General features: G+C 36.4%; 5 protein-coding genes and 3 pseudogenes across 9 annotated transcripts; 3 read left to right on the top strand and 5 right to left on the bottom strand.

Annotated features, from left to right (window-relative positions):
• Positions 1 to 2659: 2659 nt before the first annotated feature.
• Positions 2660 to 5465, top strand: LOC103326023 (basic leucine zipper 34-like). Of its 2 annotated transcripts, none has more exons than XM_008228226.3 (4): positions 2660 to 3604; positions 3823 to 3916; positions 4025 to 4151; positions 4746 to 5465. In XM_008228226.3, the coding sequence occupies exons 1-4, from the start codon at positions 3009 to 3011 to the stop codon at positions 4916 to 4918; spliced, it is 990 nt and encodes a 329-aa protein (XP_008226448.2). In that variant the 5' UTR covers positions 2660 to 3008; the 3' UTR covers positions 4919 to 5465. The 2 variants fall into 2 exon arrangements, with proteins under 2 accessions (XP_008226448.2, XP_008226449.2); XM_008228227.3 differs by having other exon boundaries at positions 2670 to 3604; positions 3826 to 3916.
• Positions 5466 to 5625: 160 nt separating this feature from the next.
• LOC103326024 (glutamate receptor 2.8-like) lies at positions 5626 to 9612 on the bottom strand. The gene is made up of 5 exons (XM_008228228.2): positions 9314 to 9612; positions 7242 to 8491; positions 6838 to 7150; positions 6330 to 6727; positions 5626 to 6213 (listed from the first exon to the last, which is right to left on the bottom strand). The coding sequence occupies exons 1-5, from the start codon at positions 9597 to 9599 to the stop codon at positions 5821 to 5823; spliced, it is 2640 nt and encodes an 879-aa protein (XP_008226450.2). The 5' UTR covers positions 9600 to 9612; the 3' UTR covers positions 5626 to 5820.
• Positions 9613 to 14603: 4991 nt separating this feature from the next.
• Positions 14604 to 19305, bottom strand: LOC103326044 (glutamate receptor 2.1-like; annotated as a pseudogene). Its single transcript, XR_016124972.1, has 5 exons — positions 19014 to 19305; positions 16212 to 17463; positions 15811 to 16123; positions 15305 to 15702; positions 14604 to 15188 (listed from the first exon to the last, which is right to left on the bottom strand). The product of XR_016124972.1 is annotated as a glutamate receptor 2.1-like (transcript).
• A 6357-nt stretch (positions 19306 to 25662) lies between these two features.
• LOC103326045 (glutamate receptor 2.8-like) lies at positions 25663 to 30828 on the bottom strand (annotated as a pseudogene). The gene is made up of 5 exons (XR_016124965.1): positions 30540 to 30828; positions 27268 to 28518; positions 26864 to 27176; positions 26357 to 26753; positions 25663 to 26240 (listed from the first exon to the last, which is right to left on the bottom strand). The product of XR_016124965.1 is annotated as a glutamate receptor 2.8-like (transcript).
• A 1492-nt stretch (positions 30829 to 32320) lies between these two features.
• On the bottom strand, positions 32321 to 35241 carry LOC148918783 (glutamate receptor 2.7-like; annotated as a pseudogene).
• Positions 35242 to 38032: 2791 nt separating this feature from the next.
• LOC103326047 (glutamate receptor 2.8-like) lies at positions 38033 to 41567 on the bottom strand. Its single transcript, XM_089048862.1, has 5 exons — positions 41259 to 41567; positions 39729 to 40969; positions 39295 to 39607; positions 38804 to 39195; positions 38033 to 38711 (listed from the first exon to the last, which is right to left on the bottom strand). Exons 1-5 carry the CDS (start codon positions 41524 to 41526, stop codon positions 38313 to 38315), a joined length of 2613 nt encoding a protein of 870 aa, XP_088904988.1. The 5' UTR covers positions 41527 to 41567; the 3' UTR covers positions 38033 to 38312.
• An 11802-nt stretch (positions 41568 to 53369) lies between these two features.
• LOC103326025 (sodium/calcium exchanger NCL1) lies at positions 53370 to 58803 on the top strand. 2 transcript variants are annotated; one of them, XM_089047761.1, is made up of 10 exons: positions 53736 to 53872; positions 54722 to 54802; positions 55415 to 55639; positions 55860 to 56041; positions 56136 to 56281; positions 56490 to 56748; positions 56841 to 56986; positions 57340 to 57601; positions 57856 to 58161; positions 58369 to 58803. In XM_089047761.1, the coding sequence occupies exons 2-10, from the start codon at positions 54745 to 54747 to the stop codon at positions 58615 to 58617; spliced, it is 1833 nt and encodes a 610-aa protein (XP_088903887.1). In that variant the 5' UTR covers positions 53736 to 53872; positions 54722 to 54744; the 3' UTR covers positions 58618 to 58803. The 2 variants fall into 2 exon arrangements, with proteins under 2 accessions (XP_008226451.2, XP_088903887.1); XM_008228229.2 differs by lacking the exon at positions 54722 to 54802 and having other exon boundaries at positions 53370 to 53872.
• A 381-nt stretch (positions 58804 to 59184) lies between these two features.
• On the top strand, positions 59185 to 61186 carry LOC103326026 (uncharacterized protein At5g64816). Its single transcript, XM_008228230.3, has 2 exons — positions 59185 to 59335; positions 60672 to 61186. Exon 2 carries the CDS (start codon positions 60706 to 60708, stop codon positions 61081 to 61083), a length of 378 nt encoding a protein of 125 aa, XP_008226452.1. The 5' UTR covers positions 59185 to 59335; positions 60672 to 60705; the 3' UTR covers positions 61084 to 61186.
• Positions 61187 to 66319: the final 5133 nt, after the last annotated feature.

The following is a 66319-nucleotide window of genomic DNA, read 5'->3' as shown; positions in this document are numbered from 1 at the left end:
CTAGTTCAATTAGTGGTTTCATGTTCGAATCTCATAGCGCCATGGTAGTGTTTGTGTGAGAAACCCTATTTTCCTGCAATTTAGACAATCATTTGTACTAAAAATAACACTTGATCAAGTGCTTAATTAGCCTCTTGATGATAAAGGACCTAAATTGATTGGCCCTTCCCTTCTATCTCATTTGGGTCGAAAGGTGGTGGTGGAAGATCCATAATTTTTTTTTTTCTCCAATGGAAAAAGACCCAAATGTTTGGTATGGGGCCTTCTCTCTGTTCCGTCTGGAGCTCACCATTTGGGTTATGAGTGAAACCCAAATCCACATTTGGATTGGGTCTGGGTTTGAGAAAAAAAGCTATTTACTTCCGGTCAATTTTAGAGTTAAAAAGACCTTTTTTCTTCTGAGAAAGGTTGAAAAGACCTACTTTTAAAGTGAATCTAAATAATCCATAAATGAAAATAAGTGAATCTAAATATAAATATTTGGAAAACAAACTCTAAATATAAATAAATTACTGAGAAAGTAAAATAAAATAAAATACTTAATCTTATGAACCGCCTAAAACTCCAATGACAATAGTGGTCATTGACCATGCAAGAAGGACTTGTATGTTACGCTAGCACTGTTTTGCTATTCTTATTCAATCACGCTCTGTCACGTTGAATTCTTATTATGCACGATAAAACATAATTAGTTAGAAATAACAAAACAGTGTTATTCCCATAATATACAAGTTATTCTCGTGGGATAAGCTCGCCTTTCTATCTTTATTTCTTTATCAATTATGTGTTCTTTTGGACATCTCTGTTGATGTGCTTACGCGTTCTGTTTTTTGGGGTCAATCATTAAAGAAAATAAAGAAAATAAAATAAAATAAAATAAAGGAAGACAGGCAGGGACCTCTTTGCTCCTCCCACGTGCAATAATGCCTTTGTATTCATATTTTGCAGTCCTTCCCCTCTTCCCTTTCCTGTACGGTACTTCAACATTTTTGGGATCACAAAACTAAAAAATAATAATAATAAAAAATAAAATAAAAATAGACAGCGAGAGAGTTTTTATTTAGGAAATTATATTATTTTAGTTGTGTGAATATAGTAAGAGCAATGCACATGCAAACCACTAATCAACATTTATTCGTTGGATATAATAATTATACGTTAAATCATGGAATAAGCATCCTTTCTGTATGCGATGGGTGGATGTAATGTAAACCCTACAAGCCATTGATACAGTTGACTTTTTATAGATTGACCAATAGAGGAACAAATTAGGATTTTGTGTTTAATTTAATATGTAGATTAACATTATCAAGTGGTTGATTCTTAATGCATGTATGTAGTGTAGATGGGGTCCACATTAGTGTGACAAACTTTTGGATCAAGGTCTTATACTTAACATGCGTTCTAACTTTTCCCCTAATCATTATTAGTGTCTCCTAAGTACTTTGATTAAAAAACAACACAAATCTGCCAACATTAGATAATGGAAGATACTAGGAAACCCTGTCTCTCAGAGAGAGAGAGAGAGAGAGAGAGAGAGAGAGGCAAAAAGGAACTCTCAAACCTTCCCATGTGAGGTTGATTTGGGGACAAAGCAAGCATTGGTGGGCTCTTACTAGCAATTCACATGGGGGGAGGAGGACATGATTCTTACAAGCTCTCTCCCTTTCCTTTCACAGCTCATCCTCTCTAAATTCCCACATCCTCCCACTATACACCACTATCCAATATATTTTTATATACATACCCAAGTAGGGGACTTTCTCCTATGTGAGTCTACCACACCGAGAAATACTTGTATATACATGATATATAAATAATTTACCAATTGAAAGTAGAGATGAGCAAGCCAACATATATGGCCCTTTGATCATTATTGAGCATGTTCCATTCTTTTCATTAAACCAACAAGACTGGGAAACTTTTGTCACTAATTCACGTGTTGTAAGTTTTAACATTCGTGAAAAATGAGTTTATATATATTTCAAGGTACACTATTAATAAATGTTACATATGTTATAACATTAATGAATTGACTGGTCACGTGTCTAGCAGAATTACAATTATATCACATGATGGTGTTACGATCTCAACAAGAAGGCGAAATATAGTAAATATCAAGATCTCGATCAATCAATGCTATGAGATAAGTAACAAATATGGGCCATAGATTTTCGCATCATTATTGTATCCAAGGATCAAAACCTCAATAATGTGACACAAGAAACTTGTACATATGTGTTAGCAAGGGAAGTGATGTATATCCTATTTATGAGTCCTTAAATTAGGATATATGTTGTAATAATATTATAATGAGGTTGAGGTAAGGGAAGGCAGGAAGAGGGGTCACATCGGCACGTGGAGGGCTGATTCCCCGAGTTAATAAACTAAGCAGAATGCTAGAGGTGATGACTTTCCAGTGAAACCCAAGTTGTAGACCCGCCTCAATGCTCCTTCAACCCCTTCCTTACCCCCACCAGCTGTTGCTAGCTGTCCCTAATCCCCACCCACATGTGACCAACCCCCCCTCTCTCCAAAACCTCTGGGCCTTAAAAAAATGTCCCAAAAATCCACAGACACACAAACACAGAGAGAGAGAGAGAGAGAGAGAGAGAGAGTGAAATAACATAAGTTTAAGAGAGAGAATTGCCAGTCATTATGATGATTATTGTGCATGTTGCTCCTGCTCCATCTGCCTCTAATTTTGCTTCTGCTGCTGCCCATGTACTCTTGTTCAGATCCCTTCAACATCTCTCTCTCTCTCTCATTAGTGTTTTAGTGTGTGTGTGTTTTTTAGGAGCCCAAGATTTGCCCAAAGGATCAATTTTGCAGTTGTAAGTTGTTTGTTGGGTTGGTTGGTGTTGCCCTTTTTTATTTAATCTCTCTCTCTCTCTCTCTCTCTCTCTCTCTCTCTCTCTCTCATAAGTTAACACAAACACACACATTACCACATAAAACACATTTTGGGGGGTGCCCTATATTTGGGAGGGGGGGTACACTTTGAGAAAATGGCTCAATTACCACCTAAAATACCAAGCATGGCACAAAATTGGGCATCCTTCCCTCACCAAAGGCTACCCACCACGGCCAATTTCATCCCCACCACCACTACTTCTGCTGCGGTCCAGCCACCGTCGCAACCGCAATGTAACTGGATCGACGAGTTCCTCGATTTCTCCTCCGCCAGGCGTGGGGTCCACCGGAGGTCCGCGAGCGATTCCATAGCCTTCATGGAGTCCCCGTTGACATTGGAGGAAGAATGCAGGAACCCGAGCACTGCCATGATGCATCATGGATCCACCAACAACCTCGGCTTCGACAGGCTTGACGACGAGCAGCTCATGTCCATGTTCTCCGACGACATGTCCGTCACCGTCCCGCCTACCGTGTCGTCTTCGAACCCGTCCACGCCGTCCGACCAGAACAGCAATAACGACGAGAATAATAACAACAACAGCAACAAGCCATTGATGGCTCATCAGGAGCAGCAGCAGCAGCACCCGAAAAGCGAGCCGGGAGAGGACGAAAGCTCGTGCGAGGCAGACCCTCATGCTCAATCTCATCCGCCACCAACCTCCCCAGCTGATCCCAAGAGGGTCAAAAGGTAATTTCACAACAATATAAAGTATATATATAGCATTTCAATGAGTTTTCTGCACACGGTTTTGCATGCATGAATTGGACAATAACCCATTTTCACAATGACTTCAAATTTGGCAATTAAAAACCAGATCTGTTACGTGAAATGAGATTGGAAATTCGGGTTGTTGTCAAAAATTCCATTAACTTATAACCATAGCTATGCTATATATATATGTATAGCAGAATTTTGGCGAACCGGCAATCGGCTCAACGGTCCAGGGTCAGAAAGTTGCAATACATTTCAGAGCTTGAACGCAGCGTTACGACATTACAGGTACGTGCAAGATCAATTTGCTTTGCTTTTATTTTTATTTTTAATAATTCGTTAATTTGGCGTATAATTTCATTGATAAATTGCGTTTTAATGAATGCAAAATTGCAGTCGGAGGTATCAGCACTGTCGCCAAGGGTTGCATTTCTAGACCACCAGAGGTTGATTCTGAATGTGGATAACAGTGCTTTGAAGCAAAGGATTGCTGCTTTGGCTCAAGATAAGCTTTTCAAAGACGGTAAGTAAGAGAGAGAGAGAGAGAGAGATAATTAACTTTAATAAACCATGTGTTTATGTAATTTAATTGCATATAGAAACCATGATTAGGTTAATCAGTTTCATCCAGACCCTTGATCTTCATCTTGCGGTGTAGCTTTTTCCCACTCGAGAACATATTCAAGAATTCATTGGACTTTTGGGAAAGTGCTTTCTTCCCTGTCACTGTCTACCTTCAGCAATTGGAAAAGCATTGATTTAGACCTTTTAATCCCGCAGACAAATTCAAACAAAAAGTGGCATATTTGTGTTTTCTACAGTATTATTCAGTCCTTTATTATTTATTTATTTATTTATTTATTTGGCTAGGTAATCTTATGCTCTCATGCTTATCATTTGGATGTGGATAAATTTAAGAATATGCAAATGCCAAGATTTATTTTTATAGGAACAGAACTGAAGTTACAACATGATTTCTTCTCAAATCCTAAGATTTTAATTTTTTTTGTTGAATAAGCGATAGTTTTTATTGATAAGTAAGACAGAAGTACAATGCAACTATGTGCCGAAGCAGCAACATGATTTGTTTGTTTGTTTGTTTGTTGTTTTTTTTCAGCTCATCAAGAGGCACTAAAGAAGGAAATAGAGAGGTTAATGCAGGTTTATCACCACCAGAGCCTAAAGAAGATGGGAAACCAAAACGCACAGCAGCAACAGCAGCAGCAGCAGCAACCAAACCCAGATATCATGTTGTGTACGGATCACAATGAGCAGCAAATTCTGAATTGAGATGAGATTATATATATAAAAAAATGCATAGTGGCATATAATGCTAACTTTGGCCTTACATTCACGTGATGTGTTTCCACTTGGTATGCCTTGTGTGGGACCCCTGACAAGGTTGTGTGAGATTAGAGGCTTTAACATGGACACGTGGACTACTTGGATAGGGTGCTGAAAACATTTTTTATTTCATTTTCAGTAATCAATTCTTTTGGTTAGGAGGTTGGCCACTTGGCTTGGTTTTCTACTTTTATTTTTTTTCTTAATTTTCAGATTATTGTTTTTCAGATTTCTTTGTTTTTTTTTCAAATTTTTGGTGGGGATTTTTTTTTTCCTTGGTGGGGAGGGAGGGATCAAATACATTGGAGAAGAATTTGTCTGGGGCAGGAGTGGCCATGTGTGAGTCTGTTTGATGTATCTTTTTTCTGTGCTTTTTCTTTCCCCTCTGGACTAATAATGCGATATGCCATTTGTTTTATGTTATTTGATTCTTTTGGAAGGAAATGTAAAAATTTATTTAACATTCAAAATGTATCTTGAATTGTTCATCAAATCTGCCAGCATACACCTACTCTTTCGGTATATTTGTATTGTTCCGAGTAACATTATTTTAAGTTAGGGTCGTAAGACTAGATTGTAATTCGATTTGTTTTATTAATCTTATAAAATGATTCGACACTAATCAACCTTCTGTTATGTCTTAAATTTGGATGAAGAAGTTCATGTCTTACTTACATTATTGTATAACTTGTATTTAGCTGAACAAGGAAATTCAAAATGAAGTAAGTCCAACGGATAATTAACGCGTATCAAATTACTAATCGATCAGCGCGTAACTCCTGCGGTGCTTAATTAATTTCATGGCAATGGCCTCTATGTACAATGACTACATTTGACCAGATTGAAGATCAGTACTCAGTTGCATTTGGAGAATTCGTAGGAGTAGTTAGAGCAATGTCACTCACTTTTCCTGAGAACCGCCCCCTTTGATTCCCCCTGTGTTTCATTACAGCCATCATCAACTTCCAGATAACATTGTGTTCAGACATGGACATGGAATTATAAGCACGAAAGATGTAGATGGCAAGAGCCATGGAGGATGTGCCTCCCGTGAAAAGGAACAACACCCAGAAGTAACTGGGGCTGAGACTAAGATTAAGACGGTCATCTTCTAGGTCCACGTCCATGCACTTCTGAGAAGCAAGCATGTTTTGTTCTAGATCTCTAAACGTTCCGTTTTCGGAGACCTTCAGCATTGCTTGAGTTACACTAGGAAGCAACTGAGATCCCCTTGGAAATGCCTGCAGAACAAGCAAGAAACTTGATTAAATGATTAAATCCCACCATGCATTTTGTTGCAGAAATGTGTAGTTGTTCAAATGAGAAAAGCTTCTTTAGAATTAGATAGAACATTTACAAATCCAAATCCCCCAATTTTGTATGTAGGTCCAGTCATGATGAAGCTTTTGCAGTTTTCTGCAAGGAACACTTTGGCCAAAGGAAGGTCAAGAAAGAGGGCTGCAACTTCTCTTCTTCTGAGGGCTGGAGCGTACTCATCACCCCTGGAGAAGTTCTTGATGTTGTTGGGGCGGAAGTGCAAAACTTCCTTCAGATATTTCGAAATATATGATGCTTCGGCACAACCAACCATTGCATTGCTGTTTTGCAATGCAAAAATATCAACCACATTCGGTTCAAGCTGCGGCAGAGTCAGCAAGCTGGAGAGCTTAGCGGTGTAAGTCTGCGTGATAACTAGAGCCATGAACAGCCACACGACCATTGTGATCCGTGACAGATTGCTATTTAACTTGTTCGCTTTGTTCAATCAGTGAAAGATAGATAATTAGTTGATGTTTTGAGATGAGTTTCAAAGTTAAAGCTTGTGGAGGAATTGTATGAATGAAGGAAATGAGTTTTGTTCTTACCATTCAAGGAGAAAAGAGTGCTGAAGGCTAACCAAATCAAGGTTCCTACTTGATTTGAGATGGAGCCTTTGAGTTCAGGGCAGTGGTTTCTCTCTATCAACCATATAACAAAGCCATTGTAGATACTTGTGGCTCCTATTAAAACCCACATGGCGTTTGTGAAAGGCTTTATGAATAACCATGCTTTCTCTCGTGTTCTTGAACGAACGGGTACTATCATTACCAGTCCGGATTCAGTGTAAGGCGCTGTGAATTCTGCATGCTGATATCGGTTGGCTAGTATCGATATACTACCAACTGCGGCGTCAAAGTTCTGCATCAATCCATTGAAAATTGGAAAAAACAAGTTGTGATTAGTACCCAGTTGTTGGACAATGTATATAATCCTGCAATCAACCTCTTACCTTTAAATGAATTTGCTCCACTAAAGCATCAAATGTGCCATCGAAGGGAAGAAATTTGTATGGCAAATGAAATGGCAATTCTTGTAGAGTGGCTTTAAAGACATCAATTGCAAGTCCTCTATAAGAATAAGAGATGTTATTTCCCAAGTGAACTTGTTCCACTTCCACATATTGTTTGAATGTTGCTCTGGTTGGAACACCAATTTTCAGTGGATTGGCACTTGTTGGTGGACTCCATCCTTTCGGCGTACCCCGAATCCCCCCAGGCCAAAAAACTTGCCCCAAAGCGTTCATGGAATATTTAAATGTATCACTTTCACCAATTGTCTCTGAGAAACCTCGTCCATCTGACCAGAAACCAAGTTCTTTGTAGCTCTCTCCATTCACATTGATGATCTGATATGTATGTGCTGGAGCTATTGTTTGACCAGTAAAATTAATCTTCCCGCTTAAGCCATCAAAATCACTTTGCAAAATGTTTGATTTAATTTGCTGCCTTCCCTGCTTCTTCTTGCTCATTGCAAGGGCCGCTGTCCATGCTACATCATAAGCCTCTGCTGCAAAAATGCTTGGTTCATGGTTGACCACTTCAGGATGCTCGGAGCTAAACCGCTGGCGAAATTTATGACGAAAATCCTGAAAACGGGACTCATTTTCAGGGATGTAGCTCTTTACTCCAACAATTCCTTGCATTGAGGAGATGGTAGAGGCATTGAAGGAATGGACAAGGCTTGCAAAAGGATCCATAATGATCCATACGTAATCCTTTTCCATCATGTTCAATATTTTTGCCTTCTCAAATAGCTCAACTGCAACCGGCAATGACAAGTGGACCACAAACACTCTAAATTGGCTGCTCTTAAGCCTCTGAAGTTCCTCTGACAATGATGGAGAAGCAAAAGGCTGGATGGCTAAATAATGGCTAATTTCTGCACCTACTTCTTGGAGAGCATCAGATAGATGGCTTAGCACTGCTGGAGCTGAAAAGTCTTTGTCTTCATAGATTATGGTGACTTGATGCCACTCCCACCTTTGAACCATAGCTGCTATTGCTTCCATTTGCTTTAACTTGTTTGGTGAAGCTTGAACTAGAAAGGTGCACAGTTCTGTTGCCCACACTGGAGTTGCATCAGCTAAAGACATAATAGGAATGTGACTCTTACTTCCTATCTCAGCGACTAACGACACCTCTTCCCATGTTTGTGGACCGAGAATTGCTTGCACTTTATCCGTATTGATAAGACTTCTGGCTGCAATTTGATCAATGTAATGGCATTTAAATTTTATATTTCTTGCTTTTGCACACAAACTTCCAGGAATTAGTAAAAGCAATAGTACTCTGGGGAGTATCAGTATTTCTTGCTACTTGGTAAAGATTTTTAGCAGCAGAATGGTTAAACTAAGAAGATACCATTAAGTTCCAACTATGTCATACAAAAATGTGTCAAAATTGAATTTATCTGTTTTTGTTGTACGGGATATCCTGAGTCCGAAATCAATAGCAGTGCATCAGAAGACTTGTTGTGTCACAGAAGCAGTGCAATGGCATTTGGATTGTGGGGAATTTGAAAACCAAGAAACAATAAGCTCTCTTAGATAAATTAGATGGATTAGCAGCTTCACCTGTCAAAGCTCTGGCTAATGCAGCAGCAGGGAGAGTTGCACTGGTCCTCCCGGCCAGCGCAAGAAGTGGTGAAACTGAATTAGGATGCAATACCATTTACCAACCATAATATTTTATTTAAAATTGTAATTTTTTAAATTTATAAACTGATCAAAAGAATTTGATGATTGTCAACTTTGGCTTGCCCCAAGACTTGTCTTTGTCATAGAACAATACAGTGTGTAAAAAAATCTATGTTTTGTGATCCTCTTCAGTTTTATATTTTCAACCAAGAAAAATGGATGTCCTTAAATGATCTTGTTATTTAAGTTATGGTTCTAATTGTATGCTTTTGTTTCATAAAGACACATGAAGGTTTCATCATTGAAACATGTTTTGTGAGACAGTAGTCATATACAAATTTCTGCCTAAAACACAGCTTAACAGGGAGGAGAAAAAAATAAGGTACCTGCAAGAGCTGCCTGCAGGGGGTCCCCTTGAGAGTTTCTGATCTTCAAATCCAAACGCTGATTGTTTTTGTTAAAGAAATCCTCCACCGCAATCTGCATCGCAACGCTCTCTTCTTTGCCAATTCGAGAACTGTTATCCACAATGGCACCTAGTATACCCATGAAACCATCATCCTTTGTTGTGTCACTAATTCCATCAACTATCAAAATTTGTTTAAGTAGTAAAACGAAGGCCATGAAGGACAGAAGAGCTGAAAACTTGTCCATTCTGTGCAAATATGGCATTGGCAATCAATGGCTGTGTTTGTTTTCTGTTTATAAGAAATAGAATTGGTCTCATATTCTTAAAACCAGTATTCAAATGACTCCCTTCGTTTTCTTGGGTCCTAGTCAATGCAAGGAATTGTATTTCCTGTCTTTTGTTGGGTCCTAGTCTTTGCGTAGTATAGTGTTCAGCAATTATGGTTCAATTTCCTGGTCATGTATGAACAAGACGACGAAAAAGAAAAGTAACTCAAATGTTGCTTCAATTTGTACACGAGTTGTATTTTGTCCCTTAACTAAATTATTTATTCAAATGATCCCTCCACTCTTTATTATTCAGTGAACTGGTCCTACCCTACCGTCTAGTTTTATGTCAAAATTTAATAATGTGAGCAACACATACTATATTTTTGGGATTAAATAGGACTTTTGACAGCTAAAGAAAATGAAAAAATAGGGTGAAAAAAAATAAATACAAAATTTCTTTATTTTTTAAATTAATTAAAAACTATATTTTGAAATGGAGTTTTGGGGAGGAAGAAGGGAATAGAGGGGGTGGCGGCCGGGGTTGGGTGGGGATGTTAGCAAGGGGAGATGGGGATGGTGCAGGGGGTTGGCTGGGTTCCCTTTTTTTTTTTCCTTTCTATTTTCTAAATATTTTAGTTTTTAATAATAATGCAAAAAAAATCAAATAGTAAGTCACGTGACTTTTTGGACAGAAAAATGGATGAAATTCAAAAAATTTAACAGTAGAGGGTAAACTGCCTATTTTAATAAATTCAAGTATTAAATTGGCTGACTTTTTAGTTTCGGGGGATAAGTTCGATTAGGGTCATAGTTCGAGGGGTAAAACGGTTTGAAATTCTTTATTTAATTGGATGGTTTTACCCTTAAATTTGATGTCAACATTGGTAGAATGTAACGGTGAGACAAATTTGCCGAATAATAAAAAGTAAACGGACCATTTGAACGAATAATTTAGTTAATGGACCAAAATACAATTCGTGTACAAGTTATAGGACCATTTGAATTGAAAACCCGAAAAGTAAATAAAACAAAAAAAGTATCTTTCAAGTGGTGGTTATCCAATATTCATATTTTGAGTAACACCGTGAATTATCATTTTGTTTAATCAACAAAAAGAGGTGATTCGAACTTGGGTCATGTTTTAAGTTATAGTTATTGTGAATTAACAGTAAATCGGTTGCTTAAATTCCAAGCAAGTAAACATCAATTATACATAGTAGGGTGGAACCTAGAATGACCACTTGATCAATTTCCTAGTAAGATCTATACATATTTAAGCAGTCAAGTAGATAAAATATAATTCCTACTTAGACATGTTGATTTTGGAAATATATTTTTCACGTTTGAACAAGTAGCGTTGCCTTGGCATTCAAGTTCGTGTTATTTGGATTGAAACTTTATGAAGAAGAAAAGATTATGAGTGGTGATTTCTCCACTCCTATTTATCTTATTTTATCCACTTACACTCCTTTTTTATAACTAAAAAAGGAGTGTAAGTGGATAAAATAGGAGTGGGGAAATCATTACCCAAGATTATTACATTACAAAATAATGGTCTAAAGTGAAAGTTTAGAAAAGAGGGGTCTATACGTACGTGTTGGTCTTTGAATTGTTCCAAGTCATCAGTTCTTGCAAGTAGAGAAATCTTGACATTATGCTTTGAAGAAATGTTTTGCCATATTCCTAATTTCTTAATGTATTTTCTTAAATATGAATAAATAGAAGTTGATATGAGTTAAGAGTTTTTTTTTTTTTTTTTTTGGGTACTAGGACTAATCTCATGCCTTTGACTTGTCAGGCCACCATCAAATGCACCAAGAGTCTTTGGAGAAGATTTTGTCCGGTATAGGTGTGGTCATGTCTGAGTCTGATTATTGTATCCTTTTCTGCGCCTTTTTTTCCCTTGTGTCTAATAATTTGATCGAAAATTCTGCGGTGCATCGGCTGTACCGGTACAGCCAATCATCTAAGGGTTCATATTTCATTTTAAAAATAACATATAAATGCATCTTGAATTGTTTTAGCTGAATCTTCTGACATGTGTCTGAAAATATCTATAGGATAGCTTAAAACACTAAAAGAGTAAAGTCAGCGTTTTGAGTAGTCAAGAGTAATATAGTAATAAAAAAACACATCAAAGGGATTGATACGATATCAATCCTCTACAATGCAGAACGTAAAAATAAAAAGTACACAGAAAGTATTTTACGTGGTAAAATACCACCTATGGGGAAAATCCACGGGACCTGATAGTCTAAGGCAAATCCACTATAGAACGATGATTACAAAAAGAATACAAACTTGTCTTAGACACTCTAGACAACGTACGAACTTCTTCGTAACTCAACTTCTCACGGGATCTCTCATTCTCTCCTTATGTTGAATCAGATTCTTGACGATATTTGTGCAAATAATATCGCTGGAGAATATTCGCTTTGTGATTTTTCAACCTTTGATCTTACTTCTCTCTCTTCCTCGATTCCTGTAAAAAAACCATAGTAAATAAACTACACACGGGAGGTGTTGGCCAAAGACTCTCGGATGCCTAAGTTAGTTCGATTGAATCTAGGTGAAACAATAGCTAAAAAAGGGTACGGAGCTTTCTCTAGGGTGAGAACCGGGTGGCCAGAGCCGTATATGTAATATATGGAGAGAGGAGAGATGTGTGGCCGGCGGTGGTGATGGCATCGCTGGTCGCTAGGGTTTTCTCGGGTTTTCCAAGTAGGTTTAGATGTACTTTGAATGATGAATGAAGCCATCTATTTATAAAACTCTTATTATGAAGGAGTTTACTCTTTCTCCAAATTGTAGAGATTGAGTCCATTATGGATTTGATTGGGATCCAAATCTCCTAATTTGATGATGATTATATCTCCTTATTAGGATAATATCTAAATTAATGATATTATCTTATTAAATAAAGATAATATCATATAATTAAGATATTATCCCTATTAATTAATTGACCAAATAAATTGGTTCAATTAATTCTTAAGGGATATTTTTCTTTTCCATGTGGTGTGCTATAATTGGAGACGAAAATATTTGCTCTTACAGACGCGATCGATCCAAGCTCACCGAAGGTATGAGAACCTTGTAACTTACGCAAATGAATGCAAAGACAAATCACTAAGATAATCTTACTCTTGATGATTTATCCTTATGAAAAACAAAGCACAACAACTTTCTTTTGTTTATATGAAAACTCAGGAAAACTCTAGTAGTCAAAAGTTGTACTGAAGAATGAAACCAAGCTTCCTTTTATAATGGTGTTCAAAACTGGAAACAAGATCAATTAGCTCCTAATAAAAAAGATTAATTTCAAAATCAGACTAATTGATTTCCAATCAAAGAAGACTTTTAATATTCAAAACTAGAAAGCAGATTATAAGTTAAATCAATCCTTCTTTAAATAAAAAGTCTTCTTAATAATAATGTTAATCAGATTGTGAGTTTGAAATAATTCTTGAAATATCATAATTAGGATACATGGTTGAATGAAGAATTTACCTCGGAGATCATTGGTTGGCATATGTGCCTTCAAATCATATCTTGGAATTTAGACAACCACCATTGCTCTTCTGTCACAACTAATTTACCATCTATACTAGTCTATTTGGAATCTAAGGAATGTCAATCACAAAATCAATACTAACAGTGTGTATATATACTATGTTGTACAGACATGGACACAGGGACATGGAAAAGCAATATGACAACATGGAAACTCTAAAAAATTAGGACACAACAATTAAAATAATAATAAATTCGAATATACTTACAAGTTATATATATTTTAAAAAAATAATTCCCCCATTACTCAATACTTTAATGTCATAATCCCACATGTTTCATGTTCATAGCATCAAATCCATCCCCACAAACATAAAACTAGAATTTATTAATACAGACTTTCAAAAGGGAGACTTTTTCTCTTCATCTCAAATCCTTATCTGTTTCTTCTTGATACACGAGTTTGTAAGACCTTCACCAGTTTAGCATAGTCTCGATTTTTCTTTTCTAGTGCTTCTATATGTCGATTCGATTGCTCGAGTTGCCTATGCAATTTAGCAACTTCAGCCTTCAAGGTTGCGACTAGAGCAGTCAATAAGGCACACTTTTTGTTCCTCGCTAACAAACGCAATCCTACATTTGCTATCGAAGCAGCACAGTAAGCACTGAAAAAATTGGTTACGTCCACTGCAGTCTTGTCAAACCTCCTTGCCATTACCAAATTCCCATATAGTGTAAGCATGTTCATAGTTGCTGGGATTTCATTGTGTATTTTTGCAGCTTGCATAGAGGTAGAATTGGTGTGAAAATTGGAGTGTGGAAACACAACATTTTCACATGTTGTTTCTTGGTTTGAAGGAGAAGCAAGAGATAAATTCAAATATGTGGAGGCTTCAAGAATTGTAGGGAACTCCATATTTGATTGACTTTTGCTTATGTTTTCTCTCTAGTTTGCTTCTGTTTTTTCAGATTGAAAAACTTCCTGGTTTAAATGGCAAGGAAAATATCAAATAGCGTCCTTGAATAACGAAAGCATGTTGGGAAAATTTTCCGCAAAATCTATTTGAAATCTCTTCGCTTACCTAGCTATCTTGTCTCATTCAATATAAGATATGACATAAACTTTAAGGTACGAAGTCGTTTTGATTTTGGGCAATCCCACTCTTTTTAGGGCATTTGTGTCATTTTGATTATGACCTTAGATAGGTTTAGCCCACTTTTTCAATTTACATCTTTAGCTCATTTAAAAATTATATTTCAAATATGTCCACAAATGTTTCAATAATTACGTTTTGACCCCAGTTTTTATTTTAAATTTTCAAATGGGTCCCTGCCGTGTCTTGACTTCCATTGACCCATGTCCAAAAGTGTCTTGACCGTTGACCCGTGTCCAATCCCGTGTCCGAGGCATGTCCACCTGTCTGACAGTTCCTACAATTCGGCTTGATGGAGTGTTTTCGTGCTATGTATGTACACACATTATAATTTGGTAATAAAAGAAACCCTGTGTTAAGATTAGGACTTCAAAAATGAACTGTTCCAATCATGAAATTACACTGCGCAGTAAGTCCAACTGATAATTAAGGTGTATTAAATTGCTAACCAATTAGCGCCTAACTGCCGCTGTGCTTAATTTATTGGCAATGGCCCCTATGTACAATGACTAGACTAAACCGGATTCAAGGCCAGTTGCATTGGGAGAATTTGTAGGAGTAGTTTCATCAATATCGCTCACTTTTCTTGAGAACCGCCTCCTTTGATTCCCCCAGTGTTTCACTACAGGCCATCATCACTTGTGTTCAGGCATTGACAAGGTCACTTGGAATTATAAGCACGAAAGATGTAGATGGCAAGAGCCATGGAGGATGTGCCTCCCGTGAAAAGGAACAACACCCAGAAATAACTGGGGCTGACACTAAGACTAAGACATTCATCCTCCTCCGGATCCATGTCCATGCACTCCTGAGATGCAAGCATTTTTTGTTCTAAGTCTTGTAGCGTTCCTTTTTCGGACACCTTCAGCATTGCTTGAGTTACACTGGGAAGCAACTGAGATCCCCTTGGAAATGCCTGCAGAAAAAGCAAGAAAATTTTGATTAAATGATTAAATCCCACCATGCATATTGTTGCAGCAATGTAGTTGCCCAAATGAGAAAAGCTTCTTTAGAATAAGGTAGAAAATTTACAAATCCAAATCCCCCAACATTGTATGTAGGTCCAGTCATGGTGAAGCTTTTGCAGTTTTCTGCAAGGAACACTTTGGCCAAAGGAAGGTTAAGAAAAAGGGCCGCAACTTCTTGGCTTCTGAGGGCTGGAGCGTATTCATCAGCCCCGGAGAAGTTCTTGATGTTGTTGTGGTGGAAGTGCAAAACTTCCTCCAGATATTTCGAAATATATGATGCTCCGGCACAACCAACCATTGCATTGCTGTTTTGCAATGCAAAAACATCAACCACAGTCGGTTCAAGCTGTGGCAGAGTCAGCAAGCTAGTGAGCTTAGCGGTGTAAGTTTGCGTGATAACTAGCGACATGAACAGCCACACGACCATTGTGATCCGCGACAGATTGCTTTTCAACTTGTTCCCTTTGTTCAATCATTGAAAGGTAGATGATTATTTGATTTTTGAAGATGAGTTTTAAAGTTAAAGCTTGTGAAGGAATTCTATGAAAGAACTATGAGTTTTATTCTTACTATTCAAGGAGAAAAGAGTGCTGAAGGCTAACCAAATCAAGGTTCCTACTTGATTTGAGATGGAGCCTTTGAGTTCAGGGCAGTGGTTTCTCTCTATCAACCATATAACAAAGCCATTGTAGATACTTGTGGCTCCTATTAAAACCCACAGGGCATTTGTGAAAGGCTTTATGATTAACCATGCTTTCTCTTGTGTTCTTGAACGAACGGGTACTATCATTACCAGTCCGGATTCAGTGTAAGGCGGTGTGAATTCTGCATGCTGATATCGGTTGGCTCGTATCGCTATAGAACCAATGGCTGCATCAAACTTCTGCTTCAATCCATTCAAAATTGAAAAAAGCAATTGTGATTAGCATCAGTTGTTGGACAATAAATATAGTCAGCAATCAACCTCTTACCTTTAAATGAATTTGCTCAACTAAAGCATCAATTGTGCCATCGAAGGGAAAAAAGTTGTATGGCAAATCAAATGGCAATTCGTCTAGAGTGGCTTTAAATACATCAATGGCAAGTCCTTTATAAGAGAAAGAGAAGTTATTTCCCAAGTGATCTTTTTCCATTTCCACTTCTACATATTGTTTGAATGATGCTCTGGTTGGAACACCAATTTTCAGTGGGTTGGCACTTGTTGGTGGACTCCATCCTTTCGGCGTACCTCGAGTTCCCCCCGGCCAAGAAACTTGCCCCATGACATTCATGGAAGAGCTAAAGTTAGCACTTTCACCAATAGTCTGCGAGAAACCTAGTCCATCTGACCAGAAACCAAGTTCTATGTAGCTCTCTCCCATCACATTCATGATCTGAAATGTATGTGCTGGAGATATCTTTGGTTGGTAAACTGAACCTTCCCGCTTAAGCCATGAAAATCACTTTGCAAAATGTTTGATAAAATTTGCGGCCTTCCCTGCTTCTTCTCCCTCATTGCAAGAGCCACAGTCCATGCTGCATCATAAGCCTGCGCTGCAAAAATGCTTGGTTCATGGTTTTCCTCTTCAGGATACTCTAAACTAAACCGCTGAAAAAATTTATCATGAAAATCCCGAAAATGGGGTTCATTTTTGGGGATGTAGCTCTTTACTCCAACAATTCCTTGCATTGAGGAGATGGTAGAGGCATTCAAGGAAAGGACAAGGCTTGCAAAGGGATCGGTAATGATCCATACACAATCCTTTTCCATCATTTTCATTCTTTTTGCCTTCTCAAATAGCTCAATTGCCAATGGCAAGGACAAGTGGACCACAAACATTCTATTTTGGCTGATCTTAAGTCCCTCGAGATGCTCTGACCATGATGAAGCTAAAGATGGGAGAGCTACATAATGGCTAATTTCTGCGCCTACTTCTTTAAGAGCATTAGAGAGATGGCTTAAAACTGCTGTAGCTGAAAAGTCTTTTTCTTCGTAGATTATGGTGACTTGATGCCACTCCCACATTTGAACCATAGCTGTTATTGCTTCCATTTGCTTTAACTTGTTTGGTGAAGCTTGAACTAGAAAGGTGCACAATTCTGTTGCCCACTCTGGAGTTGCATCAGCTAAAGACATAATAGGAATGTGTCTCTTACTTCCAATCTCAGCGACTAATGACACCTCTTCCCATGTTTGTGGACCGAGAATTGCTTGCACTTGATCCGTATTGATAAGACTTCTGGCTGCAATTTGATCAATGTAATGGCATTTAAACATTATATTTCTTGCTTTTGCATACACAACTTCCTGGAATTAGTAATAGCAATACTACTATGGTGAGTATTCGTATTTCTTGCTACATGGTAAAGATTAGCAGCGGAATGGTTCAACTAAGAAATTACCATTAAGTTCCAAGTATGTCATACAAAAATGTGTCAAAATTGAATTTATAAGTTTTTTGTCGTACTAGATATCCTGAGCTTGAAATCAATAGTGCTTCAGTAGACTTGTGTCACAAAAGTAGGGAGAGTTGCACTAGACCTTCCTGCTGTTAAATTTCAGAGAGACGGGTAAACGGCTCACTACTATCAATACCGATGTATTCTTCAACTTAACCACCTACAAAGCCCAGTAGGTGGGAGATTTTATCACAAAAGGCCTCGGTGATATTAGTAGTGGAACCATTTATTATATGTTATATTTTATGAATGCTGCTAAACGAACCCTAAAATTAACGGAGTACACCCTATGACCAAACTATTTATTGAATTACTAATTTACCCTAATATACCAAAATGACTAACTTGCTGGGATATAACAGCCTGTTGTATATAGGGTCTCGGTTTTGCATTAAAGATGTTAAAGTCTGATTCTTTTGGATGATGTAGAGAGGGACTCAGTTAATTTTAGGGTTCGTTTAGCAGCACTCTATTTTATTTAGTCAAGTTTCTGATGTACGCCCCTCACGTGGGACCATCACATAGTGGGCCACTGGTGGAGCCAAGTCCACATTGGAGTCAAACATTCAAGTCTAACACGTAAGCACCATGTATTGGGTAAAGGTAAACATTTAAGCCCAACATGTGAACACCACATGTTGGGTAAAGAGTAGGAGTAAATTCCCAATAATTTAGGCCCAGTCAATCAACCTGCTTGATACCATGTTAAATTTTAGAAAGACGGTCACGCCCACTATTAGAACACTGATATTGTCCCAACATAACCACCTATAAAACTCAGTAGGTGTGGAGTTTTATCACAAAAGGCCACAGTGATATTAGTAGTGGAACCATTCATTATATCTTATATTTTATTTAGTCAAGTTTTCGAGGTGGGACTTATATTTTTCAACACCGGCGAACACAAGAAGTGGTGAAACGGTTTGGCTCCCTTTTGGGCCTTTGCTGGTTGGCTTTTATGATATTTTTGTTGAACCAAAAAAATAAATAAATTTACAAACCATAATATTTTATTTAAAATTGCAATTATTTATTTATTTATAAACTGATAAAACAAATTTAATTTTCAAGTTGGCTTGCCCCAAGACTTGTCTTTGTCATAGAACAATACACTACACTCTGTAAAATTTTATGTTGTCCTCTTCAGTTTTATATTTTCAAGAAAGAAAAATGGATACATGATCTAGATTTGTTGTTTAGTCTAAGGGATTAAATAAGGAAGCGTGAAGGTTTCATCATTGAAACATGTTTTGTGAGAGAGTTGTCATATTATGTGCACAAAATTCTGCTCAAAACACAGCTTAACAGTGAAGAGAAAAAGAAAAAAAAGGTACCTGCAAGAGCTGCCTGCAGGGGGTCCCCTTGAGAGTTTCTGATCTTCAAATCCAAACGCTGATTGTTTTTGTTAAATAAATCCTCCACCGCAATCTGCATCGCAACGCTCTCTTCTTTGCCAATTCGAGAACTGTTATCCACAATGGCACCTAGTATACCCATGAAACCATCATCCTTTGTTGTGTCACTAATTCCTTCAACTATCAAAATTTGTTTAAGTAGTAAAACGAAGGCCATGAAGGACAGAAAAGCTGAAAACTTGTCCATTCTGTGCAAATATGGCAATCAATGGCTGTGTTTTTCCTATTTATAAGAAATAGAATTGGTCTCAAATTCTTTTATGCCTATTAAAATGACTCCCTTCGTTTTCTTGGGTCCTAGTCAATGCAAGGAATTGTCTTTCCTGTCTTTTTCTTTTTATCACTAAGGATTTAATCTCTCTGCAGAATGTGTGGTGTTCAGCAATTATGGTTTACTTTCCTGCTCATTGAGACAAAAACGAAGATGTGAGATAGTAATGCCGTGAATTAGCAATTTCTTTTTGTTATCACCGGGGAAGGGGGATTTGAACTTGGGTCCTCTTTCAAGTCATAGTCGCTGTAAATTAACTGCAATTTAATGGGTTACTTAAATTTCCAAGCAAGTCAACATCAATTATACATAGTACGGTTGAATGTGGAATGACTACTTGATCAGTTTCTAGTAAGATCTATATATATACACATATATTTATGCAGTTAAGTAGTAAAAAATAAGTCCTACTTAGACATGTTCATTTTGAAAGCTATTCTTTTTCATGTTTGAACAAGCACCGTTTGCCTTGGCATTCAAGTTCATGTTCTTTGGATTGTAACGTTTATGAAGAAGACAAGATACATATTAAATTACAAAATAATGGTCTAAACTATTGCAAGTTTTGAAAATAGGGTTCTAAGTACCTGTTGGTCTAAACTGTTGAAAGTTTAGAAAATAATGGGTCTTTGAATTGTTCCAAGTCATCAGTTCTTGCAAATAGAAATGTTTTGCCATCCTAATTACTTTTAATGTATTTCTTCAAATATGACTAAAACCTTAAATATGAGTTATTTTAGGGTTTGAAGGGATTTGGCCCTTGTTGTATTTTATTTTAGGACTGACCTCATGCCTTTGCCAGTTTTGATTATCACTACTACATTTTACTATTTGCACGATGACGACAAATTCGTCGCCAAGAAACACTTGAGCGACGAAAAAAATTATTCGTTGCACAAACTATCCAAAACTTGTTCGACCAAAAATTTCATCGCGCAAGAAAACTTAGTGCGACAAAAAAAGTAGTCGTCGCGCAAAGTGAGGAAGAAAAACCCGGATTAATGTTTTTTTGCGCCAAACACTTGCGCGACGACAAATATCGTCACAAAAGAAACCGTAGTGCGACGGTAATTGTTCGTCATGTAAAGTTAGACAAAAAATCAGCGGTTATTTTATTTGGCGCCAAACACTTGTGCGACGACAATTGTCATCGCAAAAGACTACTTAGCGCGACAACAAATGTTATCTTCGCGTAAGAAAAACGTGGGATATTTTTATTTGGCGCCAAAAACTTGCTCGACATAAGCCGGTGACAACTGCACAAAGTTCGCCTTCCTCGGCACAGCCGTCATTAGCTGCCACTGCTCCAGCACAGATGGACCACTTGCTAGTTGGTCCTGAGGTGTCCCAGCGCCAGCGTCATCAGCATCAGCAGTGGGGCAACCTGTTAGCACCGTGAGTCGCCACCGGCCCGCTAGCACCACCGACACCACATTGACAGACGCTACTGGTGCGTTGGGGTCACAACCAGGTACATATTTCCTTCAACTCTAGGTATTTTTTTTTGTTGGTATTTTATAGTTGAATTTGTTATTTATTTAAGGCTAATTTCATATTTCTTTGCAGCCAAGAAGAACACCCAAGGGCCGTGCCAGCAGTTGAAGACGGCGAAGGTCACCTGGGTGACCAACAGTCGTATCAACATCGAATAAGACGAGCGGCATCAGGCTGCACCGACGGTGGAGTTGCATAGCTCATTGGCCCACGACATTGATCATGTCATTCGGACCCATTCCCCAATGCAATGATAGTCTTGGAAGGTCATGCCTGACGAGGTCAAGACAAAGGCGCGTGGACAGCTGTCGGTATGTATCCTACCTTTTAATTGTTTTTCCTTCAAACTTTATATATTTATATTACTTAATGCATGTAATTAATTTATTGCAGATGAACTAAAATTTAGAGGACCTGGACGACGAGTCGTTGACGTATGTCAACATACTCTTTGCTGAGAGGTACAAGCAGTGGAAGAGCAACTTGCACCATCATTTTCAGGCATTTGATGATCCGCAGGTCGCTCTTCAAGGAGGGTTGCCTGAAGGAGCTTGAGGGGCGTGAAGATAGTTGGGCGTGGCTCTGCGGTCATTTTCAAGCGCTCGATTATGTGGTATTTTTTTTTTATATTAAGTTCAAAATTATTACATGTTTCTTACTAATGTTTATTTAATTTTTTATATTTCATTTCAATTTCAACTAATACGTTTATTTTTTGTATAACAGAATAAGGCCAAGTAAATAAGGGCAATAGGAACAAGAAGACTCTTCTCTACCATTTAGGTTCGAGGCCCTTCTCATATAGGATGGATGCACGGCGGCTGGTAAAATAGTTTATATTCAATTTTTAATATGTCATTATTATTAATTTGTTTTTTTGGTACTAACATTTTTCTTCTCTTGTTCAATTCAGGGGGGCTCCAAGGGATTAAATAAGGAAGCGTGAAGGTTTCATCATTGAAAATGTTTTGTGAGAGAGTTGTCATATTATGTGCACAAATTTCTACTCAAAACACAGCTTAACAGTGAAGAGAAAAAAAAAAGGTACCTGCAAGAGCTGCCTGCAGGGGTCCCCTTGAGAGTTTCTGATCTTCAAATCCAAACGTTGATTGTTTTTGTTAAAGAAATCCTCCACCGCAATCTGCATCGCAACGCTCTCTTCTTTGCCAATTCAAGAACTGTTATCCACAATGGCACCTAGTATACCCATGAAACCATCATCCTTTGTTGTGTCACTAATTCCATCAACTATCAAAATTTGTTTAAGTAGTAAAACGAAGGCCATGAAGGACAGAAAAGCTGAAAACTTGTCCATTCTGTGCAAATATGGCAATCAATGGCTGTGTTTGTTTTCCTATTTATAAGAGCATCTACAGTGGGGGGGTGTATATAGGGGTGTATGTTAAATATACACCCCGAGTCACCGGAATCGTCTCCAATGGAGAAATGTAAATAGATTTAAATATACATCACCACCATGAGGATGGAAAATAAAATGTATATCTACATCTATTTTTACACCGTTTGCAGGCGGGCCCCACCCGAGAAAAGAGAAGAAAAATGAAGAAAAGTCAGCATAAAAGGCTGGAACCCACGGCTACACTCCCAATTTACACCCCTGGAGCAAGAAACATATTTACACCCCTGGAGGTATGAAGGGGATATAAAAGTGGCTTTACACCCCCGAATTTACACCCCATCCTCCCCAACTGTGGATGCTCTAAGAAATAGAATTGGTCTCATATTCTTAAAACCAGTATTCAAATGACTCCCTTCGTTTTCTTAGGTCCTAGTCAATGCAAGGAATTGTATTTCCTGTCTTTTGTTGGGTCCTAGTCTTTGCATAGTGTATGGTGTTCAGCAATTATGGTTCAATTTCCTGGTCATGTGTGAACAAGACGATGAAAAAGAAAAGTAACTCAAATGTTGCTTCAATTTGTACACGAGTTGTATTTTGTCCCTTAACTAAATTATTTATTTAAATGGTCCCTCCTCTCTTTATTATTCATTGAACTGGTTCTACCCTACCGTCTAGTTTTATGTCAAAATTTAATAATGTGAGCAACACATACTATATTTTTGGGATTAAATAGGACTTTTGATAGCTAAAGAAAATGAAAAAATAGGGTAAAAAATAAATAAATACAAAATTTATTTATTTTTTAAATGAATTAAAAACTATATTTTGAAATGGAGTTTTGGGGAGGAAGAAGGGAATAGAGGGGGTGGCGGCCGGGGTTGGGTGGGGATGGTAGCAAGGGAGATGGGGATGGTGTGTGGGGGTGGTTGGGTTCCCTTCTTTTTTTTTCTTTTTTTTTTCCTTTCTATTTTTCTAAATATTTTAGTTTTTAATAATAATACCAAAAAAAAAAAATCAAATAGTAAGTCACATGACTTTTTGGATAGAAAAATGGATGAAATTCAAAAAATTTAACGGTAGGGGGTAAACTGCCTATTATAATAAATTCAAGTATTAAATTGGCTGACTTTTTAGTTTCGGGGGATAAGTTCGATTAGGGTCATAGTTCGGGGGGTAAAACGGTTGAAAATCCTTTATTTAACTGGATGGTTTTACCCTTAAATTTGACATCAACATTGGTAGAATGTAACGGTGAGACAAATTTGCCGAATAATAAAAAGTAAACGGACCATTTGAACGAATAATTTAGTTAATGGACCAAAATACAATTCGTGTACAAGTTATAGGACCATTTGAATTGAAAACCCGAAAAGTAAATAAAACAAAAAAATGTATCTTTCAAGTGGTGGTTATCCAATATTCATATTTTGAGTAACACCGTGAATTATCATTTTGTTTAATCAACAAAAAGAGGTGATTCGAACTTAGGTCATGTTTTAAGTTATAGTTATTGTGAATTAACAGTAAATCGGTTGCTTAAATTCCAAGCAAGTAAACATCAATTATACATAGTAGGGTGGAACCTAGAATGACCACTTGATCAATTTCCTAGTAAGATCTATACATATTTAAGCAGTCAAGTAGATAAAATATAATTCCTACTTAGACATGTTGATTTTGGCAAGTGATATCTTTTTCATGTTTGAACAAGTGCGTTGCCTTGGCATTCAAGTTCATGTTATTTGGATTGAAACTTTATGAAGAAGAAAAGATTATTACATTTCAAAATAATGGTCTAAAGTGAAAGTTTAGAAAAGAAGGGTCTATACGTACGTGTTGGTCTTTGAATTGTTCCAAGTCATCAGTTCTTGCAAGTAGAGAAATCTTGACATTAAGCTTTGAAGAAATGTTTTGCCATATTCCTAATTTCTTAATGTATTTTCTTAAATATGAATAAATAGAAGTTGATATGAGTTAAGAGTTTTTTTTTTTTTTTGGGTACTAGGACTAATCTCATGCCTTTGACTTGTCAAGCCACCATCAAATGCACCAAGAGTCTTTGGAGAAGATTTTGTCCGGTATAGGAGTGGTCATGTCTGAGTCTGATTATTGTATCCTTTTCTGCGCCTTTTTTTCCCTGGTGTCTAATAATTTGATATGCCATTTGTTTATGTTATTTAATTAAAAGATGAAATGTTCCAATCATGAAATTACACTGCGCGGTAAATCGAATAGATAATTAAGGCGTATTAAATTACACTGGTTAGCGGCAATTAATTTAGGGCAATGATTTCACTCTTATTTTATCAATTACACTCCTTTTAGTTATAAAAAAGGAGTGTAAGTGGATAAAATATGAGAAAAATGAGTAGGGAAATCATCACTCTTAATTTATTGGCAATGACCTCTATGTACAATGACTAGACTTAACCGGATTACCAGTTGCATTGGGAGAATTTGGAGTAGTTTCAGTTTGGGCCTAAATTATGCATGCCAGTCCAATTGGCTATTGGACTTTCTTTACAAACAATGTATGGGTTTTATTTGCCAAAAATGGAGAATAACCCATATCATTCAAAGACAGGTTGGGTAAAATTAAACCAATTATCCAAAGAAATTTTGATAAATTGGAAGTTAATGACCACCAATTGTGATTTAATCCAAGACCTAAGATTGGTTTAATATTTACCCAGTTCACAATATTTTGAGCTTAGAGGAATTTATCACCATACTTTTGGTGACTAACTCAAAACCAAATTAATAACCTTGAAGCTAGAAAGGTAAAAGCGGGTTTTGCTTTAATCCAAATCCTGAACCCTAAACCCTAAATCCAACTCTTTCAATCTAGTCCAGTTTGGAAAAATCTCAATCCAATCCAGACAAAGACATCATGTTGTCTTAATCTCATACAAACAATCCTCAAGACAAGCAGAATAGGTGCAAACTCGCAGTTCTGCCCATTTTCCAAGCCTCTTTATGGCTCAACCTGATTATAGCTCTGCCAATACAATCATTAGTATCGATTTCCAACTAATCTTCATTAGTTGAACGTACTGACTTGCAATTCCAGTACAAGAAAACTCAATCCATAAGCTAGAAGTTTAGTCAAGCCTGACCAGAAGTCAATTATGCAAGGTGATTCCTATAGGAAATGAAAGTTCAAGTCTTTGAGACCTTTCAAGAATTGGCAATTTTTATTATACTTTATAGTTCAGTTAGTTCTGCTTGAACTTGTGTGTCTTATTTTCCAAACACGTGTATTTTGCTTAGCTTCCTAGTTTTATTGAGAGAAATTATAAAGTCCTCACCCTAGGTAGGAAAAGAACTTACTTGGGAGATATTACTCACCCAAATTCACAATCACTTGATCAAAGTCAATGGGGCACAAGTTATTACATCTTTCAAATTTGTTAGGGTTTTTAACCGTTAGCAGTGGCACACTCTAACATAAAAGAAAGTTGACTTACTGACTACAAATGGTTTTTAGGTCAATTGGGAACTTTACTTAACTGCTACAGGTACAACAGAAAAACGAATAAACAGTTTCATCAATTAACGGGTAACCTTAATTAATTTCATGGCAATGGCCTCTATGTACAATGACTACATTTGACCAGATTGAAGATCAGTACTTAGTTACATTTGGAGAATTTGTAGGAGTAGTTTGAGCAATATCACTCACTTTTCTTGAGAACCGCCCCCCTTGATTCCCCCGGTGTTTCATTACAGCCATCATCAACTTCTGGATAACACTGTGTTCAGACATGGACATGGAATTATAAGCACGAAAGATGTAGATGGCAAGAGCAATAGAGGATGTGCCTCCTGTGAAAACGAACAACACCCAGAAATAACTGGGGCTGAGACTAGGACTAAGATGTTCATCCTCCTCCTGATCCATGTCCATGCACTTCTGAGACGCAAGCATTTTTTGTTCCAAGTCTTGTAGCATTCCGTCTTCAGATGCCTTCAGCATTGCTTGAGTTACACTGGGAAGCAACTGAGATCCCCTTGGAAATGCCTGCAGAACAAGCAAGAAAATTTTGATTAAATGATTAAATCCCACCATGCATTTTGTTGCAGCAATGTAGTTGCCCAAATGAGAAAAGCTTCGTTAGAATAAGGTAGAAAATTTACAAATCCAAATCCCCCAACACTGTATGTAGGTCCAGTCATGGTGAAGCTTTTGCAGTTTTCTGCAAGGAACACTTTCGCCAAAGGAAGGTCAAGAAAGAGGGCTGCAACTTCTCTTCTTCTGAGGGCTGGAGCGTACTCATCACCCCTGGAGAAGTTCTTGATGTTGTTGTGACGGAAGTGCAAAACTTCCTCCAGATATTTCGAAATATAAGATGCTCCGGCACAACCAACTGTTGCATTTCTATTTTGCAATGCAAAAACATCAACCACAGCTTGGTTCAAGCTGTGGTAGAGTCGCAAGTGGCGAGCTTAGCAGTGTAAGTCTGTGTGATAACTAGAGCCATGAACAGCCACACGACCATTGTGATCCGTGACAGATTGCTATTCAACTTGTTCCCTTTGTTCAATCAGTGAAAGATAGATAATTAGTTGATGTTTTTAGATGAGTTTCGAAGTTAAAGCTTGTGAAGGAATTCTATGAATGAAGCAAATTATTTTTATTCTTACTATTCAAGGAGAAAAGAGTGCTGAAGGCTAACCAAATCAAGGTTCCTACTTGATTTGAGATGGAGCCTTTGAGTTCAGGGCAGTGGTTTCTCTCTATCAACCATATAACAAAGCCATTGTAGATACTTGTGGCTCCTATTAAAACCCACATGGCGTTTGTGAAAGGCTTTATGAATAACCATGCTTTCTCTCGTGTTCTTGAATGAACGGGTACTATCATTACCAATCCGGATTCAGTGTAAGGCGCTGTAAATTCTGCATGCTGATATCGGTTGGCTAGTATCGATATACTACCAACTGCGGCGTCAAAGTTCTGCATTAATCCATTGAAAATTGGAAAAAACAAGTTGTGATTAGTACCCAGTTGTTGGACAATGTATATAATCCTGCAATCAACCTCTTACCTTTAAATGAATTTGCTCCACTAAAGCATCAAATGTGCCATTGAAGGGAAGAAATTTGTATGGCAAATGAAATGGCAATTCTTGTAGAGTGGCATTAAAGACATCAATTGCAAGTCCTCTATAAGAGAAAGAGAGGTTATTTCCCGAGTGAACTTGTTCCACTTCCACATATTGTTTGAATGTTGCTCTGGTTGGAACACCAATTTTCAGTGGATTGGCACTTGTTGGTGGACTCCATCCTTTCGGCATACCCCGAATCCCCCCTGGCCAAAAAACTTGCCCCAAAGCGTTCATGGAATATTTAAATGTATCACTTTCACCAATTGTCTCTGAGAAACCTCGTCCATCTGACCAGAAACCAAGTTCTTTGTAGCTCTCTCCATTCACATTGATGATCTGATATGTATGTGCTGGAGCTATTGTTTGACCAGTAAAATTAATCTTCCCGCTTAAGCCATCAAAATCACTTTGCAAAATGTTTGATTTAATTTGCTGCCTTCCCTGCTTCTTCTTGCTCATTGCAAGGGCCGCTGTCCATGCTACATCATAAGCCTCTGCTGCAAAAATGCTTGGGTTCATGGTTGACCACTTCAGGATGCTTGGAGCTAAACCGTTGGCGAAATTTATGACGAAAATCCTGAAAACGGGACTCATTTTCAGGGATGTAGCTCTTTACTCCAACAATTCCTTGCATTGAGGAGATGATAGAGGCATTGAAGGAATGGACAAGGCTTGCAAAAGGATCCGTAATGATCCACACGTAATCCTTTTCCATCATGTTCATTATTTTTGCCTTCTCAAATAGCTCAACTGCCAATGGCAAGGACAAGTGGACTACAAACACTCTATTTTGGCTGATCTTGAGTCCCTCAAGCTCCTCTGACCGCAATGAAGAAGCAAAAGGCTCGATAGCTACATAATGGCTGATTTCTGCACCTGCTTCTTTGAGAGCATTAGATAGATGGCTTAGCACTGCTGGAGCTGAAAAGTCTCTGTCTTCATAGATTATGGTGACTTGATGCCACTCCCACCTTTGAACTATAGCTGCTATTGCTTCCATTTGCTTTAACTTGTTTGGTGAAGCTTGAACTAGAAAGGTGCACAATTCTGTTGCCCACTCTGGAGTTGCATCAGCTAAAGACATAATAGGAATGTGACTCTTACTTCCAATCTCAGCGACTAACGACACCTCTTCCCATGTTTGTGGGCCGAGAATTGCTTGCACTTGATCCGTGTTGATAAGACTTCTGGCTGCAATTTGATCAATGTAAGGGCATTTAAATTTTATATTTCTTGCTTTTGCACACACAACTTCCGGGAATTAGTAATAGCAATGGTACTATGATGAGTATCCGTATTTCTTGCTACATGGTAAAGATTCTTAGCAGCGGAATGGTTAAACTAAGAAATTACCATTAAGTTCCAAGTATGTCATACAAAAATGTGTCAAAATTGAATTAATAAGTAAGTTGCACTAGTCCTTCCGGCTGTTAAATTTTAGAGTGATGGAAAGTGGCCCACTACTAGCAACACCGATATATTCCCCAACTTAACTACCTACAAAGCTTAGTATGTGTGGGGTTTTATGGCAAAAATGCCTCAGTAATATTGGTAGTAGAACCATTCATTATATGTTATATTTTATGAGTGCTACTAAACAAATCCTAAAATTAACTGAGTACACCATACTACCAAACTATTTATTGAATTACTAATTTACTCTAATATAAAATAACCAAAATGACTAACTTGCTGGGATGTAGAAGGACTCGCAGCAATTCATGTTAATGGGCTCAGTTGAGGAGAATATACTTTTGGCTTAGTGGTGCACATTCAAGCATATACCTGATGAGATGAAGTTGTTGAAAGATGTGGATTCACATTGTTCACCAAATGTTGGGTAAGGGATAAGGGAAAAGGCCCAGTCAATCAACCCGTTCTGATATCATGTTAAACTTAACCACCTAGAAAGCTCAGTAAGTGTGGGGTTATATGACAAAAGGCCTCAATGACGTTGGTAGTGGAACCATTCATTATATTTTATATTTTATGAGTGTTGCAAAATTAACCCTAAAATTAATTGAGTATACCATACTACCAAACTATTTATTGAATTACTAATTTACTCTAATATAAAATAACGAAAATGACTAACTTGCTGGGATGTAGAGGGACTCACAGCAACTCATGATAATGGGCTCAGTTGAGGAGAATATACTTTTGGCTTAGTGGTGCACAATCAAGCATATACTTGATGATATGAAGTTGTTGAAAGATGTGGATTCACCTTAGTTCACCACATGTTGGGTAAGGGCTAATATCATGTTAAACTTAACCACCTACAAAGCTCAGTAGGTGTGGAGTTTTATGACAAAAGGTCTCGGTGATATTAGTAATGAAACCATTCATTATATGTTATATTTTATGAGTGCTACGAAACGAATCCTAAAATTAACTAAGTACATCATACTACCAAACTATTTATTGAATTACTAATTTACCATAATATAAATAACGAAAATGACTAACTTGCTGGGATGTAGAGGGACTCGCAACAACTTATGATAATGGGCTCAGTTGAGGAGAATATACTTTTGACTTAGTGGTGCACAATCAAGCATATACTTGATGAGATGAAGTTGTTGAAAGATGTGGATTCACATTGTTCACCACATGTTGGGTAAAGGTCCAGTCGATCAACTCACTCTAATATCATGTTAAATTTTAGAAAGACGGGCTAGTGACTGACTACTAGTAACACTGATATTGTCCACAACTTAACCACCTACAAAACCCAGTAAATGTGAGGTTTTATCACAAAATGCCACAATGATATTAAAATTGGAACTATTCATTATATGTTATATTTTATTTAGTTAAGTTTCCGATGTGGAACTTATATTAATTCTTCAACACTGGAGAACGCAAGAAGTGGTGAAACGGAATTGAGATACAATACCATTTACAAACCATAATATTTTATTTAAAATTGCAATTATTTATTTATTTATCAATTATAAGCTAATAAAAAAATTAATTTTCAAGTTTGACTTGCCCCAAGACTTGTCTTTGTCATAGAACAATGCACTCTGTAAAATTTAATCTTGTGTGATCCTCTTCAGTTTTATATTTTCAAGCAAGAAAAATGGATACATGATCTAGTTTTCCTGTTTGGTCTAAGGGGTTAAATAAGGAAGCGTGAATGTACACAAATTTCTGCTCAAAACACAGCTTAACAGTGAAGAGAGAGAAAAAAAAAAAAAAAAAGGTACCTGCAAGAGCTGCCTGCAGGGGGTCCCCTTGAGAGTTTCTGATCTTCAAATCCAAACGCTGATTGCTTGTGTTAATGAAATCCTCCACCGCGATCTGCATTGCAATGCTCTCTTCTTTGCCAATTCGAGAACTGTTGTCTACAATGGCACCTAGTATGCCTATGAAACCATCATCCGTTGTTGTGTCACTAATTCCATCAACTATCAAAATTTGTTTAAGTAGTAAAACAAAGGCCATGAAGGAGAGAAAAGCTGAAAAGTTATCCATTCTGTGCAAATATGGCAAGCAATGGCTTTGTTTGTTTTCCTGTTTATAAGAAATAGAATTGGTCTCTTATTCTTTTATGCCTGTTAAAATGACTCCCTTCGTTTTCTTGGGTCCTAGTCAATGCAAGGAATTGTCTTTCCTGTCTTTTTCTTTTGATCACTAAGGATCAAATATCTCTGCAGAATGTGTGGTGTTCAGCAATTATGGTTTACTTTCCTGGTCATTAATTAACAAGACAAAACAAAGATGAGATAGTAATAATGCCGTGAATTAGCAATTTCTTTTCGTGATCAATGGGGAGGGGGGTTTGAACTTGGGTCCTCTTTCAAGTCATAGTCACTGTAAATTAACAGCAATTAAATCGGTTACTTATATTTCCAAGCAAGTCAACATCAATTATACATATAGTACGGTTGAACGTGGAATGACTACTTGATCAGTTTCTATTAAGATCTATATATATACATATATTTATGCAGTTAAGTAGATAAAAAATAAGTCCTACTTAGACATGTTCATTTTGGAAGTTATTCTTTTTCATGTTTGAACAAGCACCGGTGCCTTGGCATTCAAGTTCATGTTCTTTGGATTGTAACGTTTATGAAGAAGACAAGATACATATTAAATTACAAAATAATGGTCTAAACTATTGCAAGTTTTGAAAATAGGGTTCTAAGTACCTGTTGGTCTAAACTGTTGAAAGTTTAGAAAATAATGGGTCTTTGAGTTGTTCCAAGTCATCAGTTCTTGCAAATAGAAATGTTTTGCCATCCTAATTACTTTTAATGTATTTCCTCAAATATGACTAAGACCTTAAATATGAATAAACATGAGTTATTTTAGGGTTTTAAGGGATTTGGCTCTTGTTGTATTTTATATTAGGACTGACCTCATGCCTTTGACAGTTTTGATTTAAGTCCAACTACTTGACTTGTGAAGCCACCATCACTTGCACAAGAGTCATCGAAGAAGAATTTGTCCACTATATCTGATTGTTGTATCCTTTTGTGTGATTTTCTTTTCCCTTGGGTCTAATAATTTGATGTGCTTTTAAGATTAGATTTTAATCCAACCTGTTTGATGAATCATAACAAATAAATTCACACTAATCCGAATTATTTCGTGTTCAATTTGATTCATCAATCTCGAAATTTGAGGTTAGCAACTGCATATATGCTTTAAATACAACTGTATAAGGTTACACCCCAAATCAACTTTTTCAACCAAAAATGTTGTGTTTATCAAGGCACATCACTACTCTAAATTTGAATGCAAGCGGAACATCAATTTCTATGCAACATTGTGTACCTGTTCTGATGTCAGTGAAATATTTGAGAATATGTTCATAATTTCTTGGCAATGGCCTTACAATGGTTAGACTTCACCAGATTGCAAGTTAGATGCATTTGGAGGATTTCCAGGAGTACTTTCTGCAATTTCACTCACTCTCCTTGTAGAACCGTCTCTTTTTATTACTGTTTCATCACAGCCATCATTAACTTCAGTTATAGCTTTATTTCAGACACAGAAATGCAACACTTGTCGCGACGAAATGTGTCCTGTGAAAACGCAAAAGACTGGGGCTAAGACTCATCATCTGGCGTCTGTGCACAGATGCAAGCATGGCATTCTCTAAATCTTGAAGTTGACCACTTTCGGATACCTTGAGCATTGCTTGACTTACACTAAGAAGCAATTGAGATCCCCTTGGAAAAGCCTGCAGCACAAGCAAGAAGTTCATTAAATCACATCATCCATTTTGTTGTAGAAATGTGTACTAAGTAGTGCAAATGAAAAAATTTCTAAGATAGAAAGTTACAAATCCAAATCCTCCATTTTTGTATGTAGGCCCAGTCATGGTAAAGCTTTTGCAGTTTTCTGCAAGGAAGACTTTGGCCAAAGCACGATCAAGAAAAATGGTCTGCAATTTCTTTGCTTCTAAAGGCCGGAGCATACTGATCACCGGAGGAGAAATTCTTGATGTTGTTGGGATGGAAGTGCAACACTTCCTGCAGATATTTCCAAATATAGGATACTCCAGAACAACCAACCATGGCATTGCTATTTTGCAGTGACGCTACATCAACTACAGTCAGTTCAAGCTTTGATACTGTCAGTAAACTCGCGAGGTTAGCTGTGTAAGTCTGCGTGAGAACTAGGGCCATGAACAGCCAGACAACCATTGTAATCCGTGACAAATTGCTACTTAACTTGTTCCCTTAGTTCAATCAATCAACAAAAGTTAAACAAAAGAGACAACTAATCGATGCTTTGAGATAAGCTTAAAGTTAAAGCTTGTGAAGAGATTCTAGAATGAAGATAAATAAGTTTTGTTCTTACCATTTAAGGAGAAGACAGTGCTAAAGGCTAACCAAATCATGGTCCCTATTTGTTTTGAGATGGAGCCTTCGAGTTCAGGGCAGTTGTTTCGCTCTATCAACCATATGACAAAGCCATTGTAGATACTTGTGACTCCTATTATAACCCACATTGCGTTTGTGAATGGCTTTATGAATAACCATGCTTTCTTTCTTGTCCGAACGGGTACTATCATTACCATTCCGGGTTCAGTGTAGGGAACTGTAAATTCTGCATGCTGATATCTCTTGGCTACTATTGCTATACTACCAACTGCTGCATCAAACTTCTGCTTCAATCCATTCAAAATTGAAAAAAGCAATTGTGAATAGTATCATTTGTTTGACAATGTATATAATCCTGCAATCAACCTCTTACCTTTAAATGAATTTGCTCTACTAAAGCATCAAATGTTCCATTGAATGGAACAAATTTGTACGGCAAATCAAATGGCAATTCTTGTAAAGAGGCTGTAAAGAGATCAATGGCAAGTCCTTTATAAGAGAAAGAGATGTTATTTCCCAAGTAATCTTGTTGCACTTCCACCTTCAAATATTGTTTGAATGTTGCTCTGGTTGGCACTCCAATTTTAAGTGGATTGGCACTTGTTGGTGGACTCCATCCTTTTGGCGTATCCCGAGCCCTCCCTGGCCAAAATACTTGCCCCAAGACATTCATGGAAGAGCTAAAGGTAGCACTTTCACCAATAGTCTGCGAGAAACCTAGTCCATCTGACCAGAAACCAAGTTCTATGTAGCTCTCTCCCATCACATTGATGATCTGAAATGTATGTGCTGGAGATATCGTTTGGTCAGTAAACTGAACCTTCCCGCTTAAGCCATGAAAATCACTTTGCAAAATGTTTGATAAAATTTGCTGCCTTCCCTGCTTCTTCTCCCTCATTGCAAGAGCCACAGTCCATGCTGCATCATAAGCCTGCGCTGCAAAAATGCTTGGTTCATGGTTTTCCTCTTCAGGATACTCTAAACTAAACCGCTGACAAAATTTATCGTGAAAATCCCCGAAAATGGGGTTCATTTTTGGGGATGTAGCTCTTTACTCCAACAATTCCTTGCATTGAGGAGATGGTAGAGGCATTCAAGGAAAGGACAAGGCTTGCAAAGGGATCAGTAATGATCCATACACAATCCTTTTCCATCATTTTCATTCTTTTTGCCTTCTCAAATAGCTCAATTGCCAATGGCAAGGACAAGTAGACCACAAACACTCTATTTTGGCTGATCTTAAGTCCCTCAAGATGCTCTGACCATGATGAAGCTAAAGATGGGAGAGCTACATAATGGCTAATTTCTGCGCCTACTTCTTTAAGAGCATTAGAGAGATGGCTTAAAACTGATGTAGCTGAAAAGTCTTTTTCTTCGTATATTATGGTGACTTGATGCCACTCCCAAGATTGAATCATTGCTGCTATGGTTTCCATTTGTTTCAATTAGTTTGGTGAAGCTTGAACTAGAAAGGTCCACAGCTCGGTTTCCCACTTTGGAGTTGCATCAGCTAAAGAAACAATCGGAATATGACTCTGACTTCCAATCTCAGCGACTAACGATACCTCTTCCCATGTTTGTGGACCAAGAATTGCTTGCACTTGATGTGATGTGTATCAATAAGATCTCTTTGCTGCATTTTAATAAATGTATGGGACATTGGAATTGCATATATGTAGTTCTTGCTTTTGCAAACAAAAATTCAAAGAACTAGTTATAGAAATAGTGCTACATCATGCATCCCATGAGATATCCTTGTTGGCTAAAAGAGGAAGACAACCAGACAGTGGTGGGGAGTTTGAAAGAACCTGATATAGTAAGCTATCTTTGATTGATTACTCTATGCACTTCTTAGATAAAATGTAACAAACTTCTGCTAAGAACACAGTTGAATTAGAGGTGGAGAAAAAAAAGTACCTGCAAGAGCTGCCTGCCAAGGCTCCCCTTTAGAGTTTCTGATGTTCAAAACCAAACTGTGATTGCTTTTTTTGAAGAAATCCTCCACTGCTATCTGAATTGCTATGCTCTCTTCTTTCCCAATTCGAGAACTGGTATCTACAATGGCACCTAGTATGCCCAAATGAAGTGGTCATCCTTTGTTGTATCAGTAATTCCATTAACTCTCAGCCCTTGTTTAAATAGTAAAACAAAGGCAATGAGGGACAGCAAAGCAGTAAACTTGTCCATTTTGTGCAAATATGGCAAACAAATGGCTTTGATTCTTTTCCTATTTATAAGAAATGAAGTTGGTCTGATATTTTTTACTCAGTATTAAAATGTTTCCCTTCTTTACTGGGGTCCTAGTCAATGCAAAGAATTGGTTTTTGTGTCTTTTGCTTTTGATCAGTAAGGACCAATCTATCTGCAGAATGTATGGTGTTCAGGTTATTGTTTACTTTCTGGTCATGGCATGAACAAGATAAAAACAAAAATGTGATGGTAAAAGAAGAGGAAATGAGACAGAAAAATGTATAGTGTCCAATGCATATCATGACGGGGATTATCGGTTATATATATATATATATATATATATATATTTATATCAATTGGGGATGAGGATTTGTACTTGAGACATTTTTCAAGACATCTTTCAGTAATTGTTAACTACATTCATGTTGACATTGTCTTCATTACTTAGATTCCAAGCAAGTCAACACCGATCATCCATAGTAGGCGAAACGTGGAACGATCCACTTGATCAATTTCCTAGTAAGATTCATATATACATATTAATATATCTCTCGTTCACCATCCACTTAAGTACATGAAAATTAATTAAATGCTACTTTGACATGTACTCATATTCTTTTTTATGTTTAAACAAGTAGCGTTGCCTTTGCCATTTAACTTCATGTTATTTGGACTGTTTTATGAAGACTAGGTGAAAGCTTATGTTACATATCAAGACCGCGTTCAATTATATGGGAATTAATGTTGGTATGCACATTGCAGTCTATGGTCTATACGTGTTGATTGATCTAAAGTTTTGAAAACAATGGTCTTTGAATTATTCTGAGTCATCAGTTCTTGCAATTAGAGAAAACATTAGATTAATTCCTCATTCTGCAGAGTCTTGAATGATGGAATGCGTTGAAGAATGTTCGATTATCCTAATTACTTTCCTCAAATATGACTAATGAAGTGATTAACTTTTTCGGTCAAATTTGAGAATAATTAAATTAAGAGTTGTTTTTGTTGGAAGTTTGAAAGCAAATGTCTCACAAGGAAACAAAAGGTTCTACATGCTTTATAAGCATGAAACCTTAACACCAATTAAATAAGATTGGTGGGCTAATGGGCTTGGTAGTGAATGTTATACATGGTTGGCTTGCTTGATTAATAATAATATTTAAATAATCAAGACTTGGGCCTTGGGGTCTCTGAAAAATAAAAGAAATACACCCAGTTCGAAAATAAAATAAAATAAAATATTTTTTGGATTTCTTTTAGCATAAGTTAAATTCAAACCAAAAGTCTTATATTTTCGTTTGAATTTGAACAGATATAACTGATACTAACTGCTATTTTGAAGGGGTGCAATTGTGTTATAAAACCACAAGTCCTGTGAGATAGACGTCTGTTGAACTTCAAGCACTGAGGAGAGGCGAAATTTTGTCTTTAGGACATTGCGAATCTGCAAGCCTCTATCTTCAATAAAAGTCAGTATTCTGTATTTAATTTATACAATTTTCGTATTTTGCTACTATCTACATTTCATAATCGTGCATTAATATAGTGATCCTATAATATAAGATATTTATTGTTTTTCCCTAACAGTTTTGAATTCTTTTTGGATTTTTTGGGGATGGTTTGTTAGTGTAGGTGGCTCATACAAGTCATGATGTGTAAGTCCCACATCGGATAATACAATAATAATCTACAGTTTAAATATAGGTAGTCCACTTCTAATTCCACTAAGGCCTTTTGTGATAAAACCCCACACTTAGAGGTTCATTGGGTTTTTTCTCTCCTAAGTGGTTAAGGTGGGGACCATATTGGTGCATGGTTTGAATATTGGTTCATTTGGTCTCATACGTTGTGTCCATTTAAGTTCAAGTTGAATTGTCAAGTCACCATCCAGATTTTCTAGATGCGTGTTCCAAAATCCACCAAATGAGAACTCAATTTTGCACAATAAAGTCCTTAGCAAATAATAAATTTGCGTACGTGCATGTAATTTGAAATTTAGCAACAGCGAAAATAATTCTTGATTGGCCTAAGTGCTTTCACGTTAACGATGGGATTGCTAGAAGGTTACTTTTATCTTCAAAAAAATATGTCTGGACTGAGGATTATTCACTGTGATGATCTAAAGGGTAGATATGTATTGCTAGATATTACACAATGAATTCAAAGTTTTGAATTTCGGAGGAGATGAAACTGAAGCAAATGCAAATAGAGTGATTGGGATATTGTAAGGGCCATATATATAAAATATACAGCTTATAGATTACTACACCACTTCAATTGACAACAATTTCCTCAATTCATGAAGTGCTTTGGCAGCGGGATCTTCTCATTGAAATCTAATGTTTTTAGCTTTGGTGTTCTAGTACTTGAGGCAGTGGCACAAGCTTAATATTCTTGCACATGTAAGTGTTGGCACAAATTTTTTTTTTACTTCATCCTAGTAGAATTTACTATGATGAAGTAAATTCAAATGATGAGGCCATGGTGAAGAAAATGATGAGAGTCCTCTCCTGGTGCTTGAGATTTGGATGCGAGCGTAACTTTTAACAGTCTGTACAATGTTTCAGAATCAGACCTCTAAAGTAACAATTCTGCAACCAGTTTGATTTGAAGCATAACACAACTGACTGGAATTGTAAAACAATAGAAGATACACAAATTATAGTCTTAACTGAAGATTCTTTCTTTTCGCGGAACCATGTTACAGTGTTTAAACTACGGTATTGAATGATGAGCCAGCGGTTCCAAATAACCCTCACTGGCAGGTAATGGTCCTAACCGATCGAACAGTTGGCCAATTCTATGTATTTGATACAGTGGTTTAGTGTCCTCTTTACTGTGCTTCCCTTTGTACAATATGGTAAGACTTATACTCTATGTCATCTATCGTAATGTAAGTGGAAAAAATCTTTTTGGTTAGCTGCTTTTGTGTCCAATAATGTTCTTTAATGTTTAGACTTGAGCCTGCAAGGCACTGGCATTCGGAGCAATTGCAGGAGTTTCTGCATTGATATCACTGTCTCTTCTGGAGAACCTCCTGTTTGGATTGCCCCATTTTTTCATTGCGGCTAACATTATCGTCCAGTTGGTTTTGCATTCAGCCACTGATTTATGAATGAAAAAAGTGTAAACCACAAGAGCAGTTGTTGATGTCCCTCCCGTGAATACGAATAGTAGCCAAAAGCTGTTGGGGCTTAGACTGGGATCACCACTGTCTTTTTGTGCATCCGAGTCCAAGCACTTCAGAGAGGCCAGCATGTTGTTCTCTAAATCTCGAAGCTTACCACTTTCGGTTACCTTTAGCATTGCTTCAGTTACCTCAGGAACCAATGGAGAGCCTCTTGGAAATACCTGTGAAATAAAAGTTTATCACAATCTCTTACTTAAATAATAGTTTAATCGAAGAGTAAGGAGATTAACTTCACGAGAGGCTAGAGCATTACAAATCCAAATCCTCCAACTTTGAATGTTGGTCCAGCTTCCATGAAGACTTTGCAGTACTTTCGAAGGAAAATTTTGGCCAGAGGGGCTTCAAGAAAAGCAGCAGCAATTACTTCGCTTTTCAGGGCTTCAGCATATTCTTCTATGGAGTCAAACTGCTTAATGTTGTGGATGCCCAAGACTTCCTTTAGATAGGCTGAAACAAAGGAACCCTTACAATAACCAACCATGGCATTGCTTTGCCGCAAAGCGTCAACATCTGTTATGGTGGGTTCAAGCTGCTGGACAGTGAGCATGCTCGCAAGGTTAGCCGTATATGTCTGTGTGATGATTAGTGCCATAAATAGCCAGACAACCATTGTCATCCGTGACAAATTGCTATGCAGCTTACCTCCTTTGCTCAGTCAAATGGAGTAAATGATATTAGGTACATATATAATCTAATCCAATTTTCAAAGGAAAAAATTTGAATGTGAACTTTTATATTGTTTACCATGTAAAGAGAAGAGAGTGGTGAAGGATAGCCAAATCAAGCTTCCTATTTGATTTAGCACAGAACCTTTGAGTGCGGAGCAGTGGTTTCGTTCTATCAACCATACAACAAAGCCATTGTAGACATTGATGGCTCCTATAAGTGCCCACATGGGTTTTGTGAAAGGCCTCATGAATAACCATGCTTTATTGCATGTTTTGGACATGACTGGAACTATCATTACCAATCCTGCTTCGGTATAGGGGTGTGTGAATTCTGCATGCTCATACCGCTGGGACACGATTGCTACATCACCAACTACAGCATCAAAGTTCTGATCCAATGCATGGACAGTTCCAAGTCAAGATAGATTAGTCTTGGTGCTTGAAATATAAATGTGCAGTTTGGAACTAATTAATCAAGTTAAGAGACTAGAAAGTAAGTAAATCTCTTACATGTAAATGGATTTGCTCCACTAAAGAATCATATGTGCCATTGAAAAGATATAACTCATACGGCAAATGGTAAGGCAGCTCCTCTAGGGTCGCTTTGAAGAGATCTATTGCAAGTCCAGTGAAAGATAAGTTATTTCCCAGTGTATCTTTTTCCACATTTACATACTCTTTGAATGTTGATCTGTTTGGCACGCCAATTCTCAGCACGGTTGCTTGTATTGGTACAGTCCACCCTTTTGGAGTATACCAAGGCTCTCCTGGCCAAACCACTGGCCCCAAATCTTTCATAGAAGGGTAGTTACTAGCACCTTCACCAATAGTCTTCGAGAATCTTATTCCATCTGACCAGTATCCTAGCTCTCTGTAACTCCTTCCCACCACATTGATGATTTGAAATACATGTTGTGGAGCTAAATTTTGGTCAGTGAACTTGATTCTTTCACTTAAGCCATGAAAATCACTTCTCAGAAGTTTTGCTAACAGTTTCCTCCCTTTGCTGCCTTCTGTCGAAGCTAGAGCCACTGCCCTTGCAGCATCGTAAGCCTGAGCAGCAAAGATGCCAGGCTCATTGTTACCCTCTTCAGGATGTTCTGATCTAAACCTTCTACAAAACCTATGATAAAAATCCTGAAATTGGTTTCCACTTTCGGGGAAGTAGCTCTTGACTCCGATGATCCCTTGCATTGAGGAGATGCTGGAGGCATTAAAGGAGTTGACAAGGCTTGTTATAGGATCAGTGGTGATCCATACATAATCCTTTTCCATCATCTTCATTTCTTTTGCCTTTTCAAAAAGTTGTGCTGCCAATGGCACAGACAAATGCACAACAAAGACTCTACATTGGTCCTTTTGAATCTTCTCAAGCTCTTCGACTAATGAAGAAGAAGCAAAAGGTTGGAGAGCTACAAGATGGCCAATTTCTGCACCAACTTGTCTCAAGGCATAAGAGAGATGAGGTAAAACTTCATTGGCCAAAGAATCTCTGTCTTGGTAAATTACAGTGACTCGATGCCATTCCCAAGACTGAACTATATCAGCTATTGCTTCCATTTGTTTCAACCGGTCACGAGAAGCTTGAACTAGAAAAGGCCACAGCTCAGTTGCCCACTTTGGAGTAGCCTCAGCAAAAGAGACAATTGGGGTATGAGTCTCACTGCCAACCTTAACTACTAATGATGTCTCTTCCCATGTATGTGGTCCTAGAATGGCTTGCACTTGCTGCCCATCTATAAGATCTCTAGCTGCAGATTTGATAAGTGCAATGGCATTGGAAATGTAAGCTGCTTTTCATTATAAATATTGCCTTGGAGAAAAGCACTTATAGAAACTATAGCAGTCGACTATTTACCTTATTATGAATTTTTCAAGCCAAAAAATTTAAGACCAAATAAGAGGGAAAAATAAAATGCAGACATAAAAAAAATGGCTGAATTCATAATTACCAGATAGTTAGACCAGATAAACATATATAAAACTTATGCTTAAACCATAGACATATAGCTCAATTTATTAGGAAGGGAAAACGCCTACCTGCAAGTGCTGCCTGCAAGGGGTCCTCCCTCTGAGAGTTTCTTATGTGCAGAGCCAAACTCTGATTTCCAGTGGCATGAAAATCCTCAACTGCCATTTCAATTGCCACTCTCTCTTCTTTGCCAATTCTTGAACTGTTATCTATAATTGCACCTATTATGCCCATTCTGGATTCATTCTCTGGTTTATTGGCTCTTCCAAATGCCGTTCCTTCCCTCAACACTAAAACTGTGATCAAGAAATAAAAAAGAGGAGCAAACCCAGACATTTTTTTGGAGGACCTTTCCTATCGAGAGGGGCAATAATATACTAAACTCACACACACAACACAAATATTATGACTTGAACCTGTATATTTTTTAAGAATGTCTGCAAGTATCTCTCGTCCTATTTATATGCACAAGAATTCTGTCATATTTTTTTACTCAGTCAATAGAAATTTTATTCCTTCTTCCCTCTTCTTTGGTCCTAGGTCAACATTTTGGAATTAATCAATGTACTTTGGTCATTTTCTCCTCTTTTACTTCATAATCAATATATAAATATATATATATATATTTTGTTCTAACTTCTAAAGTCTAGTTTCCATGTATGGCGAACCAGAAAAGAAAAAGACAAGTGAACCAAACAAATTGATACTTGTGGCCCCTGAAATTCAATAATATTCTGGAACATAACGTCAGGGTTTTATTGTAAATTGATGAAAATGAAATTACATTTGAGTAGTGTTTAACTTCTGTTGACTTGCTCTTGCTAGCACCAGAAGATTGGAATTGGTAATTGAGAAGTACCCCTTTAATTTCATGGTTATGTCTTAGTAGTTTCCCTTCATGCCAGTCCAAAAGACTAAAAAGGGTCTTACTTTGAATTGTTCACTTGAGATCCATTCAAGCATAAAGTCTTAAGATATTTAGTCATATACTCATTCTTAACACTAATAATATAGATAAACCCTACACCATTTAATTTCTATAAACAAATCCAAAAAATGACTGCTGACCCTATTGAATTTTATTTTGATTATTAAATTACTTCGATGTCCTATTGAGTGTTTTGGGTTTTTTTTAATGAGGTTTTGGGGTTGGTTTTGTTTTAAGAAATCAATGGCAATTTTATAATTTAAAAGAAGTTAAAAGTCTTTTTGCTATGTTGTAAATGAGCTTTGGGTGTGTTTAGAAAGTCCATTTCATATAGGTTTTTTTATATATAATTTAGGCTCCTATATTTGATATAATAGTGAATTTTCCGTATAGAAATATTCCAACTCTTGGATTTGCAAACCTCAACTAATAATCTATTTATCTAATTTGTTACTTTTTACTTTTACTGAAATTCATATTTGTTCTATGCATGTAATGTTTATTTATTTGTTCAAAACCATGAGTTTGAATTAATTTATGCAAATTGTTGGTACCCCTGTCTCGTAGTGTATATGTACATATGTCGTACTCTACCCTATTTTGAAATTATATAATTTAGAATCTTAGAATATGGAAAATCATGGCATATGGACTGAGTCAGTTCTACAATTACAGAATCTTAGAATTGACTCACGACCTCTGATTCTAGATATTTTTGTTCTCAAAGAATAGAAACTTCGTTTATTTTTTTCTTTGTTATTTTATTTAATAATTTTGACTTATTTAAGCTGATAATTTGTTTGATAAAATTAGAGGAGTGAGACCCACCACAAGTTTGGAGAGAAGTAGAGGAAGAAATATATCTTTGAACTTTGACTCCAGTACCTACTTTCAAATTAATCATACACTGCATGCATGCATGTAGGCTTTAAAATGAATATATCTACCATTAACAAACAAAAAACAAGGGAAATTGAGGAAAATACTATCCCTTTTCTCTCTCAGCTCTCTCTCTCTCTCTCTCAGCTCTCAAAGTTTATTTTCTCTGTTGTTTCTTGCAAATCAAACTCAAGCACTCAACCAATAGCAATAGGTTTGTTTACCCTTTCTTGGAATGAATTTGGTTACTTGATGATTGTTTCATGCCTCTTCATTGATGATTCTCTATGTCTGTTTTTGGGTCTTTTGATTTCCACCTAAAATCCCATTTCAATCCCTTCATGTGTTTAATTGCTTACCCAACCAGTCATTTTGACAGAGCGGCAAAATTCAACATCGCTCCAGTTGGCTTCTGGTGCTCTTCGACATTCACGGTTCCTGCTGAGGATGTAAACACCAGCCTTCCAACTGTCTTTGCCTTGAGGCATGCCTTCGTTTTATTTTCTCTTCATTTTAACTTTGTTTTATTTTCTCTTCATTTTAGTACACGGTAAAAAGCCCAAAACAAAAACAAAAATCTACTGGTGCTCCTGATAATAAATGTGCTTTATTTGCTCTGTTTTCAATTCCTCTGCTCAACCAAAGCACCAAACTTGTCCTAATCAATTTTCTTGCTCTGTGTTACATTGATGTGTTACTGTAATTTAATACGAATATATGTTAATATAATTTTTCTTCTGAATCGTGAAACCCACCTCGAAGCTCAACTCCATCGTCCACCTCCAGCTGCGACCTTAACAGCCAAGCCACCAGGTTCTGCAGAAAAGACCCAAGAGGAGCTCTTCCTCTTCCTCTTCTTACAGCATAAGAACAAAATCACAAAAGAAAGAGAGAGAGAGAGAGAGAGAGAGAGAGAGAGAGAGAGAGAGAGAGAGAAGAGGGAGCTGAGAGAAGGAGAGGGCAAAAAGAGAGCTGAGAGAGGAAAGTGTTATACAGGCAATAAGACAGTATTTATAGACAGTAATTGATAAATAATTATAGGGTGGGTACTGGGTAGTATTTGGCCAATAAATTTGCAAATGGATAGTATTTTGCCCAATTTCCCAAAAAATAAATCAAGAAAAGACCAAAATTATTTTCAAACAATTTAACTTTATATTTACGGGACCCAACATATACTCACTCACTGGATCTGTATGAAGAAAATCCAAGAACCTGAAAGAAAAAATAATAATAATAATAATTAAGGCAAACGACATTTTAGACTCCATAGGTTTTAACATTCGATCAATTTACACCTTCTGTCAATTTCACCGTTACACCTTCTGTCAATTTCACAGTGTAAATTGATCGAATGTTAAAATGTTACGTGCAAATTGAAAAATTCAAACCCTATGGCGCATTTCGATAATGCCCCTAAACCTGCAGACAATATGTTAGAGAACCACTAGATCTCAAAAACTTATACTATTTGGAAATAGGCCGCCGATATATGTCAAGCTAACAAGTTAAGCGTTACTTTGCACCTTGCAAACCAAAAATGTATGATAAGAACAACAATTAAAGATTTCGAACTCAAGAACTCCCAGAATCAAAGCTCTGATACTATATTTGAAATCACAAGACCGCAAAAACTAAGAGGATGCCAACCAATTTAGGATATAAGTACAATGCAAGTGCCTACGGAATTTGCGGAAGAGAGAGTCTAGCATGAAATAAAAGAGCTTGTCGAGTTAGCCAAGGTGCTTGCCTGAGGACCAAACTAGGGGTTTTCAGATTTTGATTGATTACCCTCTTTAGAAGGCTGCAGGCAAGTCATCCTTGGCTACCAAACTAAGCTCCTTTTTTCATGTTTGACATCTCTTCCTTTTGAATATTTTGATTAATATTCTACAAATGGGATGCCAATACAATGTTTTCAGCTCTCTATTTATAGCTAATGAGAAATTCGGATTCGTTCATATTCAGCTCCCCTCTCATCAATTTGCCTCGTTCATTTGCATTTTTTCTACTCACTTTTTACCACTTTTGGCTGGTCGTAATGGAATATATATTATGAAGGCTGCAATGCTACCACTATGTCCACTGATTTTCATCAAACATTCCTTGTGCTTTGAGGATCAACGTAATTTGCGGGGACTTCTGGCTTCAGTAATAGAGCACTTATTCACTTATATCCGGAGCAAGAATTTAATTCTTGTTTTCCTAAATCCTAAAATGATCTCAAAATATGTCACTGGAAACAAGCATATAGCTAATCAACATTAATTTGGGATGATAATTTGATAACTGTCACTGAGTGTAGCTAGGGCACCCAAATAATTAGCTGATTAAGTCTAGCTAATTAACTTGGGATGGTAAAGCACAAAATCTATGCAAACCTGATTTCTGTCTTTCACTTTATACATGGGAACTTGATTCCAAAATCATGCATATCAATTCATTTGAGATGCCCCATGCCACCTTCAAAATAAAGTCAAGGGCGATTTCCACTGAAAAAAGAAGGGTTTTGCCCTGATTGACTTTGTGTTTTGAGGCTCGCATCAGGCAAACGTATGATTAAAAGGGGTTCGTTTTCTCAAAATTCCTTCTCTTTTTCAATTGGATGCTCACATACCTTTATTGATTTGGGCTTTCCCAGTTCGCTTGCAGCCATGCTTTAAAACATTGCATCAATTCTTGTTTGAGATATTTATTTAAAAACTCATTTTAACATGATATATTATACAAAAATCCTTATAGAGCTTATTTGGAGAGAAAAACTCAAAACTAGCCACTTATCATGGTCTAATTGGCTAAAATTTTATAAGAACCAATTAGAAAATGACAAGTTGCTAGTTTTGGCTTTTTCCCTCCAAATAAATTCTGTAAGGGTTTTTGTATAATATGTCATGTTAGAATATGCCTATTTGTGAAAAGCCGTTGGTAATGAAGTATATATACAATAATATTCGTATGTTGGGGTTTTGAGCATTTGCTTGAAACGTCCTTTTAGTTGACTTCTTCTTTTCACTCACGAATTTAAGATATCTCTTTTAACTGGCCCTTTAGCAGCTAGAGAGTTCATAATGTTGAGTAAAAAATCTGTGTTTATTTTGCTTTTGCTTTTGCTTTAACTTGTCGTAGTTGTAGTTGAAGTGAAGAAATGTCTTCTACTGTAGACTTAACAAGTTATGTTGCAAATTATAAACCTCAATAGTACATTCAAACACAATTTTACTTCAGAAATGATTCATATTTGCATTATGAAAATGTAATATGTCAAATTGGCTAAAAACATTTGTGGTACAAGATATTTTGATTGTACATTATGAAAACATAACGCGGACTCACTATATTTACCAAATGGCATAACTCATATATGTTGAATCGTATTTCAAATCACTCCATTCAAATAAGTTCTTATTATTAGTATTGTGTGTTGGGGAGCTTATATAATGAAGAGTGTAATAAGCTCCTCGCTCTAAGCATTTATGTTGTGTGTTGTGTGTTGTGTGTTGTGGTGCAGAATTGTTCTAAATAGTAAGTCCATAACTTAATAAACAATTAATCTGCGCCCTGTTAAAGCAGCCCAATCTTCATGTATAGCCGGGCGGCTTTACAGGGGTTGTTGTTGTTTTTATTTTTTATTTTTATTTTTTAAATAAATAGTATCGCCACGCGGTTATACTCATTTAAAATATAATTTACTTAAAGAATATAGCCGAGAACGGCTATACTACGGTATTTTATTATAAAAAATGGTATCGCCGGCTATACTTTTTTACACATGGCGCTAAGCGCGCGTCCCTTTTTTTAATAAACAAATAGTATAGCCGAGCGGCTATACTAGGCATTCTTTTTTCATTGCGGCTTTACTAGGGCCCTTTAAAAAAAATTATGAATAGTATAGCCGCACGGCCATACTCATCCTTAACCTGGGTCAAGGCTAGGACTTATACCCAATCACGTGGCTAAGCTGCTCTCTTAAGATGACCTGCACACTTCAAGCAATTATCAGAATAAGGGCAGACTGGGTGTGCCTCAGTTGAACCCCCTATGATGCCTAAGTTAGAAGTGGTTTAAAGATGAAATAGAGATGAAGAGTTTGCATATGAGAATATTTATTATCTTTGTCCTAATACAGGTGAAGAGTATTTATAAGGGGAGAAGGAGAGGGCAAATATCCTCCAGTCTTTTCAGGGGAAAAGAGCTCTTCTTTACCCAATGGTTGGACTAGAGAGACACTGCGGACGCTCCTCACCAAGCTGGTTACAATGGATCAAGTAGCAAAGCTACACTTGGCTTTGGATGTGAAATGCATTAAATGATCCATGTCCATCACCAGGCTGGCATCAGGCGCATGGAGTGGACTGACTCAGTAGGGGTCTGGTCATGTTAAAATATCAACGCGTTTTTGGTCACACAGCATCTCGGTGGTCAGGTCGGTATTCAAATGCCCGACCACGGTTTCACACTATCTTATGACAGGTTCGGCTAAGAGGCCCTTTATCAACACCCGGGGTGGTCAACCTGGTCGAGTGAGTACAAGAGAGATTTGGTCTCTTGTGGCCACATGGTGCTCTCTGATAAACTTGGCTCACAGTGATGAATATCAACCATCAACAACCTTATTAATGCACACTGATGTTCCTAGATATACTTTTCGAAGCTTTGAAAGCATGAAAACTGACATGTAGCTCCCCTCTTCATTCTAAGCAGAGCAAGAAGAGAATATAAGAACAACATCACCAAAACTGCATATTGGGTTTTGGTTCTTCTTGTAATTATAGTCCAAGTTCGAGGTCGTTCTTTTAGACTGGTTTCAGATGGTGGAATAGATCATCATCATCATCATTTTTAAATAATTATATAGTCCCTTTCTATTGAGGGATCCTTCAAATAATTTTATTTGAGGGACACCGTTTAGGGTCCCTTACAAATATTTTTTCAATGATCCAAATAATCTATTTTTTAAGTCTACATTCATAGACCATTCTTGCAAAAAATTAAACAAATCAGAAACCGTTTTGATATCCAATTGTATCCTACAAAATCAATAAACATGGTGCTTCAAGAAAATCTTAAAATTTCAATATGTTTGGGCCAAAATGTGCATGCCCAACCCAGTGACAGAGCACAGAAAGACAAAGCTCAGAATCCAAGCCATTTGGGCTTTTTGTTCAAATTAGAATCAAGAATTGGGCCAATTGTCAAACAAACACCCAACTCATTCCTTTCTTTGGAAAAGGGCCATTAGACAAAATATTTGGGGCCTTTTTTATCCACTAAAAGAGATAGAGATTAGAGAAAGAGATTAGCCCAGCCTTTTTACGTCATCTAAACTCTCTACCCCAGAAGATTGATAAAATCATAAGATTTTTTTCCTAAAATAGACCCACATGATTTCTTGACTTGGAAAAGTCAGCAATTTCAACTAGGTTAATAAAAAGTTAATAAGGGCAGGTATAAAAGAAAGACATCTCTGAAATTTTTGCCACCAGAAGATCAAAGTCCCTTTTGTATATTCAGAAAAATTTCTGCTCCAAAGCAAGCACCATTTTCAAGAGATAAGCAGACTATGTTTTGGGAGATAAGTAAGATGCAGGGAGTTGTTCATCTGGAAAATCAAACTAACCATCACAGTTTGAGCTCTTACAAAGAGCAGTTAGGATTGAAGAGGAGTTGGGTTTCCTTTCAAGAAAAACAAGGAAGTGGTTGCCTTAGGAACTGACTATTGAGGGCTTATCTGCCAGAATTGCTAAAATCCCATTTTTCTTTGCATTTAAAAAATGAAAGATCTTTTGAGAATTTTTTGCCGCCCATTATTAAAAGAATTAGAAAACCCCACTCCAAAAATATTTCTTATAAATATGAGAGAGGGTGAACAGAGCACAGAACAACCAAAAAAATCAATCAAAGACGAAACTCAAAATGATCACTTGATCTCAAAAACCTTCAGAAAAACTAAAGCAACCAAAGATCATTGAGCCACAAGAAAGAAGCCAGCTATAAATCAAAACTTCCAGTTCCAGTTCAGACTTAGAGAAATAAGTCATTCAAAACGAGATCTCTCTCGTTACAAATTTGGTTGACCAAAAGCCAAATCAAGCAGAGCTCGGGTTTTGGCTTTTTCCCTCCAGATAAATTCTATAAGGGTTTTTGTATAATATGTCATGTTAGAATATGCCTATTTGTGGAAAGCCTTTGGTAATGAAGTATATGTACAATAATATTCGTATGTTGGGGTTTTGAGCATTTGCTTGAAACGTCCTTTTAGTTTACTTCTTCTTTTCACTCACGAATTTAAGATATCTCTTTTAACTGGCCCTTTAGCAGCTAGAGAGTTCATAATGTTGAGTAAAAAATCTGTGTTTATTTTGCTTTTGCTTTTGCTTTAACTTGTCGTAATTGTAGTTGAAGTGAAGAAATGTCTTCTACTGTATATTTAACAAGTTATGTTGCAAATTATGAACCTGAATAGTACATTCAAACACAATTTTACTTCAGAAATGATTCATATTTGCATTATGAAAATGTAATATGTCAAATTGGCTAAAAACATTTGTGGTATAAGATATTTTGATTGTACATTATGAAAACATAATGTGGACTCACTATATTTACCAAATGGCATAACTCATATATGTTGAATCGTATTTCAAATCACTCCATTCAAATAAGTTCTTATTATTAGTATTGTGTGTTGGGGAGAATAAGCTCCTCGCTCTAAGCATTTCCGTTGTGTGTTGTGTGTTGTGGTGCAGAATTGTTCTAAATAGTAAGTCCATAAGTTAATAAACAATTAATCTGCGCCCCGGTAAAGCAACCCAATCTTCATGTATAGCCGCGCGACTTTACAGGGTTGTTGTTTTTATTTTTATTTTTATTTTTTATTTTTTTAAATAAATAGTATCGCCACGCGGTTATACTCCTTTAAAATATAATTTACTTAAAGAATATAGCCGAGGGCTATACTACGGTATTTTATTATAAAAATGGTATCGCCGACCGACTATACTTTTTTACACATGGCGCTAGCGCAGCGCGTCCCTTTTTTTATTTTTATAAACAAATAGTATAGCCGAGCGGCTATACTAGGCATTCTTTTTCATTGCGGCTTTACTTGGGCCCTTTAAAAAATTATGAATAGTATAGCCGCACGGCCATACCAATCCTTAACCTGGGTCAAGGCTAGGACTTATACCCAATCACGTGGCTAGCTGCTCTCTTAAGATGACCTGCACACTTCAAGCAATTATCGAATAAGGGCAGACTGGGTGTGCCCCAGTTGAACCCCCTATGATGCCTAAGTTAGAAGTGGTTTAAAGATGAAATAGAGATGAAGAGTTTGCATATGAGAATATTTATTATCTTTGTCCTAATACAGGTGAAGAGTATTTATAGGGCAAATATCCTCCAGTCTTTTCAGGGGAAGAGAGCTCTTTTTTACCCAATGGTTGGACTAGAGAGACACTGCGGACGCTCCTCACCAAGCTGGTTACAATGGATCAAGTAGCAAAGCTACACTTGGCTTTGGATGTGAAATGCATTAAATGATCCATTTCCATCACCCGGCTGGCATCAGGCGCATGGAGTGACTGACTCAATAGGGGTCTGGTCATGTTAAAATATCAACGCGTGTTTGGTCACACAACATCTCGGTGGTCAAGTCGGTGTTCAAATGCCCGACCACGGTTTCACACTATCTTATGACAGGTTCGGCTAGGAGGCCCTTTATCAACACCCGAGGTGGTCAACCTGGTCGGGTGAGTACAAGAGAGATTTGGTCTCTTGTGGCCACGTGGTGCTCTCTGATAGACTTGGCTCACAGTGATGAATATCAACCATCAACAGCCTTATTAATGCACATTGATGTTCCTAGATATACTTTTCGAAGCTTTGAAAGCATGAAAACTGACATGTAGCTCCCCTCTTCATTCCAAGCAGAGCAAGAAGAGAATATAAGCAACAACATCACCAAAACTGCATATTGGTTTTGGTTCTTCTTGTAATTATAGTCCAAGTTCGAGGTCGTTCTTTTAGACTGGTTTCAGATGGAGGAATATATCATCATCATCATCATTTTCAAATAATTATATAGTCCCTTTCTATTGAGGGATCCTTCAAATAATTTTATTTAAGGGACACTGTTTAGGGTCCCCTACAAATATTTTTTCAATGATCCAAATAATCTATTTTTTAAGTCTACATTCATAGATCATTCTTGCAAAAAATTAAACAAATCATAAATCGTTTTGATATTCAATTGTGTCCTACAAAATCAATAAACATGATGCTTCAAGAAAGTATTAAAATTTCAATATGTTTGGGCCAAAATGTGCATGCCCAACCCAGTGATAGAGCACAGAAAAACAAAGCTCTGATAGAGCACAGAAAGACAAAGCTCAGAATCCAAGCCATTTGGGCTTTTTGTTCAAATTAGAATCAAGAATTGGGCCAATTGTCAAACAAACACCCATCCCATTTCTTTCTTTGGAAAAGGGCCATTAGACAAAATATTTGGGCCTTTTTTATCCACTAAAAGAGATAGAGATTAGAGAAAGAGATTAGCCCAGCCTTTTTACGCCATCTAAACTCTCTACCCCAGAAGATTGATAAAATCATAAGATCTTTTCCTAAAATAGACCCACATGATTTCCTGACTTGGAAAAGTCAGCAATTTCAACTAGGTTCATAAAAAGTTAATAAAGGCAGGTATAAAAGAAAGACATCTCTGAAATTTCTGCCACCAGAAGATCAAAGTCCCTTTTGTATATTCAGAAAAATTTCTGCTCCAAAGCAAGCACCATTTTCAAGAGATAAGCAGACTATGTTTTGGGAGATAAGTAAGATGCAGGGAGTTGTTCATCTGAAAAATCAAACTAACCATCACAGTTTGAGCTCTTACAAAGAGCAGTTAAAATTGAAGAGGAATTAGGTTTCCTTTCAAGAAAAACAGGGAAGTGGTTGCCTTAGGAACTGACTATTGAGGGCTTATCTGCCAGAATTGCTAAAATCCCTTTTTCTTTGCATTTAAAAAATGAAAGATCTTTTGAGAATTTTTTGCCGCCCATTATTAAAAGAATTAGAAAACCCTACTCCAAAAACATTTCTTATAAATATGAGAGAGGGTGAACAGAGCACAGGACAGCCAAAAAAATCAATCAAAGACAAAACTTAAAATGATCACTTGATCTCAAAAACCTTCAGAAAAACTGAAGCAACCAAAGATCATTGAGCCACAAAAAAGAAGCCATCTATAAATCAAAACTTCCAGTTCCAGTTCAGACTTAGAGAAATAAGTCATTCTCTCTTGTTACAAATTTGGTTGACCAAAAGCCAAATCAAGCAGAGCTCGGGTTTTTACGAATATGAAAACCTCAACAAATTTATGGAGAGCCTTGGTCAAGTAGAACAGGTACCACAGATGCGATTCGGCTCAGTAATCCTCAAGTCCGACCATACGCCCTTTTCAAGCGAAAATGTTGCAATTCTCCCTTTCAAAAAGCCTTCCAGAGCTTGAAATAGATTAAAGCTCTGCCAAACTTGAACATTGGCATCGATTTACAACCGAAACTTAACGATTAAAGTTGTGATCCGATCCAGCACAAGCACACCTAGTCGGCCGGATCGAAGCTTATATTCAGGCATAAATGGAAGTCCAACCTTCTTTTTGTCTTTCTAGAGTTGGTTTTTCCTTTTTGAGTTTTGTAAAAGGTACTTCTGCCTAAAACAGTTCACTATCTTATCATTTATTTTGGCTAGAACTACCAGTTTTGTACTGTGAAAAATTGTGAAGCCCTCACCAGTCTGAGGCAAGAAAATAACTTACTTGGGAGATATTTCTCACCCAAATTCACAATCGCTTGTTTAGAAATTAGTAACTTGGGGCGCAAGTTATTTATTCTTAAGAAATTTGCTAGGATCTTTTCATTGCTAGCAGTGGCACGCTCGCACATTAAAGAAAGTTAACTTGTTGACCAGTCAATGATTTTCAAGGCAATGAGGAACTTTACCCTACCATCACAGGAATAAACATAAAACGAATGAACACAATAATTCAATTGAGTGATCAAATGATATCGAATTTAAGTGATTTTTTATAGTGATGAATCCCTAAACCATATATTTATAATAGAAAATTGAGAAGAAAAGATAAAAAAGAACAAATCCATGTGCATCAAACATGACGGCCAGCAAGGTCATGAGACTGGACTGACCCAAAATGAAAAACAACGCTACAAAGTTATAAAATAAAAAAAATTATGCACGCCTTTCAAGACTTATGAAACAATTGGTTCCTTTGTGTTTTCTGATTTGGAATGAAGTCACCAAAGATCACCTAATCCACTAAATAAACAATCAACAAAAAGAACACATTGACCTTATTAATGCACAATAATCTCCCTAGCTATACTTTTCAAAGCTTTGAAACCATGAAAACTGGCATGTAGCTCCCCTCTTCATTCCAAGCAGAGCAACAAGAGAATATGAGCAACATCATCGCCAAAACTGCATATTGGGTTTTGGTTCTTCTTGTAATTGTAGTCCAAGTCCGAGGCCGTTATTTTAGACTGGTTTCAGATGGTGGAACAGATCATCATCATCATCCTCATAATCAAAATCAAAGCAGCAGCAGCTCCCTGTTGCTTTTCAAAGGAATTGATTCTGCAGAAGAGGAGACATGTGAGCAGCTTTATGGGTTCTTGCCATGCTCCAACAGTGTGTATGGGAATGTGTTTCTGATGGTGGTTTATGAGTACTTGCTGTTTCATGGAGAGTCTTATTTGGCTGCTGGGGGTGAGCAGATTTTCCAGATTTTGGGTCCTGGTGTCTTTGGTGCCAGTGCATTTCATGTCCTTGGTGCCCTTCCTGAGTCTCTTTTACTTCTTGGTAGGTAACTGAAATTTCCATCTTCTTCATTAATTGCTTTTTTCATTAGTTTTCTTCTTCTTATATCACTTTGGTTACTTACAAATTTCTATCTTCTTCCTATGTTGTCACAAAATCATAGATGATCATCTGCTAAATGTTCAATATAAACCTTCATACACACTCTCAAGTTCTCAACCCTACTCTGACTTATGTGGATAGGATTTGATTTCTGATTAATTATTCAAATATCGCCAAGCATGTTATGTCAACCACGCATCTTAAATGTTAAATTATCATATGATATATTGTGTTGTCGAATTATTAATTTGAACTACACATTATTATTCATTAAATTAATGATTATTTTCATCCACGATATAATTAAGAAGAAACTTAATGCATCTTCCAACATTAAAAAAAATCATATTGAACGAAAACCTAGCTGGCATTAGAATAATTATATCATATATGAAAAATGTGACTCTCACAAATATAAATACAGCTATCACAAGTTCTTTTGTTGTTTATTAATACATAATATTGCTGGCTGTGAGGGATGCCAACAGTCTTTTTATACTAATTAAATTATTTTCCAGCTAGACATTAGGTATCTTTACCCTTTAGAACTTAAAAAAAAACCAAACGTTATATAATAATTATCATCTCTTGTCAAGGCCATGCGGGATTGAGAGCAAAGTTGGATAAAGAGAACTGAAGGCTAGATGAGGAGATTGATTGAGGGAGGGTGACGCAACTAATGCTCAACCTAATGTCAATAGTGATGATGTGATATCAAACATATACTTGCCTGTGATTTGCAAATTTGTTGGACAAATTTTCTGATTAGTGATCCACAATATTATACAGTTATTTAATGGACAAGTTACAGCATGGCTTACGGTTGGCTAAAGTTAAATGTTGTGCGGCTTGGAAGAGTCATTCAAATGGGTCAGTCTTTTTTTTTTTTTGGGGTCAAATCAAATGGGTTAGTTACAAGCAACAAATATAAGATTTGATTATATTTTAAAACGTATAATATTACAGGTCTAGTGGTAATTGTATGTAAATTAAATTTAAGATTAATTTATCATAATCCAATATATTTATTATTAATTAGAAAATTAATAAACAATAATAAATGTCAAGCTAGATAATAAATGTCTAGTGGTTACTTTACTTCTTTTTCCCATTTCTTTTCACTTCGTTCAACCAATATAGCAGAAAAAGCAAGCACATGCATCCTAATGGAAAAACAATCGAGACATGTCACGCGTGAAAACTTTTTCACGTGTCAGTTTACGATTGGTTGAAAATAACAAAACAATATCATCCTGTTTCATATAAGTTTTTCTGCATTTACACACAAGACCTACAGAAGCTTAGATCAAATCAGGGAATAAAAGAATCAAACAAACAATTGAATTATTGATGACACCAAATTAATTAGGCAAGTTGCAATTTAGCTTGGTTATTGTACTAGAGTCTACATTGATTACATATAGATTCATATAGCATATGACTGACTAATTGTAATTTTAATTTGAAAACCCTTGTTTATAGCTTCTGGAATTTTTAACTCCAAGGACATTGCTGCGGAATATGTGTATACTGGAATTGGGTTGTTGGCTGGAACATCAATTTTGCTCTTAACAATACTTTGGGGGACTTGTATAATTGTCAGCAGCCAAGACTTTGCAAATAAACTAAGCTCTGACTCTGAGGCTTCCAGGGATTCAATTTCCTCTCCACCTTTATCATGGAAAAGACTACCTGCATCCTTGACAGGTATTGGATTATTTGCTATTTATTAACATTCCAAATTTTTTAAAAATAAATAAATAAATCATGTATCCTCTCTACAGTAATAAATAAGAAAAAAAGACTTAGTAAAGTTGGCTAGAGCGGATGTGCTTCCGACACTCCACTGTAATTCGAATCTCTCTTTCCGTAGTTTAGATTAGATTAAAGTTATTTATAATTTTTTACTTTTCCTTTGAATTCATAGGTTGTGGTATTACTACGGATGTAGAGACCAGCCGCCTTGCAAGGATTATGATTTGTTCAGGAGCACCATTTCTTATAATGCAAATTGCAAATATCTTCCAATCCTCTTCCAAGGAACGCATTGCCATCTTGGTTGCTCTCTGTGTTTCTGTTTTCTTACTATTATTGTACTTTATTTATCAGGTATACACATCTATTTAATCTTTTTGCTTGCTAATGTTACTAATTATAATGTCTATGATGAACTCATAATCTTCAACATCTTAAAACCCTGCAGATCTTCCAGCCCTGGGTTCAAAAAAGAAGATTAGAGTTTGTCAAACATGGGCATTTGATGTCAAGCATTTTACAGCATGTGCAAAAACATGCACTAGGGAGAGTCCTCACTGTCCAAGGGGCACCGAATTTATATGCTATCAGAAGGTGATGCTTCCTTGGAACTGCATGGATATTTGCTCTGCGTTTTCTTTTTCTTTCTTGTATATCCGTCAATAATGCTAGAATCACCAAATTTACTCATCAAATGATCCGTCAGTGCATATATATGATTTTCGTCTAAGAATTAGAGGGTATATATTGTTTATTATTTGATCACTGCTTAACTTAATGGAACAATGTGTATACATTGCAGGCTATTTGAGGAAGTGGATGAAGATGGTGACAATTATTTATCACTTTCTGAAGTGAAAGAACTTCTCCTTGAAATCAAATTCATATCAACAGAAGACGATAAGGATAAAGGAACAGCAGAAGTGATGAAACAGTTTGACCTGGATCGTGATGGGAAAATCACTAAAGATGAATTCATCAATGGCTTCACAAAGTGGATTGATGAGGTCAAGGCAGTGCATGAACAACATACCCAAAGATCGTTGGAGAACATATATGAGGTAACTTGAGCATATAATTATGTGAAAAAAGATATTGCCTTATTCATAATATTACTTCCACTTTCCTCATTAATTTGTATGTGCTTTATTAGGTCTTTCAACCTTGGATCGAAAATAGAAGAAGAGAACGTGAAATGAAGAAGAATCTAATGTCAGAAGTACTAAGACATGTCCAAAGCAATTCACTTGGAAGCATTCTCACAGAAGATGGCATGCCTGATATACCAAATATTAGAAGGTTAGACCACATTTGGTTGCTATTCCTATTCGTGTGTCACGTACAAACTTTTTATTTTTCAATCAACGTGGAGGGAGAAATCGAATTTAGCACCACATTTTCTAACATTAAAAAGAGAAATACTAGTAGACCAAGAATTAGTTAGTATACGAACAATTATACAAATAATTGTAACACAATTTGTTAGCTTGATATATATATACAATGTTGGTTCATTTTCTAACAGTTTAAGCTTCGAGTCCGGTGGTAATGTAGCATTGTATTTCTTTGGTAATCTAACATAACTATTATATAGATGTAATGAATCAGCAATTAATCTATGCTTTTTGTTCCTTTCCACGTGAAAACAACAGGTTGTTTGAAAAGATTGATCTTGATGGAAATAATAATATATCGCAAGCAGAACTAAAAGAACTGATCGCGGATATCAAGTTTGGTAAGATTGCAGGGGACGTGGATGAATCAGTTGTGAAATTGATAGAAGAACTTGACACAAGTGGAGACAAAATGATCAGTGAGGAAGAATTTGTTACTGGATTAACAAAATGGATAAATAAATCCCATGGTACTCAACCCCCCTCCTCGTCGCATGAATCTGAAGACGATATCTATCAAGTAAGTAACGGTAAAAGTTATAAGGGAAATGGACCGAAAACAATATTGCTTGGTATACAAGACACTCCTTTTTACATGTAAATTACAATCCGACACATATACAAGTTAAAAACAGAACAAATATAAAATTTCTCCACACGTGTCAAACCGTGATTCACACATAAGTAGCCAAGTATATTTCGATTGAAAAGAACTATCATGCATGCATACAATTACAATTGTTAAATTTAATTCTTTAAAGTGAAATTATGCAGAGAACTTGGGAAGAAACAGATAGGTTGGTGGATGAAGAGAAAAGCAAGGGTGGTTCATCTGTTGACAAGTCAATATGGGCTTGGTTGAAGGCCATAACATATTTGGTGCTTGGATTTGTTGTTTTAGCAGTTCTAGCAGAGCCTCTTATAGATAGTGTTCAGGCTTTTTCCACAGCTGTAAGCATTCCTTCTTTCTGTGTAGCATTTGTGCTTGTCCCCTTGGCAACAAATGCTAGGCAAGCCACTTCAGCAATTAAAGCAGCTTCTAGAAAAACACCAAGAACCACTTCTTTGACATTTTCTGAGGTTTGTGATTTTCTAAGTTCATTTTTTTCAATTAGTCAACGGTGTCTAAATCAGTAGAAAATAGTCTTGAATTGTACATCAATAGTCTCAAGTTCGAACCTCCATAATACCTTGATAGCGTGTGTTGAGACTATTGATTGTATTCAAATTTCTTTCATTTTCATATCTTGACCAACTTTTCTTTTTCTCTTTTTTTATTGGATGCAGATTTATGGTGGAGTTTTTATGAACAATGTGCTGGGAGTTTCTGTGCTTCTAGCAATAATTTATGCTCGTGAAATGACATGGGAATTTTCTGCTGAATTATTGGTGGTTCTAATTGTCTGCACTGTAATGGGTGTCACTGCAAGTTCTGCTTCAACCTTCTCTCTCTGGACAGCCTTCTTGGCCTACCTACTATACCCTGTTTCATTGCTTTTAGTCTATCTTCTCAATGACTTTCTCAACTATATTTGATTGATACCCAAACTACTACAGTGTGAAGGATATTATTATTTTTGTAACTTAGCAGGCACATGTATTTAGAATCAAATTTTCCTTCTTTTTTTTTTTTTAATTATTTTATCCCAAAGTTTTGTCATTTTTTTATTGGAGTAGATTTTATTTCGATTCATTAATTAATAATGTACAATATGGAAATAATGGACATGGATTGCCTTTTTTTTTTCCCCTTTTTTTTTCTTCTGAAAAAGCCTTTTTTTATTCTGAAAAAGACCATCCTCCATGGGCTGTACAATGCACCCTAGAATCTTATTCATACACCCAGCTCTGAAAAAAAAACCCAAGTTTCCAATTTTATCCATGATGTAGAAAATATTTAAAACAAATTAAAACAGAAATAAACCAAACCATATAACTCATGGATTTTTCTTCAACTTTTTGAGCTTTTTTTAAAGTTTTAAATTCAAAAAAAATTAAAATTAAAAATCATCAGTTAGAACTGGGTGTATTGATCAGATTTTAGGTGTAGTCAGAACTGAGTGTATTGGGTTTTATTGTTTATATTGGGCTTCTGGCCCAAGAATAAGAAACATTTCTTCACCCTAACCGGTCGCTGCCTCAGATTCTCAGAAGCTCCTCACCTTCACTACATTCACAGGCACCTCCAGGAGCTCTTCAACTTCGCAAACTCTTGCACGTTTACTTCCCCAACTCCCAAAGCTTCAAACTTTCAGTGAGTTGTCCTTTTCTCTGCTCGAAATTTTCAAGGATTTTGAATCAGTTACTGCCATGGCCGCCCTTACTGAAAATTGATTTTAATTTGGCGATTTTAGATTTTTGTCTGTAATTTTTTTCCATTTGTGAAAATTTTGATTTGGGAGAGTCTTGATTTTGATATGAACTTTGATCACGAGGTTGTGCTCAATGGTTGATGAAATGCCTGTTTGAGAGTTTGAGACTGTAATTTTTCTGTGTGTTTGTACTCTTACTAGTAGGCATTCATGTATTATATGATGCATTGTTATGATACTTAATTCTGTGACAAATTAATTGTGTTATTGGAAATAACTAGTGGGTCTGCTGTATGCATAAGGATTTATCTGTCTGCTTCTTTTTATCTTTTAATATTATTATTTAACTAAGTTCCAATAACTGAAGTGAAGGGGGCAAGAAAAATAGCATCAGATATTGAGGAGATTTTTGAAATACTTGTTCTTGTTAAAGGGAAACTTACAAAAATTGTGCTATTGTGCTTAAAATGGTTGGGTTTTTTGAAATTCATAAACTGGCTTGTTTTCCAGTTGAATAAGACTGCACCTTGTATCAATTTGCATGTGTGTATATATAGTCATCAGATATTTTCTACTAAGACTTGGTCAAACAATGTCCCGAAAACATGAACCCGGAAAAAATTGACAGAGAGAGGCTTGCAATGTAGGAAATGTGCGAGTTACATTGTTTTTCAAGTTTTTCAGTTTCAAAATTTTCGAACTTAGTGGCCTGATTCTTATATCCCTTGGAACTTGAATTGTATGATGGCTGTACATTCATGATAGTTAATTATTTATTTTCAAGGCAAGAGTATATTCAATTGTTTTCTCAGGTGACTCCAATATTCTTTCGAACATATTAAGAAAAATGAAAATATCTGATCTAGGCTTTTGGCAAAGGGCAACCCCCTTTAGCAATCTTTCCTGCTTTCTCTATTGTTTTTCTACTAGATGACATGAGTCAACTTGGTTGCGATCTTATGTTTGGAACTGAATTAGAGAAAAGGTCGGACTAATGCTTGTACATTTTCTCTGTGGCCTTGTTCTTGCATGGGATTCATTTTATTTTGCTCTTCAACTTCTGCTATATGTTTATTTCTTTTTTATTAGTTGACATTGTATCTGTTACATGTAATTCAAGGATTCTCTCACGGTGACCTGAATATTTCAGGCTTTAGTTGTATAGCCATTGGATTATGCCAAAATGACCTGTAGAATTTTGTAAACTGATGCTTAAGCGAATATTCTAATGATAACTAAATGATCAGCGAAGTTCATTGTTTTCCTTTTTTCTGTTAGACTTCTGAAGAAGAGATTGACCAGTGCATTGGTGATGGTGGAAGTGTGGTGGTCCCTGTTAGCCGCTATCCCTGCAGTGGTTGCAGGACAAGCAATTCGGGTGAAGAAAAGGCGTGCGGAAGAGGAGAGAATAAAGAGTGCTAGAGGGAGGGAGAAGAGTTCCGATGAAATTTTTGTATGTGAGAGGGTATGCACATCGAAGAGAATGCTGAAAAAGGTTGGTGCATTCTCAAAGGACCCAATTCCTGATACTTGTGTCACTGTCTGCGGTGTATCTGAGCTCGATGCCTGCGCGGATGCATGCGCGCGGACGGTTTGTGTAAACCAGCATCAAGTACCAAACTGGAATGACATCTGCCTTAGGAGATGCCAGAGTGAATGCTTGAAACTCTCATCCTCAAGTTCTCTTTAAATGAGAAACATGTGTTACAAGGGGAGTTATCATAGTGTTGGTCACTCCCATTTTCTGACTTAAATTCTCTGATTATGAATGTGATTAATGTTGCTTGTGCAAGTCCCCTTATCATCAGTATTTTTCTTCGTCTGGCAACTGCTGGCCATCCAGGCTCCTCGTTGCATTTTTTTTTTAATATTATGCGGCCTTTAGCTTGTTAACTTGGTTGTTGGGCTTTGGCCATTTATACGAGTGTCTGTATGTGTTTGGGCTGTTGCTCTTGCCTTCTTTTGGTGAGTATATTCGTTTATTTATAGAAAGGACAAATTTGCTGGCCAACCTAGACACATCATCGCCACTACAATGTATGAAAACGGTACAATTTTTAAGGGATCCGAATCCTATGCTTAGAATGTTTAAGACCAAGCCATGGAATCTTTATCCTTTTTTTTTTGTCTTTTTTTTTTTTGGTGTTTTGTAGTTGAAAGAGGATTTACACACCTTTACGTGCAATCACTCACACACTATAAAAACAAAACACATGCGTTTCAAATAAAGAATTATTTTTTAAAATACAAGTGATAATCTAAACTATAAGAGAAGAATAGTTTCTCATACGCACACTACCAATGTGTTATAGGAATTCAAACCTAAGTGTCATAGAAGTTTGAACCTGATTTGCAAGTCAAGCCCTTTCTCCACTTGGCCATACCCCATTAGCACAGATAAAGAATTCATATGTAGGTAGTTTGCATATATTTTGACAGTTAAGGTTGTTAAAAGAAGCTGTGAGAAATAGCATCATTCATACAAGCAGTCAAAGTTCCTTGCCCTTTGACCCAAGAAAAAATGAAGATGAAACATGATTTAGTCAAGAATCACGTGGAGCTTGCCAAATTTGGTTGCATATAATAAAATATGATGAAGGTAGTGGAGGTGATTGATTGTACCGACAATTCATGGATTTATTATGTAATGAGGTAATGCCTCCACGTAGCCTGTAATCCTAGAGTAGATTGCTGGGGGAGGACAATATCGTCAAATTATAAACAACAGTGCATGCCCTCACCGGCACGTATATATTTATTGGCATAAATAAATTATATAGGGATCAAAGAAACTAAAAAGAATTCTTGAGCGACGGGTCTTGACAATCAAAACATTAATAATTTATAAAACTTGAAAACTATGAACTTTTTGTTTAAGAAATTCGTTGTGGGATTATGGGTTCTCAAAATATGCTCCACGTAAAATGCACAGTAATTCAATATTTGAGTGTGTCGGTAATAAAACGAATAAAGTCACATCGAAAAGTTATTCGATAAACTATCTTCTTTTCTTTCTTTTCCTCCATCGACATAATATTATTAGTCACAGATATTTGATGAGCTTGGTGTGCCTAGTGTAGCAGTGTGTCTCTTTCGTTAGGTGACTCTCTTTTGGCTGTTATTCTTTGAGAGGTAGGTGCTCACTCTCTTCTTTTGGTATGGAACTTGGAGGTTTTGGTAGATAGGTCGGCTTTCTTTTTGGAGTGAGAATCAGTTAAAGTGTCTCCTTTTCTTTTGCCACTTATTTTGGGTTTTTATTATCTTATTATTTTGGATTTGGTTTTGGGATTGAGAACTAGCTAGCAATACAAGTTAAGCTTAGGAAAAAAAAAAAATTTCGCTCAGCGTAATTATTCAAATATAATTTTCCTATTATTTATTGTGATGGGTAGTTGTCCACCTATTTAATTTTCATTGATATCACGCTATGTACTTTGCAACTCTAGATATCACTCTATCAACCACCATTGACCATTGACAACTAACTCCACCCCACCACCATTGACCACTAACAACTAACTCCACCCCACCACCCTGAGAGAAATTATCGGGGATTGCGCTTTTTTTACTTCTCGTCAATAACACAATGAATTGTGTTGTTGGTCAGGAATAGTATAATAATGTTATTCCCGTTATAAATAAGTATTTTTGCACTACCATTTAAGTACAAAACTAGTACATAATATAGTTAGAAAATGTGACATTTTCAAAACATTAATACTTTTTTTTTCTTTCATATATTCCTTAATTAACTCTTTAATTACTTATTTTTTAAATAAATATTTGGGAAAAAAAATCTATATATGCATGGAATATTTGTTTAGTTGTAGTTAACAATGACGGCATTTATATGTGTACTATATCTATACCTTGGAAAAATCTTCAACTGGGTCAACGACAGCTCCATCTCCATGGCAGTATAGCTTATTAAATTGAGAGAGAGTCTCTGTCACTAATTGTACTTTTTGCATCTTCATCGGGCAAACTAGAACAAATAATTTAATGTATATTAAAGTTGCATAATAATGCACTTTATTAGTTTCTTTATGACAGCATGGGAGCCCTTCACTCCGCCTTGATGGTCCTTGCTATTCGGATTAATGAACCTTTACCAAATTAAAAAAATTAAAAAGATCAATGAACCAAGCAATACAATAAAATTTCCCAAATTTTCCTTTTTCACTACATATGAATATTTCAAATTTAGCGTGATTCGGAAATTCCGTTTCAAATTAGGACTTAATTTTATTCGATATGAATAATGAGAAAAAATTGTATTAATGGATATAAATATGTTAAAAACAGTCGTCTATACATGTGTGCGTGAATGCAAATATAAATCCCACTATACTAAGTATAGTTAGATGTATCTCAAATATTTTTCTTATTAATGGAAAATGTTTATTGATATCAATATTCCTAGCCAGACACTTCTAAATATGACAATTAGAAAAAGAAAAAAAAAAGGAGTCGAAAACATTAAATATTGGATCGAAAATAGGAACAGGGTCCAACTTCTCAAGTCGGTTGGGATTTGACATTGAGTGGAGCCCTTGCTGGGCTTGGCCGACCTGCACCCGCGTCAACTGTTACAGTTTCGACACGTCGCCTGTCAATCACACTTTTTGATTTTCAGACGCGGGAATTCTTCACACGGGGCAGAGAAGTATTTGGCGGTAACAGATCCCCGGGGGGCCATTTTTCTCACGTCTTTATCTTGAGAAAGATCAATTTGATACCGTTCAAATATCATTACAACGTATGTCATTGGATTAACACAAGGGTTACGTTCAATTTAGAATCTTTCCGATACAGAAGTTTGTATTTCGAGTGATTAAGAGTTGTTGTTCATGCACCCGAAATTATTTGTTCAAATTACCCTATATCAATATTGATTATATTTCCAATTCTAGCTATGTATTTTCTCAAAGAAAGGATCTCCAACGTCCAAAATTTGACCCTTCCATTTAAACTATTAATTTTCCTATAAAAATACCTAAAAGTTAATCTCATTTCCTAGTTAGGATAGTGCTCTATTTTCAGTGGGCTATTTGATGTTCATATTTGACAAGGAGTTCCACCAAAATTAATGATGGACATTGAGAACCTTAACACCATGGGTTTTTATTATTAACTGCCACGTGTTTTTCTTCCATTATGATGTGGGCACCATGTTTTGTGGGGAGCCACAAGGATAAGCGTGTTCCTTAGCCTCCACAAAATGAAAAGGAGTTTCAAACAAAAAAAAGGAGACAGTGAGAAACAAATCCCCTTGGGGAATCCTTTGCAAACCGTCAAAGCATGAATATTATGATTTCATTATATTTTCTAAATAGCGGCCTGATTTTGACTCGCATAGAAACAAGTCGGCAGCTAAATCCGATCCTAAGAAAAAGGGACATGTATCACCTTTACTATTATTTGAAGGAGATAAGGTTCGGCAGAAGTGCCAATTATGTTCTTATTTATACTAGTTTCTTTGCACGTGCTTTTACGCTTGAGAAAAGTTTTTTTTTTAAAATATTAAATTTGTTTTAGAATTAAAAAAGATAATGGATAGTTGTGTTTCATAAAAGTAGGATCTATTATCTAAATTTTTGTTTAATTTTAATTTTTTTAAATATGAAAAAGTGTTAATTTACCATATTATCCTCATCTAATTAATAATTTCAATTTTTAATATTTGCATTAACTAAGGGAATTTTCTAGTATTTTGAATGTTTCATTATTCTCTGTCTTTCACTTTATATATATATATATTACACTAAAAAGAAATAAGTTAAATTTGCAGGCGAAAATAATATTTTCTCCCATTACTCTTTTTTTTAATATATATTCTCAATTTCTCGAGTAATAACTTTCTCACGTGCTGTGTACAAGATTAATAATACAGTATTCAAATAATTATTTTTTTCAATCAAAGAGTATGAAATGCCAATTTTGTCATTTGAGAATGACATATCACTCTACCCCAAAACCACATTGCAATACTTGCGAACCTTAGGAGGGTGTTGTCACTGGCGGACCTAGAAATTTTTTAGCGGATGTGCAATATTGACTCAGTATGAAAAATGGTTTTTCGGAATAATCATTTTCTCAAGATAATTTTTGGCGGCTTTTATTCCTTACACATCAAATAAGAAAACTTGATTTTATGAGATTTTAGTATGAAGTATATATTGACTTAATGAGCCATCATTTTTAGCATAAATCGTATTTTGCGCTAAAACTGAATTTTCATATTTTGATTTGGTGGGAATTTGATTTTCTAGTATTTTTATTTGAATCCAAATGGGGGGTACTTCCTTATTTACATTGTAAACTTAAGTAAATGGAGTAATATAAAAATAAATAAAAGTAAAAGGACAAAGACATTTACTTAAATGTTGAAAATGAAAATAAGGTAATATGTACACCACTTGAGCAAATGGGTAATTTGAAGCACCTACAATGATTTTTCCGACGAAGGGAGGTGCAGCTGCACCTCCTTGTGCCTTACTAGATTCGCCAGTGGTTGTGGTCATCTTCAATGGTTTAAGAGATGTAGACGGCATGAAAACTTCAACTTTAATGGATTCATTGGTTCAATATTGAAGGTGACTTGAGAGGCTTTAGTCTCCTATGGGTTCTAACCCACCCTATCTTTTGAGAATAAAAAACAAGGTGTTAATAATAAACATGTTAAAAAAATAAATTCAATATTGTCCACATTAGAAACTTTGCCAACCCCTACGCGTGACTTTTTTTTCTTCCTTTTATTATTAATAAATTCTAGGATTATATTTGTAATTCAGCTAAAAAAATCACAAATCACAAAGTGCCAATATAAACTAGTCACAAAAGGGCTATTACAATAATAGAGCGATCTAACATCAAAATAAAGATAATCTGGTGAGCTTCCACTAACGATCACGCAAGATCGAAGG

Source organism: Prunus mume, linkage group LG3 (assembly GCF_029339155.1).
Source record: "Prunus mume cultivar Tortuosa linkage group LG3, ASM2933915v1, whole genome shotgun sequence".
NCBI classification, from domain to species: Eukaryota; Viridiplantae; Streptophyta; class Magnoliopsida; order Rosales; family Rosaceae; genus Prunus; species Prunus mume.
The sequence above is the reverse complement of the archived record's forward strand: the minus strand, read 5'-3'. Positions and strand labels throughout refer to the sequence as shown.

Bases quoted from the DNA above. Each gene is read 5' to 3' on its own strand.
- LOC103326023 (XM_008228226.3), top strand. From the start codon at position 3,009: ATGGCTCAATTACCACCTAAAATACCAAGCATGGCACAAAATTGGGCA. The intron at 3,917-4,024 runs GTACGTGCAAGA...GCAAAATTGCAG, and splicing joins GCAGCGTTACGACATTACAG to TCGGAGGTATCAGCACTGTC. The intron at 4,152-4,745 runs GTAAGTAAGAGA...GTTTTTTTTCAG, and splicing joins AGATAAGCTTTTCAAAGACG to CTCATCAAGAGGCACTAAAG.
- LOC103326024 (XM_008228228.2), bottom strand. From the start codon at position 9,599: ATGCCATATTTGCACAGAATGGACAAGTTTTCAGCTCTTCTGTCCTTC. The intron at 6,728-6,837 runs GTAAGAACAAAA...GATTGAACAAAG, and splicing joins CACTCTTTTCTCCTTGAATG to CGAACAAGTTAAATAGCAAT. The intron at 6,214-6,329 runs GTAAATGTTCTA...CTTGTTCTGCAG, and splicing joins AAATTGGGGGATTTGGATTT to GCATTTCCAAGGGGATCTCA.
- LOC103326047 (XM_089048862.1), bottom strand. From the start codon at position 41,526: ATGTCTGGGTTTGCTCCTCTTTTTTATTTCTTGATCACAGTTTTAGTG. The intron at 40,970-41,258 runs GTAGGCGTTTTC...TCAAATCTGCAG, and splicing joins CTTGCAGGCAGCACTTGCAG to CTAGAGATCTTATAGATGGG. The intron at 39,196-39,294 runs GTAAACAATATA...GACTGAGCAAAG, and splicing joins CACTCTCTTCTCTTTACATG to GAGGTAAGCTGCATAGCAAT.
- LOC103326025 (XM_008228229.2), top strand. From the start codon at position 53,470: ATGAGCAACATCATCGCCAAAACTGCATATTGGGTTTTGGTTCTTCTT. The intron at 56,282-56,489 runs GTGATGCTTCCT...TATACATTGCAG, and splicing joins AATTTATATGCTATCAGAAG to GCTATTTGAGGAAGTGGATG. The intron at 56,987-57,339 runs GTTAGACCACAT...TGAAAACAACAG, and splicing joins GATATACCAAATATTAGAAG to GTTGTTTGAAAAGATTGATC.
- LOC103326026 (XM_008228230.3), top strand. From the start codon at position 60,706: ATGGTGGAAGTGTGGTGGTCCCTGTTAGCCGCTATCCCTGCAGTGGTT.